The sequence below is a fragment of the Saccoglossus kowalevskii genome, chromosome 22, assembly GCF_978046115.1.
Source record: "Saccoglossus kowalevskii chromosome 22, keSacKowa6.1, whole genome shotgun sequence".
NCBI classification, from domain to species: domain Eukaryota; kingdom Metazoa; phylum Hemichordata; class Enteropneusta; family Harrimaniidae; genus Saccoglossus; species Saccoglossus kowalevskii.
In genome coordinates, this window is record NC_140662.1 from 13,206,098 (window position 1) to 13,258,485 (window position 52,388).

The 52,388-nt window shown below is 35.6% G+C and overlaps 1 protein-coding gene, 1 long non-coding RNA gene and 2 pseudogenes across 3 annotated transcripts; 3 read left to right on the forward strand and 1 right to left on the reverse strand.

Moving 5' to 3' along the window:
* The window catches only part of LOC144363504 (zinc finger protein 862-like), a 3,707-nt pseudogene extending 3,669 nt beyond the window's left edge, over positions 1-38 (reverse strand).
* Positions 39-4,519: 4,481 nt separating this feature from the next.
* LOC100375179 (uncharacterized) lies at positions 4,520-10,094 on the forward strand. The gene is made up of 3 exons (XM_002736408.3): positions 4,520-4,655; positions 7,996-8,187; positions 9,548-10,094. The coding sequence occupies exons 2-3, from the start codon at positions 8,022-8,024 to the stop codon at positions 9,787-9,789; spliced, it is 408 nt and encodes a 135-aa protein (XP_002736454.1). The 5' UTR covers positions 4,520-4,655; positions 7,996-8,021; the 3' UTR covers positions 9,790-10,094.
* A 7,810-nt stretch (positions 10,095-17,904) lies between these two features.
* On the forward strand, positions 17,905-28,067 carry LOC102802717 (uncharacterized; annotated as a pseudogene). Its single transcript, XR_014928232.1, has 13 exons — positions 17,905-18,028; positions 21,070-21,188; positions 21,408-21,594; positions 22,303-22,554; positions 23,276-23,401; positions 23,593-23,813; positions 24,032-24,278; positions 25,076-25,336; positions 25,431-25,544; positions 25,809-25,871; positions 26,929-27,048; positions 27,184-27,262; positions 27,348-28,067. The product of XR_014928232.1 is annotated as an uncharacterized LOC102802717 (transcript).
* Positions 28,068-36,851: 8,784 nt separating this feature from the next.
* LOC146729017 (uncharacterized) lies at positions 36,852-50,022 on the forward strand. Its single transcript, XR_014928271.1, has 3 exons — positions 36,852-37,116; positions 46,320-46,487; positions 49,662-50,022. It is a non-coding gene; the product is annotated as an uncharacterized LOC146729017 (long non-coding RNA).
* Positions 50,023-52,388: the final 2,366 nt, after the last annotated feature.

The following is a 52,388-nucleotide window of genomic DNA, read 5'->3' on the forward strand; positions in this document are numbered from 1 at the left end:
AAAAATGACAGCACGGAGCTTTGGTTTTCACGTGGCATGTTGACGATATGGTAGTCGACAAAATAATGTATTTGATCTTGCTTGAATGACTCATATTTATATCCAAAACTGCTAACAATTATTTTAACGTGTCAATTTTGACACTTGTCTCCCTTTCATGGGACAGGAAACACCACAGCTGTGTATAGTGCCCAGTTACCTTTCATTACGCGACTACTTTACTTGTCGTTCACGCATTGTTTTAGGTGTAAACAAACAATAGCAGTACTGCAAAGACATCCATTATAGGGCGGATTATAGGATCGCGGGTGCTAAATACCGCATTGCGGGGGTAAAATGCCACGTCGGGGGCCGCGACGCTGTTTAGGCCTGGGGAGATTACTGGGAAGTTTCCAAAAGTTTTTGGATGTTCCCATGAGAAAACGGACAAAATTTACATGTACATTTTCAATTGATGATTTCAGTGCAATTTTATTTTAAGCTTTGTACGTCTTCCTTGAATTTCCCACTAGCACTTACCATTAATCTTGAATAATTACAGGTAACTGTTTTACGGCATTTAATTCACAACCAAGAAGAAAATATAATTTTCTAGAAGTCGGTCGCAAGGTCTGACGCTTCTGCCGCAGGACCTCGGGCCGAAAACGCCGTATCCAGTCCATAACAAATGACCACGACGGGCATCACCGAGACTGAGACCTACAATGCTACAGTTTTGTATACTTTTTTAAAGAAATAAATAGATTTTTCTATTGTGAAATCTTTAAAAATCGGCAACCTTTAACCTGCCTTGCATCATGTAACCTGCATGAGCATGCTGTCAAGTTTGATATCTTTATGTCAGTATGCAGCTCCGCAGAATGTCAACGAAGGTCACCAACGTAGATGTACAGCAAATAGCTATGACGCTGTGACAGTTTTTTTCTCAAGAAAATCCGCTCAATACATCAAACCAGTCAAAAAGTTTAAACATACTGTAAACACATAAACAACTCTATATCAGCACTTCCTAAATAAATATCCGCGATTTACCAGTCGTTGTTTACAAGAGGTTATATATTTATATTCTTTTTTTATATTTTTCTAACATATTTTTGTTATTGTCCAACTTTTGTTTTTCATATAATGGTAAAACAGAGCGGGACAAATATGGGAACTTAATAAAAAAAAACAATATATGTTTTAATGTATAATACATTTATTTTCTATGATTTCGGCTGATATTATCATTAGCTAAATAATTGTATTGATCACAACGGTAGTAATTGATGAATCAACATCGAATAGCAACATCTTCAAATGTTTTCTATGTGAAAGATTAAATGTAGTGTGATTAACCCTTCACTTTAGAGGTACCAAGTTCGGGGAATTCTCCACCTTTCTATCGAACAAAGACACACAGAGAATCAAATCGTGTCACATTTGGTCTCATCCGCGCTGTTATCCCACGACCGCCTCAAGACTGCGCCTCGTCGAGAGCTTGCCACAACTAACTGAGATCGGCTTTATTCACATTCCAACTGTTAACCAATTACAGTGAAGTAAAAAGACTCTGAGGCATGGCCTTCACACATATAGCCACGCCATAATGTCAGATTAATTGCCCCCGATTCGGGACATAACTCTCATACTTATAGGCGCCACGTTGACTTAACCAACTTCCATAGTCAATTATATCATCCAGTTGTTCCAATCGCTAATTCCCTAACATACGAATGAACCTGATCATGACAAATTACGAGCAGGTGTGGATCATCCAGGGGTCGTCAGTGAAAGTCGTTATAACTTCAAAAAGCGGCCTCACCGAATTACATGAAAATATAAATCATCACATCTATAACAGCTATTTGAGAGTTGGATATAGAAAAGAGTATAGAAGAATTATAGATAAAAAAATTACCTATCAGACGCTCGTCGATAGAGAAACCAATATCATCCATAGTTACGTAACTCCTCATATTTCCTGTTACACGATGTGTTTCAGAAAAACTTATAGATGCTAACATATACTGATTCAAAATTATTTTCATTCTAGTATGTTCTCACTTGACCCTTGTATCTGTTACCTATTATTGGGAATTAATCGTTAGTTAAAACCTAGTTTGGTTAGTTATTTTAGTCGAATGGTTAGTGTGTGCGTCCGCAGTGACGAGGCACTACGCTGTGTGCACGGGTTGCGTGTTGTAAATATTCGTTTGCTTGTAATTGTTTACAGTAAATTAAAAGCATATTATACAGAGTGCCTGAATCACCATCGACGGATATTGAATACTGATGAAAGGTCATCATCTTTGTTTGACATTTATCCCTTAGAAGAGATAAAATCGTTGAAAACATTTAAATACTATGACCATTCACAATACGGAACCACGAGAAAATGTGAAATGGCAAAGACCTTCCAATTTATAAGCTTGTGAACCGCTAAAGGTCAAAGTTCACTTTATGTATGTATGTATGTTTTCATTATACGTTATGTATGTATTTCATATATATGTATGTGTGTATACGATCTCGACTTTGAATGTTATAAATACTATTTCTAATATTTAACTAACTGTCTGCCAGTACTACGGCATTGCCGTACTGCAGCCGCGGGCGAATGATACGAACGTACTTTGACACCGAACGTCCGTTGCTACCTTCTAAGTAGGGCTAATATTGAATTACTGTTAAAATCTTGCAAATTGAAGAATAGCATACACTTGATTCATAATACAGACCCGCATGTACTAGCAAACCAACTCGTATACTAGTACTAGTATAATACCAAACAGACCGGTTGAGGTCTTCTTTGTTTTCTGTAAGCTACTCACTCAACTTTGTAAGATTTATATTTCACAGTAAAATGTTCAAAATTTACCACGAGAAATAATAAATCGTATCAACAATTTGAGAGTGTTTAAACATATTTCAACAAAATGAAATACTATGTGATACTAATCTCGATAATCTGATTGGTCCATGCAAGCAGATTGAACTTTTGACGCTATGACTGACTAGCTCACACTACGTCACTATCTGAACAACGACCTTTTATGCATATACACGCTGATCACTGATCCAGGCAAGTTTACATCAGTCAATAACAGCTGCATGTAGGAATTCTTATTGTTTTATCATCTTGGTTACCGCCCGGGTTACCTACATCGCATATATATTCTTGCGAAATGATTGCACATTTCACTGCCATCTAATCTCGAAAGGAAAGGAAAGGGACATATATATGTTAATTATCATTAGGAAAAAGCAAGAGCCAAACGTATAATGAGTACAATAAGATTCACACGTGTGAAGCACCAATTTAGGGCTCCAAAGCCAGGTCGTTGACACGTTGAACGGAAATCATATCCCATGTTTTGAGACTACGTGACGGGAACTATTTTTCTACCATAGTATCAGATGAATACGTTACCCTGGCGTCAAACAATTGAACACATGTACCTGCAAATCTTAACCAAAGTTTCCCCAAAGTCGCACCTGTTATGAAAAGATTTACGAAAGTTTATGACCAACCAGACACATGGGAATGTTGTTTTTAATCATTTAATTTACAATTTATTGCACAAATTGACTGCAGTATGTCGCAAGTTGATCTAGTTAGATATAATTCACGATCATAGTATCATGCATAGTGTATATTGTGTAGAGAATGGTTTCATCAAAAAGTGAAAATCTCTTTTGTTTATTGTACATGTATTGTATCAACTTGTACGTATATTGGGAGCTCAATGTTATATAAGGGATTGGCAAGTTTAACTATAGGGGGGTTATTTGTATTTACATACTAGAATGGTTTAAATGGAAGAAAATATTAATGTATTTTTTTTAAAATTTGAGGTCCAAGTGAGAGTAGCCCCCCCCCCCCAAGCCGATCGTTAAGCATCACCCAAGCATTTTACAAATCTATAAAGTAGACTTTTAATTGAATGCCTGGCAAAAGCCGTCCAGTTGGCAAGTGTAAATCATGAGGTCCTGCATATAGAATGTATCAACGTTTATCATTGAAACTCTGCGGACAATACTTATTATTGAGTCTGTGGTACTGTGGGTAGGGGGACGACCGTTTCTGGTGTTCAAATCTAGGTAGGACTGGAACTCTAGTCCGATGCAACAATCACTACGATACCATTGGTACGTTGAACTTTGTTCGTGACAGTATGATCACGTGATTCCGTGACACGCTATGTAGTACGAGGTAGTGTACTTAACCAGCAGACCGATAACGTGGTTTTATTATCCAATTTGAGAACCAAGTCAGCCTTTGGTCTACTTCTGTCAAAAAATACAACAGCATCATGTTAGTGACAAAGATTCAAATGTGTCATACTATTTAAATTATCAGAACACAATTATTTAATTTGATAAAGCTGCATAATATAAGCTTGAAGGAAATGTAGAGATGCGTCAGGAAAATTATTTATGTAATAACTCAAGCCAAGACAGTACCGCATGTACTAGCATGAACTGATGACTGGGCACTCCTGTTAATTGATTTGTTGACCTGTTACTACACGAGTGAGTAGTAAACAAGGTCAAAGTACGGAAGCCTATCTGATAACAACTGGTCGTATTTTGGAACAGTCTATCGGCCGATCTCTTTCCAACCGCTAGGCTGTAGTGTGTGCTCCCGACTTTATCTACTCCACAGGTTTCTTGTAAGTATCCGCTCTTGTTTTTGAGATCGTGGGTGTATCTTGAGATTTAATTAACGTATTAATTTGAAAGGTTTATATGAATACTTCCGGTTAATTTGAAAGTGGCCAATGACAAAACATCCATTTATTGACATTGCTCAAACTTCGCTCTAAATTCAACATCTGTGTTCTGACATGGATATATTTCTTGAGGTATTCCTCGGGAGTTTCAATCGCACATGACCTCCGGGTTTAGACGTAATTGTAGTACCCCGTCAGCATGTAATATACAGTAGCTGATTCAATTACTCGGAGGTGTAAGTAATAATTAACATAACACTGCAGTGTACATGCGGTCCCAGACGATTTGACCCATGACCTCTTAGATTCGATATCAGCTGAGGACGATCTGCGGCAGATGGCCGTGATTTATTTTTTGCGAAACTCGGTAAATACGAGTTGTTTATAATGAATGTTAAACTTCGTTGTATGAAGTTATGAACGCCTTTAATAGAAATGTATGAAACAATTACACCGCCTCGTGCTTCTTTCAAATTAAAAAAAAACACACTTTTTACCCATTACCTGCGAATTTCCTTCAACTATTGAATGTTTTACTGACTCGTACGCGAAAGATATTCTAAACGGTCGGTACGCATCCACCAAGGCGTTTTCATTTATCAAGTTGTTTTTAATTATCATTTGAAATGTATAAATCATCTATAAACTAATTCAATGATTACGATAATTATTCTATTTCTTATATAATTTTAAATCTCAAAGTTAAAATTAAAATTAAGATATATATCAATACCACATGGTCACAGTACATATCATCGCAGTTGTTACCTTTACGGTACGTGATACATCGCATTAAGTGGGTTAGAACAGTGCGCGATGAAGAACAAATCATAGGGCGGTTTTTATTGCAGTTTAAACTGGATAACAGCAACTACTCGAATGGTGCAATGATGCTGTCTTGTAATAATATTGGCGGAAAGTTTATGTAGAAAAAGATACCGATAGAACGGTAATATTTTTGCAGATTGTTGATCATTGACAACGGTCGTAACTACGAATGCACATCTACGACACGCTTAGAAACCATGCTTTATTAGCCTGCGTTTCGTACGCGTTTATAGTGGCGGCGGCACGGCGCGGGGGGGGGGGGGGGTTGTCGCCCCTCGAAACAAATGTTGGGGCATCGCCCTTTCAAAATCAAGCTGAAACCCTTTGTGTCAGCAAAATTTGCCCCCCCCCCAAAGCAGGAAATAGCGTTTCAGAGGGTCTAGATTTCAATTTTTCTAAGCGGGAGTATGCCCCTACATGGTAAGGTCGCGCAGGTTGGTGAGCAGATATCCCCCCATGCCGCCGCCAATGGTTTACGATTCCTCTGTTTTGTTGGCACTCGAAGTTGGTATTGTGATTAAAATGTGGGCTAGTACTGAATTGTGAGCTTATAATACAATACATGAAGATATTCACGTCCAACAGCTCTACGCATGCTGTGATTGGTTGAGACTCGGTCACATGATATGGAATAAAAATGGATATTACCCGCCAAGTGGATATTACATGGGTATATCACATAGATGACGTCACTGAAACTACTGCGCAACGATACTGCGCATAACAAATTGTCGTTCGCTGCACTGGTGATGCTCTGGCCGCTGCTGCTTTCGGGGTTGCTTTCAGGGTTTCGAAGGAACTTTAGCCATCCGAAATAGACAGTAAACGTGTCAGAATGGATATTAAGTAAGATACTCTGTTTTGATGTATAGGGTATTTTTTATATGGAGCAAAAATGTACGGCAAAGCCGCCACTGAAACGTCGCAGCCGGGGTTGCCGCAGCGCACTCTACGCTGTAAGCATTTCTACGCGTTCCACGCCGATGCTAACCGAAAACGCTCTAAACAAAGCTGTGTGGCTTGTAGGTGTGGTACGTTCGTAAGAAGGTAATTTCAGTCATTTCCACGGCACTCCGACAATTTTATCTGTAGAGTGATCAAATAACTTGCGTTTGGGAATTTCTCAATTCATTTCAAAAATGTTATTCTCGATCATTTGAGTGATTCTAACTGCTGAAACACTTTTCAACTAAAAAGAGTATCCATGGCTGAAAATAACATTTACTGAGTGTATTTCGTTGTTTTTTCAGCAAACATTGTATGTATGTTATTGAGTAATGTGAAACTTGTTATACCGGTAATAGATAAAATAAAATATTTAATACTTCAAATATAAGTGTTGTTATTTTGTGGGAGAGCGGGTGTGAGTGATGTATGATATCTGTGATTGTCATGGTGGATGTCTGTTCGATGTGATAAAATAAATAACACATGGTTATTCGGGCAATATCACGATTTGTTGTCTGCCCTCGGGCTGTTGGTCATGACCATAATATTGATGATGCCCTCGCTTTCGGCTCTGGCATCATCAATATTATGGTCATGACCACCATCCCTTGGGCAGGCAACAACACGTGATATTACCCTCACAAGCATGTGTTATTATTTAAATGTCACCTTGCTTAACAAAACTAGATATGAGGAGATACCCTCGTGATAGTACGATTGATAAATGTGTCCATAGTTCTAGAAGCTAGTATGTTTTTGTCTGTCAAAGATGCAAATTGATAATAAATGTGTATCATTGTTCTGGCGTCAGTGTTATATTTGAAGGCCATATTTACTACAGTGAAAATAGTCGGGTAGACTGTGGGACGCCATGGCCTCGCTCTGACGTGTGTGGAGTATGGAAGTTATTTTCACTCAAAATGCGGTGAATCTCATGATGTATTTTCAATTGTTCGGGTCGTGGAAGTACGAACATGAAATACACCGCATCACTCGTCTGACTCTCGGAAACATATCCCACAAGGCGAGGCTATGGCGCTCTGTCAAAATATTAAATGGTCACGTGACTGATTTGCATAGTTATACGCATGCATTTATGTATTTATATTTAAGGTCACTAAATTGTTGTTGTAATTCCCTTTAGCACAAAGGGCCGGAGGCCTAGGGTGCATACTGAATAAATTATTATTATTATTATTATTATTATTGTTATTATTGTTATTGTTATTATTATTATTGTTATTATTGTTATTATTATTATTATTATAATTTGCATATTTATCTGGTGGCTCAACTTACTTTTGTTTGGATAATAATGTAAATTTCCACGTTTTATTATTCAAATTACTTAACCATAACACTCAGCAATAATTACAATAATTGCATATCAGTTGTAGACGGCGCCAATGTCATTCCATTGAAAATAATCTACAGTACACATGTTATGAAATATATACATACAGCTGAATTTCATTATAATAGAACTATTTTATTATTTTAATAGATCTTGATCAAGTCATATCTACAAATATGACGACTAAAATAAGTGACGCCGAAGTAAAGGCGATAGCTGTGGATGTGGTTCGTAAATTCACATCCCTGTATAATGTTGGTAAATTAAGACAACTAGTTGAGTTATATACCACGGACTGTAAGCAGATGGCACCTGGCAATGAGGTTAAACATGGAAGAGAAGGTATGTTTAAAGCGGGAGGGTCGTGACCTGCGCACGCGCGGGAATTGATCCCCAAGCGACGATAACAACACACGCTAGAACGCAAAGGCTCATGGGTAGACGCTTGTTTCTAAACAATGACACGCTATGGCCATCTGACGCATGCGAAGGTGATGACTTCCCACTTTAATTGTTCACCTCTAATCACTACATCATGTCAAATGTATGGATTATGGTGTCTGGCATTAGTGTATATGTCTTGTATTCATTCCTACGCCACACCCAAGAACTTACACCGTTCATGTTCACATTAATATACAAATTCCCCCCAATCCCCTATTTTGTTCATCATTATATATATATTCATTCCAACCACCGATTGTGTTCATCTATATACGTTCTATTTTTGTTAAAGATACTTTATTCTTTCACTGAACTGCCAAAGATTGACCTCAATATCCAATATCCAATATCAGTGTTGTTGATTACGGAACCCAGTAATCTTTGGTATACTGTATGTTATATATATTTTTTTCTTTTGATTTATTTGTAAATGATCATGAGAATTAAATTGTATCAGGACACAATTGAACATGATAGTCTTCAATGTATATTGAATATTGTCGATAAATGTGCAGTTCCGGCATTAATGCAATCTGCGCCAAAAATAAAAGTTGAATTCAATGAGAATTTAGCGGTTTTGTATAAATCCCACTTGGACCCAACAACGAAATTCTGACCACTTCGATTAAAAATACAGTCACAGATCCATTCTTGTCGCAAAAAACAAACCCTAACATAATAAAATAAAGACACCATCCTCATACACCAGGGACATTATTGTGACACGCTAAACCTCACTGACGCCCTCACCTCCATGTAATAGTTTTAGTATTAAAAACACATGACCAATAAAACCTTAGCTACAATAAAGAGAGCCCCATGCATATCATAAAGGTAACTTAATAATTTATCCAAATCACCTATTGTGTCCATCAATATAAATATTCACCCCCAAATACCTATTATATTCATTGTCAGTAGTCGATGTAATTTGTCATTACTGCATCGAAGGCAACCTTCGTAACCCATAGATCAGTTTTTATATTTGATATTTTATATATCTGTGTCGTATTTCAATGTATCTCACAGGTATGCATAGGTGATACGAAAAGTCCATCAGCATCTATATTTAAAGTGAATGTCCTTTCTGCTATCTAAGGTCATCCCGACTTGGCTTATGTTCTCAGTTTCTGCTCGAAAAACCGTCCAGTTCTGTGCCCTGTTTCTTCAACTATGATTCCAGTTCATTATTGTCTCATGACTTTCATCCCGGATTTTACTGATTCTGTGCTGATAAATATAATACATTGTTTTTTAGGGGCCATGGAGGGACTTGTCCGTATGCGGAAATACGTTGCTTCTTACCACCCTCATGAACCAGATCGGTATGGAACCATTAAAAATAACGAATTGTACTATGCCTCCGCTGGATTCACGTGCTATAATGCTGATGGCGAACCTCTGTACCCTGGGAAAGTAGTCATCCTGATAAAGAAAGTAGACGGAGAGTATCTGATTTACACCGATTGCTTCAACTACAATACGACTCCCACAAAATAAATAAATTGTTTTCAAGCGTGGGAAAATGAAACTAGAATGCTTGTAGTTGCTGGACTTACATTGCTCCTGAATTTATTACGTCGTCTAATAATTTGCTATTTTAGACATTGGGACAAGCATTAGTATCCAGAGACTAAAGAATTTTACAAAAAATCAGTAAATGTTATGCAAAACAAGAAAGTAATGACATAGAATGCGTAGAATGTGTTATGTAATTATTTTTTTTATTTCTAATGATGCAAAATTGTAACTCATTGTAATTGTCATTTTGTCAATAAATTCCATAAGATAAAACTATATATAAAGAGACGATTTTAATTTTATTATCCCACGAACTGAAATATATGTATTTCAAAAAGAAAGTATGATTTGATGGAATGTTGTATTCATCATTTAGTGGGCTCTCGTTTGCAAGACTATCTCCAGCACAACAGTGAAGTGGAGAACACTGAAGAGTTTTGTAGGAATGACTGTTTTCGTGGTACTTAAGTGGTCCTTTGAGTATACCCTTTTTAGGAACTAGTACTGCAAGACAAAATAAAGAAGGTCAACTCTTTGTCGAACGTAGCATAGACTTCGAAAAACCTAGCCAACTGCAAGTGCTGGAAGGACTTATAAAACATATGGTGTGATTTGCAGATTGATTCATACTTCAATCTGTAATCCTGATCAAGCAGATGTAAGTCCATAAGTGAACGTTAGTACACTTTCTGTATGAGATTCAGAACAAAAGGTTCTAGTTTACTTTGACAACTTAAAGGTAGTGAGGACGAGATTCTAAGCACAAAGAAAGCTGGCGGAACAGATGCTTCTCTGGTTCAGCAAAAGGAATTATTAAAAAGATTACCAGGGGTCAGATGTATCAATTCAAACGCGCATGTACTTGAACAATGGCAGATTTCATCAGTTATTGTTTCATATCAGTTATTCGACCTAGGAGACACAAGGTCTGAAATATGGCCAGCGTGTTTTCGTGTGTGAAAGAGAAATAACCTGAAAAGCAGAAGAAACAGTGTTGGGTTCTAAGGGCCTAGTAACGATATTTTAAGTGCAGAAACATGACGTGTTTGGGCGTACAACTGTTTACTTTGCGTTAATTTCTCATGTGTGATGGAGATAGGTGCCCCCCCCAAAAAAACGTTCTCAGATTTAACGTATTTTTATTCAACACAAAATAATAGTTCCGAACCTATTAGCCTTCACATTTAGAGGAGTAAAAACAAACATTTTGTTAATATTTGTTAATATTTGTTAATATTTTGTTAATATTTGAACCATCATCTAATAATTTATTAATGTCAGTAATTTTGCGCCCCGGATCAGCATTTGTTCTTTAGCATTTTCAATACTCTGTCAAATTACAATTAAATATCAACATGTGATATATGAAATGAAAGGGCTTGATGCGTAGAACGTGGGTGAAATATTGAATATGTCATTGATATTCAGATCTTAATGACAAAAATAAATTTGTAGCCTGGTTACAGTGGTCCATATCTTTCAATATACTACACACAAGATTATTTTGATTATTGATATAACTTCCCCAAGGTTCTACATATTTTGGTTCGGAGATATTTGTTTTCACGATGTTATATATACAGAAACAAACATATGATATATCACATGATCTGTTCGACATTTTGTAGCTGAAAATGTTTGTTTTCCGAAGTTGAAATAAAAGGTATGGCAGATGTTTGTTGGCTGGCTTGTGTATTTAGTGTGGTAGTGATATCAGCCAGACCTTCACAGATTTCTGTCTTTGTGGTTACAAACAAATCAAAATGTTACTTGGCCATGATATGCATATTTTTGTGAGTTTGTAAAATGGGTGTACCACGTAAGTTCATCGTCTCTCATGCACGTATGTGTTGTAAAATAGGGGTAATGTTGTGTTTAACCCCACAGCCTCGTCGAAGTGTAAATCTTCGAACCCCTGTGGCAACTATATCCTCAACATGCAGAGTAAACAAACTACAACGTTCTTTCCCTATGTCACGTTGTCTCAACCCCGTCACCTTTCCTGGATAATGCCAGTCTATGGCGTCATGCGAGTCACCCGCCTCTACGGAAATGTAATATCTGATGATAATCTTTTTATCACATGACCGACTTCGGGTGACACAAAAAGATAGAGAAGTTGGACGCTTATGAACCTTATCTGTATAAGGACGGCAGGTTTTGTTTTCATATATTTTGTAGAACGACATGTTTACAGATGACGAGAATGTTCCCACGTTTGGTTTCAGCAAATTAGGATTATATATTGGTCTTTGAAAGACCAAAATGTTCACATAAAAGATTCATTTTTTTTCTATTCTACAAATCATAAAAAAAAAACGTTTGCCAAACTTGTATTTCTTATTCATGGATGTTGATATTAAATTGCGTCAATGTTGTATTAATCTGAACTTTAAAATTTTACTCGAGTTAACATAATAATGATATGATATCATGTAAAAAATAAATTAACGCAAATGATTGACTGCTAAGGGTGATTTGATGTTCCCGAAACGACAACAAATAAGACACGTTGTGACAACATATATGCAACTGCTATGAATCCAGAAGCCAACAACTCACCGATGAAAACACAATAGCAGGTCCACCTGGCGCTTTTTAATATAATATTTTAGAAAACAATAGTTGTGGAATCAGATTGAATTGCCTGCCGTATACTCGTCGAATGATACCAATCTAGAAAATACATAAAATAAAATGAAATACAACTTAATCTAACTTTCCTTATCAATAAAATCATATCATATCACCCCTTCTTCATTACGAGTACCAATATTGGAGGTCCTAAAATATAGAATTTATGTTATTGTTAATGTTATTGATTACCCACAATCCTTAGTGGTTTGTACTAACATTCACTGGTAATAAGCGTCTGCACTCACATGCATCTGTGGATATGCTTCATGCATTTTTTTAAATGTTTTTTTTTCTTTCTCGCAAAAAGTTTATTTCGTCAACAGTAAACCAAGCTACACTGTACTATACTTTATAACTAAAGAAAGCTTCCAGTCTAATGTTTTTCGTCAACAAACTTGTTTTTTTAAGATAGGGCTGAAGCATAATGTCAATTCCACGGTTACATTCATCAGAGGGATTGGACATTATTTCAGTTGCCCTTATATTTCTCAGCTACAAATTATCTCAATATGGTCACAGAAAAGCACAAATTGCAATTTACTTCCAAACCCTAAATACCAACAAAAATATATTACATAACAATGTGTGATATCCGTAACGTGACAGATGTTACAGTTTGTCCATTGCATTTCAAGGCTATAATTACTCTTATCTCGAAAGGCTTGAAAACATGTAACATATATTTGAATTGACAATTTTCACGTATGTCTCTCCTCTGCTGTGGAATTTCCCATAAATATAATGAGTGCCACTAAGCTAAACAAAAAAATAAGCCTATGCTCACAATACAAGCTTAACGATACTTATATATCGTTTATATATATTAATAGCACGCCTAGACTGACAGACGAGTATATTCTTATATTACTACAGAAGGACACGTTCAACTAACACCAAGCATTGTGACTGATGACTGTTAACATCAGACAAGTGATGAGTAACCGAGAACAACTTGGATGACAAGTATGGAACGCAGACACTACTACTTCATCAATATTATATGATTGTTGTTGGCATGTCATGACGAGATATAGACTAATGGCATACACCGAACACGTGTCTACAGACATAACATTGCATCTTAGGTGAGTATCATATACATTGTTGTTGGAAGACGACGTTTATCGCTGATTATCATTCCAAAACTAGCAGTTTAAATATATACTAATCACATTTCATGTAAATTTTCATATACACAACTTTTAATCCATTTCCTTTTGTAATTTTTAACTAACCCGGATTACACTTAATCCCTAGAATGTAATTACACACATCTCATGCATAGACAATATTTAATCAAGTAATTACATATTAGCCATTTCATAGTAAGTCTGACACCTTAGAATCATATAATATTTCATAATTAGAATAATTCATACAATACCAGTAGAGCATTCCATGTAGTGATTTATGTGGACGTGTATTATGCATTAACAATACTAACAGGAACAGTTATATATGTTAGAGATATCAAAATCCATATGTTTAAAGTTGTTTAACATGTAGGCATTACGGTACAAGTCACTCATATTGATGTTGTGAGCTTTGTTGAAAGAGGGCGCAGTACGACTTATTGACAGGATAACACCCGATGTTACATTATTTGACCTGATAAACTTATATAGCAAGAGACTACATAACAAAAAGAAAACCAACAGACTAGAGGAAAAGTTAAACGAATAAGTATAGCGAATAGGTGGTATACTTAAATCAGCTATGGCCTGGGGAATTCAGATGTTATGAGACATCTTGTAAACCGGGTAATATTCATCTGGTATATTCCTTAATACTTCAAAGATTCAAAAGACGGTTTTGTGAGTATATCAATTGAATTTAATGATTAGAAACGATTTGAATTTCGTCCATGGCCTAATTTGTTTAATTCGACTGGCACTTTATTACGTGCAAGGAGAATGATATGTGCGACTAAACAATCAACGGTTCTTATTTTTTATTCTTTTGTAAAGCAACTTGAAACCTTTGTGCATGAGCACCACTAGCAATATAATGTCACAAACTTTCAATTTGAGTCAAATGGATGTTTATTTCAATGCTGTTGGGATATGAACAGTGTCGTCACCGGTGACCTTTGACCTTGGTGTGGTAAGCCGGGTCAAATTATCTGTGTGACTTTTTTGTGAACGTATTTAAAATCACGGGTAAAATGGTAGACCTCGTTCATCAATTGTATACAAACTTTAGGGTGAAACAAGTAATTGTCAGTTAAGTCATGCACAGGGTGAGAACATTTCATGTTATTATTACAATGTTAGGGTATATATTTTAAATCATGCGTTGCAGTCTGCTTTGGATGAAGTTTCATTTGTCATGTTTTGAAAGCATATTGGCTTATGTAATTTACCAGATGGCACTCACTGGAAGAAATTGGGTAATTATAGATATTATCGAAGTGTTCGTGGGGCACTCTTGCAGGTATAGAGGTTTTTAAAGTCAGCAAACTCTTGGGTATTGGTTGTTATGTAGTTACTATATGCAGACTGTTGATCTTATCTCAGTTACACAAGTTTTTGCTTTATTTTTTTTTCAATTTTTGAATACTTTTCATCCTAAGTTAGTTATATGAGCATAGAGTTTCTGCTTGAATATACAATGTTGCATACTGTTGATCCTAACTCAGTTATGGAAGTATGGAGTTTCTGCTTTTAATTATAATAATGTAGCAGACAGTTGATTCGCCATCTTGTTTATGTGAGAAGGAAAGTTTCTGCTTTTAATTTTAATCTTCATTCTGCAGTCAGTTAATCCACCTGCACTTTTATTGGTGTAAATTCATGGGATAAGTTTTACGGTAATGCTGATACTTAGTCACTTTATCATAGATTATGTAACGTGCATGGCAGTGTAACGCACTGACAAAAAATGTGTCACCGTCATCGAAATGTACCATACTGATGTTACTGCGCAAGTGGGTCATTCAAGCACCAGCTCTTATTCAACAGTCTACTTTAGCATTACGCAAGGATATTGGGACGTTTGTCAACCTAGCATTCCAGCAACTACAACGGTGGTTGCTAACACTGTTTTTGATACAGTTAAAACAATAGCAGGTTCCTGTCCACAATATTCTGTGAAGAATCAGGTAGAAGGAGAGACAGTTATCCATTTTACAAGTGTAACTGTTCCACTGGCTGCTAGCGTGCCAGACGAAGTTAAAAACAAAACTTGGTCTAATGAGTTTGTTAATTCGGGTTTTCAAAATATCACCAGAAACAGTATATACATTATGAACCCTTCTCAGAGTGACAGTCCACCTTTCCACCAGAATCCTTCTGAAAAACAGACCCATTGACCCAATTGCAAAATGGTCATCTGCTTTCAAATTTGCATAGCAATTTATTCAGCTAAGTTTAATTCTGATACACCTGGTCTGACTGGACAATCAAAGCAGGCAGGAGCAGTTTTACATATTGTGAGTGATTTTTTGTAAATAAAATGATTTTTTTCTAGCCTATGAAATGAATTGGAAGCCCATTAAGTCGAAAAGCGACTGAAGGCCGTTCTACTGTTCTTCTCTTCCATTTGAAAACAAATCGTTGCATATCTCTAGTTCAGTAGTTTCGCAAAAAGCAACCCTTGAAGAAAATCAGTGATTCGTTAGAACGATTAATTTCACTTGTACTGTTGTCAACTCAGGAAGAGCTATTTTAAGGCACCTAATTGATTTGATTTTGGGCTTAACTCAACCTCAGACTCTTCACCCCAGCGCTGCAGCTTTATATACTGGTTTTGTCGCATTGTTTGGTTCACATTGGTTTTTAGAAACTGGCCAAATAATGTTTTACACGACATAACATATTTAGAACTCTTTCTCACTGGTAATTGAAGTCTGGGGTGAGGTCATGTCAAACTAGCCAATTTTCATTCTGTCAGACAATGCTGCAATGGTACATATAACAAACAAACAAAAACAAGGACATTATGGGTCATGTTAGAAGAATGTCAGATTAAACACAAAAATATTCCGAGAAAATTTAATGAATTGGCAGATTCTCTTTCCGGACTTCAGATTAATAAATTTCAACAGCTGGTACCATGGGCGAATCAGTGGCCAACCCTTATTCCAATGGATACATGATATATCACGGAATTACTGACATCAGCACGGTGTTTAGCGGTATATCACGGAATTACCGACGTCAGCACAGTGTTCAGTGGTATATCACGGAATCACTGACGTCAGCACAGTGTTCTTACAAACGAGTTTCTACCTCAAGCATTACACAGGAATTTACACAGTTTTTAACAGACATGCACGGGTTCACAGCAAATACGATCACCGCCACTGCGTCAGCAATTAGTTATTTACATGAGCTACATGGGTATAGGAATCTATTGTTGTCAACAAATTACCTACAGCCAACAAACGCTTGCAATAGATTTAAGCTCCATTTTGCATGCCCTTAATGACCCTTACATTGTCGGATCAAATTACTCTTACTGTTTATGTTTAATTCCTGTTCGCGCATAAGGGTGTTAACTTTTACGACCAAAGATAATGTTTCACATATCTTGTAATTACATGACATTGCCATTTTGTACCCGGGTGTTCAAGTACAAACATGCCTATGCCCGTCAGTTTGTTTTTATGGGTTGCCAACAGGTTCCTTACTGTCCGATTGGTCCCTGTTTTGTATAGCAGATAACAGGTTATAAAACGTGATTACGGGCATGTCTACATGCATGGGCAGCCCTTACCTTACCTCTGTGTTAGATAACCTTTCACATTTGCAGAAATCTGTTCGTAGTTTTTGTGTGGGGCTGATACAATGCGTTTCTGGTTGCATGATTTGGCCTTACACTCAGTGACGATAACTTTGTCAATCGTTCACGAAACTTGGGTTGCTACTTTTAGTCAAGAGTTTTATTGTTTATTCATTTATTATTGTTTATTATATTTATTTTATTGTTTATTCAATTAATTGGATATATTTCACTGCATTCAATTTCGTTCGGCCGAGTACAGGTGTAAACCAAGGCGTCACTAAATTCCATTTTGTTGGTTGATGCTGTAAAGAGAAGTCAACGGCAAGGATGCGCCGGTATAGCTTACTACTAATCAAGGAAATTTGACGTCCAACACTTTTTAAATTAACTCCAGGCCGTTCTCTGTTGGTCAACAGTGAATTGATGCCAGATTTAATTATTTTTCTATGTAAGTCTATGGGACTTCCACGTGCTGAGGAAAGCTCGGCAAAACCCGTGGGTGAAACACAAACAGGTAATTTATTTTAGTCTGCAGTAACGTTTTCCATTAAAATTTAGGGACACAGATAGTTGTTTCCATTGTTTAATAAAGTTATGGTCTGAAATGAACGTGATTTCGACGAGAAAGTCACCACTAACATTCCATTGTTTAGTTGTTCGTTGTACGATACCCGGGTGCCTCCGAATACTGTTGGTGGTTACGCCTACGCTACTTGAGAACTACTTGTGTACTGTACCAATTCGGTTCGTCGACGCCATTACTTCCTTATTAACTCCGTGGCGTCCAGCACTATGTGGTTCTCTACATGTGTTCTTCTATTTGGTCTATTTGTGGTATCTATTACAGAAGAATCATGTAAATACCTCTTTTTCTATAATATAATATAATATGATTGTCTCCTTCAGTTGCCGAATGATATTCTATTTATAACGAGGAATATTGGCTGATTCATAGCAATATATGACCAATAGTGCAGTCATACCAATCAATGAGCGAGCATATTGTTTGTTTTTTGTAACCATGCATTTGTCCCCGGGACATATAGTTGTTAGAATGTCAGGGTTATTGCTATGGAAGACTGTGTACGTTAATGGAATAGAGTACTTCAATCCACCCCAACCACTCTTTTTCTCAGACAACTGATAAACATACTGGCAGCACGGGTATTTCTTTTAACGTGTGTCTCGGTAAAAGTCGTTCGTTTTTCTTAATTATACTTTAATAAAAGTTACTATGAAGATAGTCTATACATTCAAATAATCGTCACTTTCCTAAAATATAATCAATTTTGGCTAAAAAATATATTATTCTGCAACCCGAAGTAAAATTCTCTCGTTTCCGGGTGGTCTGATCTGAAGTGAATACAGAGAATGACTTCTATGCACACGAGACCGAGAATTCCCGATGTGTGTACTCGCCATTCGGCAAAATTTGGCAAAGCGTGAGCCACCAGCGCAGCCAAAACACACGTTCGCCGATAAACACCTCTAAACAATAGCGTTGCCAGTCTGTTTATTAGTTGCCTGGGACTAAGTGTACCTCTCACAACTCAGTAAGTCGCGATTTCTTAAACCAAAGTGCAAACAATGCATTTTGATATAGACGAATCCGAGAAGCAGATGAATTACCCCTTCGCCGTAGGCGGCGCGCTCACGGCCGCCATTACCGGGGGGCAGCGTGAATCGATAATCAAGTGGAAATTTTTCGTCAGTGTAATGTTGTTTTGATCAAAATTTTATACCATAATTTTAACTAGTGTTATAGTTTCAATGTTTTTATGATCATGGGAGGGTCAGAAAAAAACTGTAAGTTTCTAGGATGCACGAAACTTTACAAAATGGAAACAAACTACGTGCCAAATCCATTCACCAAAGACACATGTTGAGTGCGAATGCAGGCAACCCCCGGGAGGGGGGGTACTTGCAAAAATACTGACAGAGGTGTGTAGCTGGTTGAAACACCTACCCCTTATCAGAAATAAATAAACTCAAATTGCCTACCCCTTTTCAGACAAACTGTGGATATTTGACATCCCTTTCCAGACAGTACGCATAAATGGTAAATAGCGAATCAGAGGATCTAAATCCGTTTCAGGTTTATTTATTCCGGGAAATGGGGGTGGGTGGTCAGCTATTTTTATTTACCTAGATGGACTCCCGGGGATATAAAAAAAGTTGACGACCGAAATGAAGTTACAGAAAGAAAAAATCAGCTTAATTTTCCTGATTTTTGGATCACTCAAGCTCTAGAGACAGTCTTTGGAAAATATGGTCCTTTTTTCAGACAGAAATAATGACAAAAAGATACAGACAGGGTAAAATAACATACCCCTTTTCAGACAGAAGTGGTAAATTTGGGACCCCTTTTGGCGGCACATATACATATAGCACTTTAATGTGAGTAACCCCCCCCCTCCCCGGGAGCCAACTTTACCAAATGCACCGGTCTCCAAACGAAAAAACACACACAGAGTCTGCCAAGCTTCTGATGAAATGGAAGCAGATTATACAAATTAGTTAATTTGTTACTACAAGTAAACTTTGAATAGTTCTCACAGTTTTTTATCATTTTTTTTTATTTATTTCTTATTAATGGAAATAATAACATGTTGAGTTGCATGCTGAGTCAGTGTTTATAATTACTGTACATGATGTCAAGACCTTGTCCCTTAATGTATTTTTCAGGGCTCAAATTAAAACTTTTGTATAGCGGTTTTTAGCTAATTTATCACAAGTTATCAACATGGTGTGCTTTTATATTTCAGCGCATGGTAAATCTAGTGAAACATCAGCAATCGCATAGTCATTAGGACCCCAAACAAGAAACATGCACCTTGTTCTTTCTGAGCAAAACATTGCAATTTCCACCTGGGTATACTAGTAGTAAATACTGGCTGCGGTTGTTGCTGCATTACCTGTGAAGCGTGGGTGAACATGGTTGCGAATCCATTTTGCGGGATCGGTGTTCAGTTTCTTTAGGACGCTTGCAGCTGCACTACTTGTGATACGTAGCTTTCTCTGAGATGTCCAAAGGGCAGAGTTTCAGTTTTTATTTATTTTTTCTACATCAGCATTTATTATTAACATTCAAATGCCTAAATATTTTGAATAGTTATGAAATTGCTTGTGCTGCCATGTTATTTTACGAGTGTTCATCAGTGTAGTTACAATGATCTTCTTGGCGATCAATGCCCATCATTTTCTACAAAGAATGACTATCCACTAACCCTAGTAAGTCTCTACAACAAAAATTAAATCGTACTATATGAACAAACTACAATTCTGTACACCGACCGTGTTGGTAGGGGACTGCCCAGTTACTAACGAGAATAATTCTCTTACGTCTGTTCTCCATTGATCGTTTTGGAAAACAGCTTAACTCTGTACGTGCAAGTAGCGATTTGAACACACACAAACGAAACAAAATCATGTTTTACAACAATTTCTACACAAAGTCTGAATTTCCAGCTTTGGCCAGTCTCTAGCCCTGAGTACAGTCCTATAGGTTGGCCTCCTTCCGTTGATCATTCGGCCCCACATGTTAGCCAGCCAGTATTTGTAGGTGAGTTTGTAGTGGTGGCAATAGTACGAGTTCGCATGTAATTAATAAATATTATTATTATTTTTACGTAATTTGTTATGGGACGCCATGACTGTGAGTGGTATATGCCCCCCAGTAATGGCAACGGCGTATGAGGGCGCACTTTCGAGAAGCGCTCGTCGGATTACTCTATACGAGGACACTCTGAACTCTACGATCCGCCACGTTCGTTAATATCGTACCTTTAATAAATGTAATTTATTCAATATGCATAATAGTGCTGTTATGGATAAAATAACCCCAAAAATCTGGACGTTCCTTTAGTTTTTGTCTGTTCGTGTTTTTGTACTGTACAGTTTACCCACTTCCTTCGCCTTCATTCACGAGTGACTGGATGACATTACAATCACAGAAAGGTGTTAACTCTTTTATGAGTGTGCCACATAACCTCGGAGAATTGCCAGCCTACGTACAGGTGGGTTTGAATAAATTACGTTGTAACCAGAAATATTAATAACAAGGTGTCTTGTTACAATAGAGAGTATATTTCAGTAGTAGGCTATTGTTTTGATAACAGTATGTTTCGCAATAATTAAATGCATTATGTTTGTGAACACATACTTGCAATGTATTCAACAACTATGTAATTAGAATGTACGTCACTAAGCTTACAGTGATGTATTTCAACATTCAGGTAGTAACACGTGCAGTGGATGGTCCGCATTCTGGATTTCTGTTTAGAGGAACTGGATCTGCACAAATTGACGACGATTCTGGCTATCCTTATGGAGGTGTGATATACAGTTATAATGATTCAGTTGTAAGAGTGTGGGCACCGACTGTGAACAATGATCATGCATCTGGTTGTGCTGTTTACACAGGTAGTTGAATACAGACTTTACATACATCAAGCTCTAATGAATGGTACATGTGTGTCGCGTGGGATTAATAATTCTACAACATCCGGCAAAATGACGTCACGGGTAGTTAGTTGAGCTGGCTATTTGAATAATATCGACTATTATCTTACAATACATAATCCCATCTGTACAGTTCAAGCTGTCCATGTTCTGTTAGTTTAATGATACAATACTTGAACTACAAGATACCAGTTTAACATTTGACAGGGTTTATCATGCCAGCATTTAACTAATCTGCGTCTGTGTTTTATTTTATAAATATCAACGTTGCTGCTAATGAGAATTACCAGGATGAACCTCACAAATCCAAAATATATGTACGAATTTGCACTATTTCTCGCGGTATCTACAACTTTATTCAAACACGGTTGCAAATATTGGGTGCTACATTTCACTTTATAAAATTGTTTGCACGTCTCATAAATACATTTAAAATTAAATTGATGTAATCGGACATATATGTCTGAAATTGTGCAATATATCATGTTATACCAGACTGTGGCAATGGTTTATTTTATTAAAATACATTATTTAACAGTATACAGTTCAAAATATTTTAGCCATTGTCTAAGGAAATACATCGAGACAGTGTTTATTCATTTCGCAATCACCGAAAAACCTCTTAACATATATTTAACAGTAAGTACACTTGGTTCTATTTTTTACTAGGTGGTCCATTATGGGGAAATCCTAACTACCAATGCAGCCATGATGTTGAAGTTAAAATAACAGCGTGGAATAGCAACACGTTTCCAACACCTGCATACTCGACAGATTTTTTCGAATTCAGTGCTAGAAATGGTGATGATTCTTTTATTGAGATTCCACATGGTTTAAGTAGTGTACCAGACTTTGTTCATTTACAGTACACTAGTGTATACGCAACTGGACTTTGTGAAGGATTCTTCTATGATGGAATTGGTAAAGTTATTATAATTATATTAATCAGCACAGCTAGTACTTGTATTAAAATGTAAATACGATGAAGTTTAAAAGATAAATGATAAAACACATTTAGTATACTGACATATTAAACGTGACGGAAACTGGTTTCACCGCACGACGAATGAGTCTATTCGAACTACTACTAAAACTACTACTACTACTAAAAAAATTCTACTTCACCTTTGAATACTGTAGAATACTTTATTTTCGCTTGGAAATTATTTTCGCCTTTTTCGCTGAAGGGATGATTCCGTGACAATAAAATCCAGCGAATAAACTTTTTTTCCTATATTTCACATTAAACTCATCAAAAATCAGTGAAAATAAATTCCATACAAAACATCCAAAAAGCCTTTTCAGCGAAAATTAATTCCAGCGAAAATAAAGTATTCTTTAGTATTTTGGGGAATCACTGAACTGACGAATGCTTTTGGACTGAATTTAAAACATATTTAATTCCGATTAGTTTATTCTAAATAAAAAGAATGTTCATCAGATATTTAAATCTCTAAAGCTTTTTAAATTTAAATTAACGACAAAATATTATCCTTATTATAACTAATTCTCTTATTTTCCAATGCAGTAAGGTGTTCAGTAACTTTCTTGTGTTTAGATACATTTCTCAGGCAAATTTACAACACAAATATAGAATTATTTTACAAAATTGAATAATTACTTCGATGGTTACTATGTTCAGGAGCTGCACAAGCCGATGATGATGTTAATTGGAGGCTACATAGTGGGATAGTGTACGCTTATAATGAGATGACTGTTAGGCTATGGGCGCCAACAATGCATGACTTTACCGAAAACAAATATTATGGTGAGGGAAATAATTATGAATTTGGTTATTTAGTTTAGCAGAATTTAAACTACCAGTTTCAATGGAAAATGTATTTCCATATTGTTTGCTATATAATTGAGAGATGTAAACTGCAACTGAACTGAATTTGTACTGATGTCTATCATGACAAGGTCAATATTGTTAATATACAAATGTCTATTTTCTTTAAGGTTATTTATTTTCGGTTGAAGATGGATTGGGACTTCGCATGGATTTCCCATCCTGCCACTTTATCAGTGGTTTAGTGAAAATAACTTTATGGGAACAATCATTTCCGCTTCCTGATTTTCAAACTGACGGCCTTCTACAGATGGGATATAGATATGGTATCAACAATTATGAGATTATATCAATCCCAAGTGACGTCATTCCGGAGGTGTAGAGGTATGAAGTAATGATCATGGAAAAAAAGATTATGCAACTTTTTTCACTGAGATTTTGCAACGCATATAACCTGTGTATATGTAAACACAAGAACAGCAGCCACATGGCATAATCGCTTTGTTTCTAAAAATAAAATAAAATAAAATAGAATGGCAAAAATTAATGAAATGAAACTTTTTATTTATACTTTTAAATAATATTATATAACTATATCATAATTATCAGGTGATGTCAATAGAAAATCCAAACAACGGATTTACTTTTCATGGCATGTGTGTACAACAGGCGTATCCAAATCACAACTACGGTGGGCTGATTTTTGCATACGACTTTGACGAAGTGAGACTGTGGTCACCTGATACGTCCTATGGAGGCATCGTCAATGTTATCGATGGCTGGGGTGGTGAAATAAATGTTGAAACGTCCTTGATTGCCAACGTTACCGTGAAAATATGGCAAACTGCCGAGAATAGTGAGTAAAATGAGCTTAATCTTTTAATTTTCTTGCACATATATAACCAGACACACAAAAAAACTGTTTTGTTCTGAGAATATGAGTCAGTAAAAATAAATTGAATGAGGATCACATACCTTACATTGCACATGGAGCCGGGAACAGCCACTGGTGACGCTGTATACAATCGAATCCTATTTAAGCTTGCCAACGCTCAACCGGCGCACAGTGAAAAAGCACAGACACTAGTTAAATTTGGTGACCAGTTTAAATGATAAATAGCGTACACAGTCTTCAATAACCACAATAGACAGAGTTAGGTTCAGGACCGAATATATTAGATTCCGCTTTTCATAATAATTGTTTTCTAACAATAATTGTACTTTAAAATAATATTCATGAGCTATGTCTACGTCATAACCTCGTTTAAGTTATTACCATATTTTGTGCACAGTGTTCATGCTTCTTGTCGGTCTCACATATTCAACAACGCATGCGTGATAGTACCGTGGGAAAGATGGTACAAAATGTTCGTCGATCTGGGATAGGTAATCTTGTTGACATTGGCACACATATCCACTTTATTAGAAATTTTTTTGAATTTGATTCTCAGTGAATCCACTCACTACCAAAGTCAGACATCACCACTCACTCTTTCATCGGAACCATCTACATTGTCTCTTTCCTCAAAACCAAGACACAATCCTTTCTTCCCTTACAAACAATCAACATGTATTAAAAATAATCCATATACGAATTTAGTTAACGTCACCAATTTCTAGTTCTGGTTCTCATAAGTCTCTTTATTTTATAAGATCCTTGTTATAGCTATACTGAAATTGACAACATTTACCGGAGCTCCAAATTCAAGTCACACTATTCATTAAACTTGTCTGAACTGATATGGGATTTTGACATGGAAGAAGGTTGGTACAGATTTACAAGCGAGGCTGGCTGTGAAATACCATCATCGTGCATTGGTGTAGGCATGTGTGGTACAGTGTATCCAGCCTGGATCGATGATGTTATATCTGAAACATCGAGTATTTCAACTGTTAGAGTTTGCATAAACACATGTAAGATATTTTACATAAACCAACCTAATATGTTAGTGAAATTCAATATTTACTGGATAGTTTGAATAAACTGCATTTCTGTGTTTGTCAATAGGAGATCCTGGATGCTGCGGCAAAACAATAAATATACGAGTAAAGAAATGTCCTAATGATTATTCTGTTTATGAGTTAAAGCCTCTTATGAATTGTTGCATGGGATATTGTGCAGGTAGGCCTCATACATGAAAGACTTATGCGCCTAAAACCAATACTGGATACCTGTGTTAAGTAGTCATATAATTACAAAATCACAACTGAAATACTACACCAAAATTTCACCTGAAATGATAAGATTCAGTTTAAGATGATAGGAACACAACTATTTTTTCTTACAAACAAAACACACAACTGTTAATTGTGATGATCAGAAAACTTAAAATGGAATGACCATAAGTGTAAGGAAATAAAGGGTTACCGTGGGTCTATTTTACAGGAAACCGGAAACCATGTCCACCAGATCAACTATCACCAAATGGAGATTTTCCCGGGTGCTCAGGTAAATGATACGCTTTAAATAGATTATAATACATGTAACCCACTTTTCGTTCCTTACATTTTACATAACGACATTGAAATCGTGTCATTATAATATATATCACCGTAACGCCATAAATAACAGCGTGCCGTAATTTTGTAGTATTTTAAGGAGTATTTTATTCTACCATATTAGGAAATGCGAATTCCAAATATGGAATGATTATGCGCGTAACCGTCCTCTAACAATAAAAAAAGCTGTACTGTCTTCGTGCTTACTTTGAGGTATTCTCGTAATAACTTCATATTAATGTCCTTAGGTGCCATGTATAATTTTGTAATTTTCAGCCCCTTTCGATACAATTTATCTCGTTCATTTGTGGGTTTTATTTGGTATAATGATACAAAAGAATGAAGGTGTGCACACCGTGTTGGTGAAAATGACCTATTAAAATAAACAGAACTCTATGCCCACTTCTATCCGCGTGAAATTTGCATTGTATACCATCTCGGGCGGAACAAATAAATTTAATTAATTGAAAATGTTTGCCATGTAATGTGAATAATTTGAATTTTGTACATATTCTGTATTTCATGGTTATTGCGCAACCAAGCGCGATATTAGGTTACGTACAGTAAAATGAAACAACAGAATTAAATTATACATAGGTTATTACATGAAACAGATTCTGATATCAATAAAAACATAAAAATAAAATATAAAATATCAGCTGATTATTTTATTAGCCAGGAGAGGGTGGTGGAAAAGTAGAGAATTTTACACAATTCCAATTAAAGATCTCATCTTATCTTAATTTGTACTTCAATCTACCCATATAATTTATAAAAAAATCATCCATATTGAGACAGTCAGTGACGCCGTTCGGACCAAAATATACATGGTAAAAAAGGTTGCATGATGAGAATTCATGATCGATAGTATTTCCGTTAGGACATTCTCTTTTTATATATTTTTGATTTACCTCTTCTTATTTGTTATAGTGAATTGTTTTGAATAGTACCAGGGCAGGCTTTAGTAGCCTGGCGTAGTATTCGTTCGTATCATATCATTTTCTCAGATATAATCACAGTGTCATCAACCACAGTCCCTGCTGGCAATTATAATCGTACTACAGAAACAAGAGAAACACCGACAGACTGTTTATCATCAACAGAAACTCGTGGAAATGTATTGTTAGGTAGTTATATTCAACCCAACCCGTTTTTATTTATTTGTCTCGCAATTCGTGACTACCGTCTAAATGCGGCTTTGGTACGTGTTGGACAACATTTTTCAATTGCATTCAAATGTACCATTAAATGCTCTTTTTTAGGAATACTAGTTGCTGCATGTATGATATGTTTGTTTATTGGACTAGGTGTTGGTCTAACAGTAGGATACGTAAAACTACGGTAATAATTATCGTTGTTCAAATTTTCAAATCAATCAACTTGTTGTTGTTACAGTGAAATACAAGTTGCACTTTTTAATTTGTAGGCAATATACAAAGGCACAAGACCCTTCTGTTGGTCAGACGAATCTGGCAGACGAAGAAAACTACACAGAACTCAACCTGCGTGATATTGTAACAAACGTGTATGAAGGAGTCAACATACCCGAATCACGAAAAGTTACCAGCATGACTGACTTATGTTAGTGACGATAAGCATATAACAATAAGTCATGTTGTATTTTGTACAATTCCACCATAGTCTTAAGAATGACAACGTTATTTAATAACACGTATGTGTTATCACATGATACGATTTAGATATTCAAAACAACATCGATTTAGTTAACATATAATCTGAACGTACATGTATTTTACACTATATGATAATTATTACAAAATACTGGGACTTCTCTTGCAAGCAGTTGCATTAGATTGATATTTTTGTCTCATTTTTACCTCAGTATTGTATTTTGTATTATTAACTAGTAATGTAAAATATGCAATAAATATATGTCCACATTGAATCAACTGTTACGTTTTACCTGGATAAAAAAGAAAGGGGAAAACATTTCAGTAATTTACACAATGTCCCGTGAAGTCATGTGAATTGAAAATATCTTTTCAAATGCAATTATTATTCAATTATTTGAGTGTACAGCACTCATATCTGTGTATGTCCTGTATAGATATATTAACTTCCATACTTTATATCTCTATTGTTATAGCAATTTGAAATTAAAAATAAAAACTTCTTTAATACGCAACATATGTATTGATTTTGTTTTTTGAATTCCAATCTAAAAGTGTTTTATATTTAGTACGATTTCATTATTATCGTTGAAAAATTGAATTGAAAATGAAAATGAAAAAGGCCAGTTTTAGTTGAATCAAAATAAGAGGTAACCACGACGGTGAGTCGGAATATGGGTCATACCGGCTATCGCATTTACTTTATGTCGTTAACACTTATATATTACACGTTTGGAATGCAGGTGCAAGAATAAATAATTGAAATATTTTGAAAAAAAGATTAGACGTGCGGGAACGTAGGGCGTTAATATCGTAATGATGAATGATAATGAACACCGGATTTATGTAACAGTGAAAAGACACGATCAAAACGATCAGATTAATTATTTTCGTAATCAGGGAGGCGTAAGTTTAATGTCCTAGATAGTGGATGTACATTTCTTGAATCTGTAAATACGAGTAAAGACGAGTTAAGAGCGTATAAGGCAGCAATTTTGCACACTACACCGACGTGGTCGGTGTGACATCTTCACTAAATCTTTAGTCTGAAGACAAGTAATAATCAAAGCTCTCCAGTAATGTGGGTTTGTAAGTAGAGTGGTGAAATGAAACTTCGCCGTGAAATGATTGTTGCCAACTAATCACTAATGTAAAAAATCGCAATTCAGCATTTCGATATTATTGACTGAACACATCGCAATACAGTACTGTAACAGTAGTCTGTTTACAACTGCAAACCAGGAAAAGCTTACAAGTGTTGGGTTGCTTCGATTATCATCACCATATATTGACAAAGTCAAATTCAAGAGAAAGCCAACAGACGTATACGTTCATTGCATAAATTGTTCGCAAAGCCAAATTTTCGAAAGCAATATACGGCATTGTCACAGCAAATTAGGTTCATTGTGGAATTACGTTATTTCCGACTATTGTACATGTTATATAGAATAACATAAACTGTATCAATCAAGTCTCATTTAATCAATAATTTCAACTGTTCCCCGTTGTATAGTTCTAAGTGACAGATTCTCAATGTGTAATAATAAGCGGTTTTGTGTATTTTTTTTAAATGTTTATGTCAATTCTTACCGAATTATACCAGCACCAGTCTTTACAGTTTTTTTTGCTATGAACGGATGTCTGATTCACTGACAAAAGTTATTCTACCAATACTTTTTAAATGTACTCAACTTGATAAAGCTATGTTTGTATTGGAAACATGTCCTGTATGGATTATATCCTTTTGTCACCGGCATCATGCTAGGAATAGGCAAGATGTGAAATACCACTAAATATACTGGGTGCAATAACTAACGAATGCCTACAAAGGAATAAAGAAACCAAACATAGTTTCTAACAAAGTGTGCTGGCGAATGTCCCACTTTGCGCAGTGTTCACTTGTAAACAATCAGGGTGAATGGAATAAGTTGATTAGTGTAGATAGTGCAGATAGAGGGATTAGCCAGATAAACACAGTCGTAATCAAATGCAGACACTAATTGGTGCTCCATAGTTAATCTCGACCAGTGAATTGAATAAGAGTTGAAGAAACATTATGTGAATCGAATTTGAAATTTGTTTATTCGAATAGCAAAACTATCTATGCGATCCCAAAGAGTCCCCCGAATTTCATCAATGCACGCCTCAATCACAAGTCTAGATATTTCCTACCGTTTTACACGTGATATATAATTTTGTATCAGCGGCATACATCATGAAATTTAAAAAATGTTTCTTCGTGATAGCTTCCAGGTCAGCAAAATAGAGGACGATAAAAACAGATCAAAAGGAAAACTTTTGACTACATACCTCGTCCGTTATCGTTTGAGCAGTGTGGCGCGTTCAATCGTATCGAAGGCAAAACTCAGATCAGTTTGAAACTGGTATCAATTTGGATAGATAGTTCCTATCAACAGGAATAAACGAATAACCATTATCAATAAATTCACAATGGCTAGTTGTTAAATCAAATATTTTACATAGTCCAGAAACTTTGGCACAGAAATGTCCGGGTTGTTATGTTGCGGTAGTATTTTTGCGGTAGCCCTTTTTTTTCGATCATAATATCAATTACTGAAAACATATTTTTGGCTAGAGTTCTCAATTTCTTTTCGAAAATATGATGCTCTAATTGTATTCACAAGTCGGTTCTGCTCATCTCGTCATAAATAATCTAGTGAACTAGTTTTTCATTGCCGTGCAAGCCTTCTGACTTTCAGATGTCCCAAACTTCATCGGTGAACCATTGTGAACAAGGTTTATCAACAAAGACTTTATTTTTTCTGGACCAAGTGTATTTAACACTGTGTCATGGTGTCATTATAGTCATCCATAAGTTCATTGAGGTTCACACTATTAAAATAAATGAAAATATTTTCATTGAGAAATGCTGTAATCTGGTCACATTCAATTTTAACATGTTTTTGACTCTCACGTTTCATCTATCAGGAACGAGGGCGAGTTAGATTCGAGATGAAATTACAATGATCTGAGGGCAATATATTGTCAACCGACACGTGGTTCTGAAGATCAAGTGATGATCAGATCGAGTGTATGTCAGTGATGATTCATGGATAATTCTGAAAAACCCATGCTTACTAGACTGATATATCATGGGCAATCACAGGCATGTTTTTTTATTCGAGTAGATAAATAGAATCCTTGCCAGATTTCCCATCAACAGTTATGATGTAATAACTGCTGAATTAATACCAATGAATCAATATACCAACTTATTATGGCCCAGTCAAAGGAAACTATAGATGTGGTGTTCTGATTGTACTGGAAATCACTCTAAACATTAGAATGCTAATCCATTTGGTACAAAGCGCTTATACATATACAACTACTACCGGCACATGTACATGCAGCCGTTTCCTTGCAGCGTCAAGCAACAAGCATTTAGTAAATTCAGGGGCGCCTTTGTTTGTGCTATCTTGTTCAAATGTTTGTTTAATAACAATAAATATAAAATACTTTGCACAGTTGCTTCTTACGTTACATTGTAAGACTTGTCAAACCAATTAATAAGTTACAAATACAATGTGAAAGTAAAAATATGGACAATCACTTGGTGATGATCGTCAGCATCGTGAAAAATATTATGTTACAGAGAAAGCCATCGTAATTCATTGTATGATCAAGATATACCTAGCGTATTTTTGAATCCGATACTTGACAAGCGAACGGCATTTCCCACGAGATACCCCATCTGGAATCAAAGCAGTATCGCAAAGGGTTCCTCCAACACCACGGAAGATTTGCACCACTGTGTCAAGGACCCACTCGACAGTTTCGATGTAAAACGCTCATACTTTGAATTTGTAAGCCCCTATCTATACTCACTATATACATTCAATGACATTTGATAAGATATGATATTGATGTCACCACCACTGTAAATTCATTTCGTTGGATGAGAATGCAAGAGAAAGTCAGCGACTAACATGTACAGGTCATAAAATGTAAAGTTTACTACTAATGTGGGAAATATAGCGCCCACCACTATTTAAAAAAGCTGTAAGCCGGTCTCGAGTCTTCAATACTCAACTGCGAACTGACGCCACGTTTAACAACTTTACTCTGTAAGTCTATGGGACGTTCGCGTGCTTAGGAAAACCCAGAGAAACCCGCGGGTGAAACACGAACGTTTTGCCTTCAAACAAATGTAGTTTTTTCTATTGTTTGATAAAGTCGTGATATGAAATTTACGTGATTTCGACGAGAATGTCACCAATAACATTCCGTTGTTTAGTTGTTCGTTGTACGATACCCGGATGCCCCGACTACTGTGACGTCTATGCTACTTGTGTACTCTTGGGTACGTCATTACTTCCTTATATACTCCATGGCGACCAACACTATGCAGTTGTCTAGATGTGTTCTTCTGTTTGGTCTAATTATAGTATCCCATACAAAGACATCAGGTAAATAGGATACCATACTATAATATTGTATAATATGATCGTCTACTTGAGTTGCCGAATTTTATTCTATTTATAACGAGATTCAAAGCAGTAAATTGTCAATAGTGCAGTCGTTCTGACCAACAACCTAATTGTTTATTTTTGCAACCACGTATATGGGACATATAAGTTGCTCTGGGTAAATTGAGTAGTTAGAATGTTAAGACGTGATGCTTTGGACAACCGTACACTTTAGTGTGAACTAACCCTAAACTTCATTGGGATTTTATCAAACGTTAAAGTAGCATAGTTCAATTATTGTATAAATATTTCATCACAAATTTTGTTAAATAAACATAACATGGACAACTTTAACTTGACAGAGGGGATTGCTAAAGGCAGTAGATTTTATGTGAATACTGTGCGCATGTGTGTTGACCTGACACTTACATTAGTTTGTAATGAGCAATATCAATAATCTCCCGTAACCACACATATACCATTTATTAGATCTTGATGTGACGTGTAATGTGCTTTAATAAACTACCTGTGAAAAAAGCACAACCAGATGCAAAGCCATTGCTCACAGTCGGTGCCCACACTCTAACAACTGAATTATTATAGCTTACCGGAATCGTCGTCAATTTATGCAGATCCAGTTCCTCTAAACTGGAATCCAGAATGCGGACCATCCACTGCACGTGTTACTACCTGAACATTGAAATACTTCACCGTAAACTTATAGTCGTTATTTTCAGTACATACTTAAATACATTGCTAGTATTATAAATAACATCAATGCATGTAGACTTTCAATAAATCATCTGTTCACGGAACAACCAGTGTACATTCTGTTGCTATTATTTGTCTTGGTTACAAAGTTATTTTAGTTACAAACTCACCTGCACGTACACTGGCAATTCCCCGAGGTTATGTGGCACACTCATAAAAAAGTTGGCACCTTTCTGTGATTGTAAAGTCATCCATTCACTCGTAAATGACGGCGTAGGCAGTGGGTAGATTGTACAATACAAATACACAAACAAACAACGTACCGAAACGTCAAAATGTTTTGTTTTTATTTTTGTATATTGAAAATTTCAACTAAAACAAGGTGTTTTAAATTCATCGTAAATAAAGTACGTAATAACAGACGTTCCAAATCGTTAAGTTAAGAGTGTTCTAGTAAACCAAAATGCATTGTTTGTACTTGTTTGTACTTGTACCGTTGTGAATGGCATACTTGTGGGTGCGTGAGGTTGAGTACAAGTGCCCAATATTAAAGTATACGGTTGTCCAAAGCAACAAGCTTTAACATTCTAAATACTCTGTGTACCCAGGAACAACTTGATTGGTTTGGTATAACTACAATGTAACGTGCGAAGTAACTGCACACTGTCTTTTTTGTTTATTATTGTCACTAACACACATTTGAACACGTTTGCACAAACAAAGGCGCCCCACAAATTACAAAATGTTTTAGTGCGTTCAATATTTTTGCTTGACAATGCAAGGTAGCGGCTGCATGCACATGCCCTGTTACTTGTTGTGTGTGTATACTCGCTCTGTACTAAAACACATTATGCTAATTTAGTAGCTTGTTACCCTGTAAATTCTCAAATTAGTCATATACAAATACACTACTCATGTACGACATTACCACACACTGAAAGGCATTTTTCATATCATAGAAACAGTACTAAGAAATTAAAAACTTGTAAATCTACTCATATAAAAACATGTCTGTGATTTCCCATAAATTGTCAGTCCAGTAAGCATGGCTTTTTCGGAGTTATCCTAGAATCATCAATGACATACACTCGATCATGCTATCACTCACAACTTCAGAACCTTGGGTTAGTGTACAATATATTGCCCTCAGATCATTGTAATTTCAACTCGAATCGTCCTCGTCCCTGATAGATCAAATGTGCGAGTCGAAACAATTTTAGAATTGTTCAATTCTCAATGAAAATATGTTTAGTTCTTTTAACAGTGTGAATGTCAATGAATGCCATGAATGAATGACTATAATGACACTGTGTTAAATACACTTGGGCCAGAAAGAGCCTTTGTTAAACATCGGAAGGTCAGAATGCTTGAACGGCAATGGTGAACTACTCCACTTGAAATAGATTATTTGTGACGTGTTGAGCAGAAACGACTTGTGAATAAAATTAGAGCATCATATTTTCGAAGTAAAATTGAGAACTCTAGCCAACGAAATTTGTTTTCAGTAATTGATAATATGATTGGTGAAAAGAGGACTATCATCCAACAACTACCGCAACATAAGGACCCTGACTTTTCTGTGCCAAAGGTTCTAAACTACGTAAAATGTTAGATTTAACAACTTACCATTGTGAATTTATTGATAATGTTTATTCGTTTGATAATTTTATTCCTGTAGATAGGAACTATCTATCCAAATTGAGTTCTACCTTTGATACGATTGATCGTGTCATACTGGTTAAACTATTACAGACTAGGTATGTGGTCAAGAGTGCTGCTTTTAATTGGTTTTCATCGTCCTGTATTGTGCTGCATTGGAAACTATCACGAAGAAACATTTTTGAAAATGTCATATTGTATGCCAATTATATATAATGTGTGAAAACTGTCGGAAATGTCTTAACCTGTGATTGGGGTGTGCTTTGATGAAATAGTTTTGATAGTTTCGCTTTATCGCATAAACACATTTCAAATTCAATTCACATAAAGCTTCTTCAATTCTTATTTAATTCGCTAGTCGAGATTAACTATGAAGCACCAATATGGATTATTAGTGTCTGCATTTGATTGCGACAGTGTTTATTTGGCTTAACCTCCTATCTGCACTAATATACTTATACCACTTACCTTGTTTAAAGTAGACACTCAAGACTGCAAATTCGCCAGCACACTAATATAGAAACTATTTGGTTTAGACATATTCAGTAGTCTTTCACACCTTACCTAGTCCTAGCATGATGTCAATGACAGTAGTATGTAATCCATTCGCATTTCAAATATTCTGCCTGTCAGGGCATGTTCATTATACAAACATGGCGTTATCAAGTTTAGTACATTTAAAAAGTATTGGCAACTATTTTCAGTCAACTAGACAATCGTTCGTAACGAAAAAATACTGTAGAGACTGGTACTGTTATAATTAAAGAAAACACAAAACTGCCTATTGTCCCATTGAAATAGGGCATGTTCCACAGTTAAAATTATTGATTGAATACGACCGGATTGATACCTTTTATGTTAATCTATATATCATGTACAATAGTCGCAACTAAAGTAATTCTACAATGAAGCAAATTTGCTGAGACAATCCTGTATATCTGCTTTCACAAATTTGGATTTGCAAATAATTTATGCAATGAACGTGAATTTCTGTTGATTCCCATTTAATTTTGACTAACGTAAATATATTGATAATAATCGAATAAACCCAACACTTGTAAGTTTTTCCTGTTTTGCAGTTGTACACAGACAACTGTATTGCGATGTGATTAGTCATTTACATTATTGATTAAGTTATTAGTTGGCAACAATCATTTCACGGCGAAGTTTATACTGACCACCACTCTCATTAGTAACTCTGGCACGTTATAAACCCACTTTTCTAGAGAATTTTGATAATTACTCGCGATTGTCTTTATTCTAAAAGATTTCGAGCAGATCAGGTCAGGTCAGATCAAAATTGCTGCGTTATACGCTCTAAACCCGTTTTTTTTTAGAAATTCACCAAAAAAGCAACTAATATCTAAATTTACGCCTCTCTGATTACGGAAATAATTAGTCTGACAATATTTGTTCATGATCTTTCACTGTGAAATAATTCCGATGTTCATTATTATTCATGGCTACGATAGTAACGCCATATATTCCGACATGTGTAGTCTTTTTTTTCTTTATTTTTTCACAAATATTTCTTTTTTTTATTCCTGCACCTACACACCAAATGATCATTGCTATAGCAGGCATACCCTATACACCGATAAACTAATTACTTCATACGTTTTTTTTTCCATTTTAATTCAATTCTTTAACCAAAATAATGAAATCGTTCTAAATCTAAAACACTTTTAGATTGGGATTCGAAAAAACAAAATCAATAAATCGGCTGTCCATTAGTAATGTTTAGTTATTTGCTATACAGATATAAAGTATCGATGTTAATATATACAGGACATACACAAATGCGGGCTTGTACACTCAATTAATTGAATAATGATTGCATATATTATTTATTGCATATATTAACATTACTGGTTATTATGATAAAATACAATACTGAGAGAAATGAGACAAATCATATCATATCTAATGCAACTGGTTGCAGGGGAAGTCCCAGTATTTTAACTCCGGTATATTAGCGATCCGATTATCACCATACGGCCTATTGAAACAAATTAAGGGAAATAACAATTTATAAGTCTATTATTTGATAACATATAATAACGTTGTCATTTTTAAGATTATGTCACAGGGTTCGTCAGAAAATCTATCACAATTGGTCTGTTCTGTTTATCTATACATGTCCAGCCTCTAGACAGTGTGTTTAATACAGCCAGGTAGGAAGATTTGTGTGCATACGTACACTTTGCGGTCAGGACGTCACGATGCCACCTAGGCATGCTCCTGGCAGAACACTCTAGTTTATAGACGCGTGTTTATGGAAAACAGCGTATTTGCAAAAAACGTGAGAATTAATTACTACCGAACAGTATCACTGACTTGGCTGAAGGAAATTGTGAATCATTGCCAAATTGTATAGGAAACTAACTTGACTGAATTACTGCCAGATTGGAGACATGAGGTCACTGACCTGACTACTAGAACAAAAGGATAGAAATAACCTTTGTCCCCACTCCTGCACTCCTCCTGGAGAAACCCCAGTGGAATTGGGAGCACATGTAGAGGCAGTCTTCCCTTGGTGACCGAGGTGTGAGCAGGTTGTGGTCGTGGTCTCTCCCTGCAAGTTGTGAAGAGATTCGGGCCATGCTGCACGAAGACCGACCAAAGAGCTCTACTAGGCCGATAATGGAAGCCACCAATAGTGATGAGAACATACCAAGCCACTGAATATCATGCTGAATGAAGAAAAGGGAATCATCGATTTGATACCACCACGGACTGACTACAAAGACCATGGCATTTGTTACCGGTAACCCATACACACACTCACATTAGTATAGGGAATTCCAGAGGCTGTAGTATTGATTGTTATTACTATTATTATTGATTGTATTGTTTGGAGACACTTAGTTATTGTACGTGCTATTGCATAAGTGTATTAAATCTATCGAGTTTACCAATATTGTGTTTTCATTACATAAGAGTGACGTTATACCCTGCAATTACTATCTTACGATTCCAATCTGGTTATTTATCGAGAGGTCCCATGTGGCCCTGTTTGTTATGGGTAAAATAAAAGAACCCACAATCACGGGTATTGGGTGGTATCCTTCACGGACAGGATTGTTTGTGCCGAATATCATTCAACCTTGTGACAGTTAAGTTCAATTTACATTTACTATGTATCGTTACAAAAAAATAGCAAATTTCAATACTCAGTTAAAAACACATATGCACTGTGCAAACTACTGAAATGTCTATATTCATCTAAGACATTCAAAGGTTGGCTAATACAAATGAAATATGAGTGGTCAGTGACATTTTAACATTATATCTGTTGTTTGTGTCAAACATTTCATACCCTTGTATCGTAAAACGCTTTACAATGTATAACTATATATATTCGGTTTCTTACGCTCGCCCTGATTTGCCGTGTTATAGTTCCATACAAAATAGAAAGGTGAAATATTTGAGACTGTGAAATTTGATATACATTTCGAATATCTAAATCGTGTCATGCGCAAACTACGTTGATTTGTCATTGTTTTTTGTTTTGTTAGTCATGCACTTGCTTTGAAACTAAGAAGTGTCTTGCAATAACGGTCCCACAATCCCATATAGCTAGTCATTCTTGTGATTCTGGTAAGATGTCTTTCATACACGTTTGTTACAATGTTGCGCAAGTTGAGTTCCGTGCAGTTTTCTTCGTATGCCAGATTCTTCTGATCTACAGAAGGGTCTTGTGTCTTTTTATAATGTCTATAAATTAGGAAGTGTAATATTTATATAACTGTTACACCCAAATCGAAGAATGATTTGGCAAACAATAAAATACGACATCGATAATTATTACCGTAGTTTTACGTATCCTACTCTTAGACCAACACAGAGTCCAATAAATACTTATCACACATGCATCAACTAGTATTCCTAAAAAAAGCATTTAATGATACATTTGAATGCAATTGAAAAATGTTGTATAACATGAATTGTGCCAAAGCCGCATTTAGATATTAGTCACGAATTGCGAAACGAACAATTATAAATGGGTTGGTTTGAATTTAACTACCTAACAATACATTTCCATGAGTTTCTGTTGATGATGGACAGTATGTGGGTGTTTCTCTTGTTTCTGTAGTAGGATTATAATTGCCAGTAGAGGCTGCGGTTGATCACTGTGATCACATCTGAGAAAATGATATGATACGAACGAATGATACGTCAAGGCTACTGAAACCTGCTCTGATAGTGGTACTATTCAGAACAATTTACTACAACAAATAAGAGCTAAATCAAAAATATATAAAAAGAGAATGTCCTAACGGAAATACGTTCGATCATGAATTCTCATCATGCAACCTGTTGTACCATGTATATTTTGGTCCGAACGGCGTCACTGACTGTCTCAATATGTATGATTTTTTGTATAAACCAAAACGGTGTGCCTACCTTTATTTTTGTATTATTCCAAAACACAAATGAACGAGATGTATTTTATCGAAAAGGGCTGAAAATTACAACATTATGTGACCAAGTTGAAAATAAGTTGATACAACACAATGTATGGTAGAGAATCGCCAGGTTTACACATTCCAGGCTTTATTTCTATCCGAGAAATTCTTACAATTCATTCATCTTACAACTAAAGTAAGCGAGTGAACAAAACACAAAGAAAAACCTAACGACAAAGAAAATACAAAAAGGTTACAAATACATAATACACTCGGCATTTCAAGGAAGCATATTCAAGAAAAATATAATCGAGGTGCAATATACAGTTTAAATCAAATGAATGGTAACAACATTGTTATGACAAATAGCACTTGGTCGAACAATTCAGAATACAAAGAGTATTACTCACCCCGTCAATTAGCAAACCCTAAATTCGTTCCCGAAATACAGCGACAGTCTTCATAATTTACAGGAAGTGCCATTACAGCTTTTTTTAGGTGAAATTGCACACTGGAATAAGCCAAGCCAAGTACCTTCTCAATGAAAGTTCAGGAGTCCTCTACCACACCCAGCCCAACTGCTAACTTGCCACGCCCAGGTTATCTGGGTAGTAATTTATGCAAATGAACCATCTTCCTTTTAGTGATTCTATAGAGTTTATCCTTTCTTGATGCGTTCAGAAGTTACAAATATAAACATGAAATAGTTATTTATTTAGATCATTTGATATCATTTACACCACACCAAACAAAATGGTTCTGAGACAATTCATTTGCAAACAGTGGAGTAGGGTAGAGTTGCGCCCTCTGTGGCTAAAACAACCATCTCCTGTAGCTGGTGCTACCATAGAAATAGTTGGCCACAAAGGGGTCAACGGAAAATAAATATTACAATGCTCACAATTATATATGGCACCTAAGGTATCTTATATTGTATGAGATTAATATGAAGTTATTACGAGAATACCTCAAAGTACGCACGAAGACAGTACCAGCTAGAGTATCGACCGACGCGCAGCGGAGGTAGAGGTGCGGCGTACTGTCAGAGTGCATACTTTGAGATATTCTCGTAATAACCTTGTTATGTCTTTTCCTTCCAAGGATGCACCATGGGAATGCCGAAATCCAAAATGTTTAGAACAGAATCAGCGAACTTCTTTGTGTTGAATTCGGTCAAACTCTTGTAGCAGCCATGTTTGTTTTATGATTAAAGGATGCTTACGCGCATATTCATTCCATATTTGGAATTCCCATTTCCTAATATGGTAGGATAAAATACCCCGTAAAATACCGCAAAATTACGGCACGCTGTAATTTATGGCGTTATGGTGATATATGTATAACAATATATATTATAACGCGATTTCAATGTAGTTATGCATTTCTTTTGTTTTGTTGACCCAACAATGTAAAAGTATAATGGCATTATGGCATAATGTAATGTATATGTAATAGCATAGACATTGTAGGAATGATAAGTTGGTTACATGTATTATAATCTATTCAAGGCTTTTCACTCACCTGCGAATTCGGGATGAAAATTTCCATTGGGCGATAGTTGACCTGGTGGACATGGTTTCCGGTTCCCTGTAAAATAAACCAAATTAATCCTTTCTTTTCTAACACTTTTAGTCATTCCATTTTAAGTTTTCTGATCATGACAATTAACAGTTTTGTTTGTAAGAAGGAATAGTTGTGTTCCCATCATCTTCAACTAAATCCTATCATTTCAGGTGAAATGTTGGTGTGGTATTTCAGTTATGATATTTTTTATTATATATCTTACTACTTAACACAGATAACCAGATCTGGTTTTAAGCGCATAAGTCTTTCATGTATAAGGCCTACCAGCACAATATCCCATGCAACCATGCATAATAGGCTTTAACTCATAAACAGAATAATCATTAGGACATTTCTTTACTCGTATATTTATTGTTTTGCCGCAGCATCCAGGATCTCCTATTGACAAACGCAGAAATGCAGTTTATTCAAACTATCCCAAAAACATTGAATTTTAGTAACATTGCAAATAATATTTACTGATTTCTGTAAAATATCTCACCTGTGTTTATGCAAACTCTAACATTTGAAATACTCGATGTTTCAGATATAACATCATCAATCCAGGCTGGATATACTGTACCACACATGCCTACCCCAATGCACGATGATGGTATTTCACCGCCAGCCTCACTTGTAAATCTGTACCAACCTTCCTCCATGTCAAAATCCCATATCAGTTCAGACAAGTTTAATGAATAGTGTGACTTGAATTTGGAGCTCCGGTAAATGTTGTCAATTTCAGTATAACTATAACAAGGATCTTGTAAAAAAAAATCGAGTTATGAGAAACAGAACTAGAAATTGGCGAAGTTAACTAGAGTAGACATGGATTCTTTGTAATACATGTTGATTATTTGTAAGGGAAGAAAAGATTGTGCCTTGATGTTGAGGAAATAGACAATGTGGATGGTTGTGATGGGAGTTATGAAAGAATGGATGGTTACGTCAGACTTTGATAGTGATTGGATTCACTGAGCATGAAGTGCAAATGATCCTCTAAGTGGGTATATGTGTAGATGTAGAACCGTAGATTATTCAATGTCAACAACATAACCTATCTCTGATCGCATTGCCAGAAATAGACAATAGGATCTGGTCAAGTAGAGATTTCCTGTCTATCCAATTGCAGTGACTATAATTACATGCAAAATTATGCAAGACAATAGATGATGTCATAGACTTTAAAGGTCTATTGTTTAGCCTAATTGAGAGTCTATTATGTTAAGTAGTTCACAGCTTGGGGTTGGAAACAATAGTAAGCGAGGTAATCTTTTGTTTCATTTGTTCTGTGCCGACTTGCATTTGTCAGCTGATCATATGAAGCCATGTAATAAATTGTTGTGGTTACCAGAAGACAATATACCCTTAGATACACTCTTAAGATGGCATTGAAGTCAGTCACCTGTTATATACTTAATACAAAAATATGTGGAGACTAATCTTGTAAATATCATTGTGGTTGTCAACGGCGATTGGTATGTAAATTACGTTTGTCTGACGCATTACAAGACAAAAGTCGAGACTGTCGTGGAATAATACACAACTCACGGACAGTGTGATGAAACCCCTTCTTTATAAAGAGGAAAAACGGCCGATACAATATATTGATTTTGTGGTCTGACCTTCAGCCTCAAAAGCAGTATGGCGATAGTGGTTCACGTTCGAAAAGTGGGATAATTTTTAACATGAAATAACGGACATAAAATAAATCTTGATTCAGGTTACTTCCTGTTAATTGGATTAAAACAGTTATATTTGCTAACAACTGGATCGTACATCTGTGTAAAAAATGCATGAATTTTAACTCTAATTTGGGCAGCGAATACTGCGTCTACAACTGCGTCAGCTGCGTCGCCGTGTTCATTGAACCAGAGTATCCAGAACGAAGCAAACAAACTTGAACAGTCACATGCGTTACTGCATTTTCCTATTTTTAAAAATAGAGTCTGGCACACAATTACATATCGTCCATTGGTAATACACTGGGCCAGTGTAGAATTTATCATCAGGTTTTACGGCAAGTTGGGCATTTAATGGTGGAGTTTTAATGGAAACATCTATAACATATCGAAAGCTTGGAACGTCACCTGTCTATTACGAAGCACACAAAAGTGAAAAAATGAAAAATATAAACTCAAAATTAAATTTTGTTTTAATATATGTTTAGGCAATGCATTCTCTATGGCACATCCTGTGATGTTTATTTGACTGGGGAACACTGGCCAGGGCGGAAGTCGGCCATCTTGTCCACTCATTTCTGGCGATGACGAACATTTTGTACCATCTATTCCCCGGTACTATCATGCATAGTTGTTGAAGGACCTGAAGTATGCGCACTGAATATGGTAATAACCTAAATCAGGTTATGACGTAGACATATCTCATGAATATTATTTTAAAGTGCAATTATTAATAGAAAACAATTATTATGGAATACAGGATTCACGTATATTCGGTCTTGACCCCGACGCTGTCTATTTAGGTTATTTGAAGACTGTGTACATACTATACTGGTCACCAAATTTTACAAGTGTCTGTTTTTTTTTCACTGTTCCAACTGAGTGTTGGCAATCCTAAATATGATTTGATTGCACACAGCGCCTCTAGTAGCTGTTCCCGGCTCAATGTGTCGGGCAATGTAGGGTATTTGATCCTCATTCAATATATTTTCACTGAAATGTATTCACGTCTGATTATATATGTGCAAGATAATTTAAAAGATCATCATCTCAAGTAAACTTAGTCTCTCATTTTACTCGCTATTCTCGGAAGTTTGCCACATTTTCAAGGTAACGTTGGCAATCAAGGACGTTTCAACATATATTTCACCACCCCAGCCATCGATAACATAGATGATTCCTCCATAGGACGTATCAGGCGACCACAGTCTCACTTCGTCAGAGTCGTATGCATAAATCAGCCCACCGAAGTTGTGATTTGGATACGCCTGTTGCACACCCATGCCATGGAAGGTAAATCCGTTGTTTGGATTTTCTATTGACAACACCTGGTAAGGAGGATATAGTTGAATAATATTAAATAAAAGTATAGATAAAGAGTTTCATTTCATTATTTTTTGTCATTTTATTTTATTTTTAGAAACAAGACTATTATGCCATGTGGCTGCTGTGTTAGTGTTTACATTTACGTTTATACACAGGTTATATGCGTTGCAAAATCTCAGTGAAATGAGTTGCATAATCCTTCTTTCCATGATAATTACTTCATACCTCTACATAAACTAAATCCGGAATGAAGTCATTGGGGATTGATATAATCTCATAGTTGTTGATACCATGTCCATATCCCATTTGCAGAAGGCCGTCAGTTTGAAAATCCGGAATCGGAAATGATTGTTCCCATAAAGTAATTGTTACTAAACCGCTGATAAAGTGGCAGGATAGTAAATCTATGCCCCATCTATCTTCAACCGAAACATTTCTAGCAATGAAAGTTAAATAGTATACAGTATTTTATACTATTCGATATTGATTGACAACTTTTTATTAACTGATGTTGCTGTATGTAGGGTGAATACATTTTTAATAATAAACCATACTGTGTTACTAAGAAATAGTATTTGTAGGCATTTGCACTAAACTGCATTGTTTACCGCTTTAGCTTCAACACAGTCGCATTATTATTAAAGATTCTGGGCCGGCCCCGGGATCATAGTGCTAGTGACAGGTTTATATCTTGTAGCATTTATATTCGCCTATACCTTAAAAACAAAATCAAAACAGAACTATGTGATTTTCCCAGGGAAACAAATAATTTCATAATATCATAAATTCTGGTAATATGGTTATTGCTGGGAAAGGATTGACCATCTTTGTTATTAGTCCAAGAGAAGTTTTCGCTGGGTCTGAACCCCTCATTCAATATACAAAAATGTAGAAATGTACCAAAAAAATTGTTTTTCTGGAGTAAATTGTAGTATATTTTTCTTATTAATGGTCAAAAAGTGCAGGGAGACTTTATGAAAATGTCTGGATGTTAACATAATGATGTCGTTTGGTCACAGTTGTGCAATAAATAATGGCTATTTTGGGCGTAGCTATAAAATGTGTCGCCGAAAAAATAAGTATTGTGTAATTTGTAGTGAGAATGTATTCAAATAGATTTATGTTTATGAATCATGTTCCTTTTCAAAGTGTATATATATAATGAAAATTGTTAATGACAATGTTTTTTTATACGTTTTCGAAGGATTGAATTTACAAATGATGAGTTATTTTGTTATACCATCGAATTACGTGTTGCGAATTTCTGATAGTTTAGGCTTTGTGTTCTGTGGGCTGTTCTGTGTCCATGTTCACTGTACACCAGTAAATGTCTTCCCGTTCGCAAGCGATTTTTGTTAGTTTTGCAGGGGAGCTGTTTTCAGTTGCAACTGCTGAAATCAAGGTCGTGCTGTTTTTCTTCGTCGTGTTTGTTGTTCTTACCTGGGAAGAATATTGGTAGTCGACGTATTTTCTTTCATATGTTGATTTATTCTGTAGTGAAACAGGGGGCAATGTCATGGGCCTTTTGGGGAACCATTGATGTACATTCGGGTTGTTGATGGTTGTTAAAAAAAAGTTTGTGAAAGTTCCTTGTTTGGTGTGAATTCGTTCATGCATTGAACGTCTATAATTTATCGATAAAAGCGAACGTTTTTCGAAAGTTGTGAAATCATAGTACTGTTGGATGGTTTGTGTGTGATTGGCCGTGGTGTTTGTACTCATTAGCAACTCATTTAAATACTTTTGTGCCTCAATGAGAACTGAAAAGTCCATTTACTTCGTCTGTTATAAATCAACTGTATTAGCTTCCTTCCTACTTCTTATTGCCATCGGTAGTATAACTACTACACTCGACGGTATAGTGCGTATCGATCTTCTTGTATATATATATATATATATATTATATGAAACATACCCGAACCCGGAATTCGACGACAAATCGGGTTGGTCTCGTCACGTAATTTCTTACCTTGTTCTTAACCGCAGTACGCTTGGCTATGAACTTCCACATACCCACGCTTATTGGAATAGTGCATCGTGGGTAATACTATATTAATCGAGGTGAAACAAACATGGCTGCCGTAATGCCTGTTGTTCGACTACTTCGCCCGCGTTTCTCTTCCTGTCTTAGAGTTCTCTGTTTTCTTTGATTTTTTCATTTCAATTAAACAGCGATTTGGCTGTGGCCATGCAACTAGTCATTGTCGACTGGTTGATTGTCATCTGATACTTCCTCAGCTTTCTTTGCTTTTCTGTCTGTTTACCAATCCATTGCTCCAAAACACATCTTTTCCCAGCATCGAGATGGCTCTGCCAATTCTCGTTATATCTGGGTTAATGCATTAGTCGTGTTACCATTTCTCCAAGATGCATTACACGTGTTGGGTGTATCCACCCGAGTACACTTTGCAGAGGTAGAATAAGTGAAATAGTAAACCCGCACATTTATTTTGCGCGAATGTTGACCGAATATTGTGTGTTCTTTCACAGGTTAACTAGTCATAAATCCCAGAGTAAACAATGTTCAGGATACAATCAGTGCAATCATTGAATAAGACATGTCGAAGAATTAATTGATAAACATCATATTTCCCTAATGACCATCATAAGAGATTGCTAAGCCTTTCGCTCAAAAATATTCTAAAGCGCAGTGGTCGTCGCGCAGCGCGTGTTCAAATTTCATGTATATAAACAATGTTTTTTACACGCGTTGTATATGTCGCTATGAGTCCCATATCGAACAGGGCGCGGTACGACGACTGCCGCCCTTTAAAGTAATACTCATGCTTTTTAACAAGTGAAAAGAAAAAGCTTCTTGCCCCATACTCGAATACTCCTAACACGATACAAAGGCAAATTAAGTTCTACAACTGATCCAAAAGTCCAACAAAAAGTTATCTATATTCTGTTTATTTCATCTACCAAAAAAGGTCAACATGTATGTCATGTTAATTATATCTTCATTCCCGTATATGTATCATTGTAAACAGGAAATCAGGGACATAAAGTCACTCTACGTTTGATGCTGATATTTATATACTGTTCCATTGTCTGCACAATATGAAGAAACTAGTGTTGCTTCTGATCATGTTACTTATTGTGACTTCGTTTGTTGATGGTGATAGTTATATACGACGACGAATGGTGAAACACCACGTGTGAGTAACTGTGATTTTCCATTCACTTTATTTTTCTAAAAACAGTTAAAAGCCTTTTCTGTAATATTATTACAATCTAAAAGCAGTTTTTTATACGTTAAATATTTCAATGATAAGACAATTATTCAATATTCAAAAATATTATGATGTAGGATACCATTCTTTATATTCATTCAGTAATTCGCCAATAATCTCAACGATTTAGACATGGTCTGCAAATGACTCTGTTCACAAAGATGATTTTTTGAAACGTCTGTGTAAGCATCACATTTTTATCATATCGCCAAGTAAATGCTAATTAGATACATAGAAGGACAAGTCATTTCAACACGCTTCTCTGACCTGCACACGACTCTAAGGTTAACGAAGCATGTGTAGTCCCTTTTTTTAATTTATTGTTATTTCACAAAATAATAGAATACAAGACACACACAAATAATGGAAAAACACGGAAAACGAAAAAACATAAAAGAATAAATAAATATATGTTCACAGTAGTTGATCTAATGAACTCCAATATAATCTGAAAGACTTCGATTTTACATTGTATGTCCTTAATTTGTACAAATCTATTTTCTTTTGGTATGCTAAATAATTTTACAAAAGATGGCCTTACATTCTTGTATCTATAATTGAAAATATATTTTTTCATCAACAGTAAAAGGTAATTTAAACAAAGAATGCAGTCTGGATTTAAATTAGAATCATGTACTTTTAATCCAAAGGTGACATCTTTTGATGAAAAATTTACTGAAATATTACAATTATTGTCAAGGGCCAATTCAATATCTCGATACACTGAGGAGACATGAATACAATTATAAAGCATTGTATGTCCTTAATTTGTACAAATCTATTTTCTTTTGGTATGCTAAATAAATTTACAAAAGATGGCCTTACATTCTTGTATCTATAATTGAAAATATATTTTTTCATCAACAGTAAAAGGTAATTTAAACAAAGAATGCAGTCTGGATTTAAATTAGAATCATGTACTTTTAATCCAAAGGTGACATCTTTTGATGAAAAATTTACTGAAATATTACAATTATTGTCAAGGGCCAATTCAATATCTCGATACACTGAGGAGACATGAATACAATTATAAAGCATTGTATGTCCTTAATTTGTACAAATCTATTTTCTTTTGGTATGCTAAATAAATTTACAAAAGATGGCCTTACATTCTTGTATCTATAATTGAAAATATATTTTTTCATCAACAGTAAAAGGTAATTTAAACAAAGAATGCAGTCTGGATTTAAATTAGAATCATGTACTTTTAATCCAAAGGTGACATCTTTTGATGAAAAATTTACTGAAATATTACAATTATTGTCAAGGGCCAATTCAATATCTCGATACACTGAGGAGACATGAATACAATTATAAAACAAATGAAGCAGTGTTTCAGGTTATTTTTAAAAAAGTACATTTATCAGTATCGACTGGTAGTTCTATTAATCAGTCTGTATTGAAAATTCCTGAGTGATACATCATCAGTAGTAATAAAAGTTAGTTTGAAATAATATTCAAAATTTTGATTTGTGCCAAATAATCTCTCCCACTTTTCAACAGTTTTGAGTTTTTAGGTTTAACATATACACTCTCTCCACGATTGCTGAGTAAGCTCTTTTAATATGGATCAGGCTAGATTCATTTTCATTATTTCTGCTCTGCTGTTCAAGGAAAATAACCAATTTCCAGGAATAGCATCAATAAGACCAACATATTTTAACAATTGATTTGATAATATGTTATATTTGACCGAGAAAGTTTTAAAAATGAGGAAATTGCCACTACCATTCAGTACATCTGAAAGAAATACAATACCACTCTGGTACCAACCTCTATAGAAAATAGTTCGCTTAATAATTGAGATATCTGGGTTAAACCAAATGCATTGCTATGAGCAAGGGATTGTACATATAATTGTTTTAGGATAACTCTAAAAAGCATGGTACCAAAAAAGGGTTTGACTTGAGCCTTTTTTCAGCAAAGTCGACGGCTTGTTTCTAACTGAAAACTTTAAAACATGAGCAATCCATACAAATATAAGCTTGAAATAGCCGTTTCCAGCCACTTTCATCATACTGGCTAGATAGCAGCTTGTCTACATGAAGAGATTCAATGAATGATGGTAAATGATTTAGACTCGAACCGCCATTGTGATATTCACAATATGTAGTTCCTTCTTGACACACGTCTGAATGACAATCATAGTCCCACAGGTGCAGAAACAGCCACGTGTAAAGAGGCCACAACAGATGGAGTTTCAATAAGTCAGTTGTCATTGTGTCAATAACAACAGCATATTTTACATACACTGAGATCAGGAACAATTTACAGGACCAACAGCTTTACGTCCCATCCAAAAGTACGCTATTCCCCCAAAATACGAATCCTGTGAGCCTGGCAAATGTACAGCTTACTCTTTTTCGGTAATGATGAGTGTGCAGTCGACCATACGAGTCTAACCCAAAATCTCCGTAATGATGGGCCAATACGCTTACCATTTTGACACACGTATACAATTTTACCCATTCTATAAATATAATAAGGATTTATAAAGAAAGTATAATATAATATAAATAAAAAGTATTTATAAAAACCACGTATTACAATAAATGGGGTTGTTATCTAAATGACATGAATGTATTAATGGGTGGGGTGGAATGAGGGGTGACAGACCGAGACGACCAGGTTTGGTCAACGTTGTGAGTAAGATCACAACTCATAACACAAGTTACACGTTAGTAGTGTACATGCACAGTGAATGACAAAAAGATAAGTGTCCCAGGTGCGCGAATAGTTAAATTGCAGTAAATACCGGAATACTTGGCAATTAAATCAAACTACAACAATCACTAAAATATCGATATCGTGGTTCAATATATTAATTAAATATCGTATGACAAAATAACGTCATTTGGTGAATTTATTGAATATAAGTGTCATGTCAACACGAATTGGTCAAATTAATTATGCAAATATAACAATATAAGTCTATAAAATATGTTCACATAAGGCAACATACCTTCCGTAACAATTCCTAGTGTGCTTAATTTTGAGATAGCACATATAATTTTATTCTGCGATTTGTTGTAGAATTTGATAGTACATACAGTAATATAAATACAGTCCGCCACTAATCATTAATACTTGCATTTTCAGAAACAAAATCCCAAAAGACAAAAAGGTTTTGGAAGAAAGAATAAAAGAAATACAAGGTCGAGAAAATGGATGACACTATGTCAATCAAGAAATGGAAACACCAATTTATGTTGCTGTTGATTTACACATCTTGTTTAGGTGGTAGATTATGTAAATAAAAATATGGCTGCATATTGAATTTCATGTTGGAAATCTTTTGATAGATGGAATACACTATTCTAATATGTCACACCTTCTACCAATGAAGCATTTATGTTAAGCAGGTAGTAAAGTAGTACAGTTGTTTAAATATACAATAATGTTTGGTTGTGTAGTCGTTATATGGTTGCATTATACCAAATAAACCACGATGAAAACAGTTTAGACACTCTGATCTTACACAAATTTATGTGAAAAGAAGATTCTTCGCTAGAGGGCGCATTCTATAGGGACGTTGTGTGACATATGTTTGGAGTTAAACGCATTTTTGTGATTTGCATTTCACGAAGGTGCCAGTGTAAGCGTGTAAATATTAAATGGTGGTGTAAAACATTGCGACAAACAAACTGAATTTAGGTCAGAAGAGTTATGAGAACAACTATTTATACTGATACACTTCCGATTTCCAATACCCGAAAATTCCATATTATCTGTTTTTCTGAAAGTCTTCTAATTCTTGGGAATCAGTCCAGGTTAAATTATAAGAATCCACAGAAGGCAAACCTTCGCAAACTCTGCAAAGCATCAATTTTTACATTTACCTTGCCTGGATATATTGAACATTTTGCATTACCATTGTATTCACACCAATTCGACAAAAAGTTCGGCAATCATTATTTTCACTTCACTCCTATATTTTTGTAATACGAAGCAGTGAGGTTTACACTCGTGGTAATGCAATGTACGACAACTGCTGAGCAATGGTTATTGTTGAAAGACAAAAGTTGTATTCTTTGCGATTAATTAACAGTTGGGTACTACCTAATACTATGAGAATTCTCTGATTAAAATAAGTCAATATCTTGACACATTACAAGTTTTGCAAAACAGCATTCCGTACCCCCTGTGCTAGTCAAATCGCGTCAAATTTGTGACTGTTGTCCTCATAAATTACCTAAGTGACTAAAATAAATGTTGAAAAGGGATATAACTTTAATGAAAACCTTGTAAATAATTAAGTAATAATGAACATATCAAATTTCTTTCTCAATATTTCCAATATTTGACAGCGGGGTTACGTGCAAAGGACTGTGGTTATGATGAACGCTAGGAAACTTCCAATCACTTTTTAAACACAACTGACGTTTCGATTACAGTGAGATATTCTCTATTGGAACCAATGAACGCCGAGATCGAACGTACACAATTTACCATGGTTTTGGGAGATGGTAGGATGGGAAGTTTGATTCAGTTCGGTGGATTAGTTAAAAGGTTAACAATTATACAAATTTGACTATGAGAATAAATATAACACTTGCGTGTGATAATACTCATGACAAATTTTTCCAGGCATGCACTAGAAATGACTGACAGAAGGATGCACGTGACAGTTAAAAGTCAGCAATTTTTTATCAACTTTTTAAAAACTTCAGCAGTCACGCATCAGATGTGATGCTCATATGCTCAGTAGACATGCTCGACAAATGATACAGACAAACAGGAACTGTTTGGAAAACAAAATTGGTTAAAACTTGTGTGGGCATGATAGAAAAAGTTTGTAATACACGCGGGGAGGGAGTCCTGAGAAAAAACATCTAACACCCCATTACGAGGAAAACGTGAAATCTCGACGGAGTTTTTGTGTTTTTACATGTTATATGCGTTAGAGACATACCTAAGCAGAATTTGATTTGCCAGTATTTAATCCATTTAAGCACCTTAGCTACCCTATGAATTTGACACTTAGACGGATAGATGTAAATGTGCAGAACACGAAATGAGTATAGACTGACTGATAAAATCAGTCATAAGCAGAAATTATCATATAAAGTTGTTTCATCGATCATGGCAACTTTCATAAAATTAGATTACATGAGGATAAAAGCTGCACGGATGTACAAAATAGACGTACAGCACCAACAGTTCAGTTCTGAGTGACGTGTTTTCAGTCGACAAATTTTACAACTTTACGACTTGCAGAATTTCAAAAACAGTCGTGCCGGTTCTCCAAATACATAGTTTCATCCTCGTTGCGAAATATGTCGTGGTCAGTGGTAAGGTAGAAGCGATAGACAAATGTTAGACCGATACAATGTGCATGCGCGAACAACAAGAGCTGTAAATATGCTAATAAGACAAGTATACTATAGTGACTGAAATTACGACTTGCAGAATTTCAAAAACAGTCGTGCCGGTTCTCTAAATACATAGTTTCATCCTCGTTGCGAAATATGTCGTGGTCAGTGGTAAGGTAGAAGCGATAGACAAATGTTAGACAGATACAATGTGCATGCGCGAACAAGAGCTGGAAATATGCTAATAAGACAAGTATACTATAGTGACTGAAGTAAGAACGACTTGTTGAAAAAGGATTTGACTTAATGAAAACCTTGCAAATAGTTAAGTAACAATGATGACATGTGATTCCGTGAGGTGGCACGGCAAAGTTGTTTCATCATCAAACGTGGCAACTTTCATAAAATTAGATTATATGAGGATAAAAGCTGCACTTTCATATTTAACCAATAGCAATCCGTGTTACATACAGAGGACCTGCTATGATATCCCATAGTGCTAATAATAAATGAA

Bases quoted from the DNA above. Each gene is read 5' to 3' on its own strand.
- LOC100375179 (XM_002736408.3), top strand. From the start codon at position 8,022: ATGACGACTAAAATAAGTGACGCCGAAGTAAAGGCGATAGCTGTGGAT. The intron at 8,188-9,547 runs GTATGTTTAAAG...ATTGTTTTTTAG, and splicing joins GGTTAAACATGGAAGAGAAG to GGGCCATGGAGGGACTTGTC.